The sequence below is a fragment of the Corvus kubaryi genome, unplaced genomic scaffold (genome assembly GCF_017639235.1).
Source record: "Corvus kubaryi isolate FWS band 111438036 unplaced genomic scaffold, C.kubaryi_AGA036_p1.0 69, whole genome shotgun sequence".
NCBI lineage: Eukaryota > Metazoa > Chordata > Aves > Passeriformes > Corvidae > Corvus > Corvus kubaryi.
The window spans coordinates 6633264-6703389 of record NW_024582057.1 but is presented as its reverse complement, the minus strand read 5'-3'; the positions used below and the strand labels follow the sequence as shown (position 1 = coordinate 6703389).

General features: G+C 42.3%; 3 protein-coding genes and 1 long non-coding RNA gene across 12 annotated transcripts in view; 2 read left to right on the top strand and 2 right to left on the bottom strand.

Annotated features, from left to right (window-relative positions):
• RREB1 (ras responsive element binding protein 1) overlaps window positions 1-4653 on the top strand; it is a 122341-nt gene extending 117688 nt beyond the window's left edge. For 5 of the 6 annotated variants that reach the window (XM_042049073.1, XM_042049075.1, XM_042049074.1 and 2 more), the window contains one exon: window positions 913-4653. In XM_042049073.1, the coding sequence (XP_041905007.1) occupies window positions 913-1418 (506 nt within the window). In that variant the 3' untranslated portion in view covers window positions 1419-4653. The remainder of the gene's footprint in view (window positions 1-912) is intronic. The other variant, XM_042049078.1, reaches the window with a different exon arrangement.
• A 112-nt stretch (window positions 4654-4765) lies between these two features.
• On the bottom strand, window positions 4766-28636 carry SSR1 (signal sequence receptor subunit 1). Of its 2 annotated transcripts, XM_042049079.1 has the most exons (9): window positions 28386-28636; window positions 26246-26364; window positions 23909-23996; window positions 23467-23729; window positions 22621-22697; window positions 20837-20915; window positions 19989-20082; window positions 19416-19430; window positions 4766-17608 (listed from the first exon to the last, which is right to left on the bottom strand). In XM_042049079.1, the coding sequence occupies exons 1-9, from the start codon at window positions 28468-28470 to the stop codon at window positions 17541-17543; spliced, it is 888 nt and encodes a 295-aa protein (XP_041905013.1). In that variant the 5' UTR covers window positions 28471-28636; the 3' UTR covers window positions 4766-17540. The 2 variants fall into 2 exon arrangements, with proteins under 2 accessions (XP_041905013.1, XP_041905014.1); XM_042049080.1 differs by lacking the exon at window positions 19416-19430 and having other exon boundaries at window positions 28386-28635.
• Window positions 28637-33603: 4967 nt separating this feature from the next.
• LOC121674600 lies at window positions 33604-38270 on the bottom strand. Its single transcript, XR_006019693.1, has 3 exons — window positions 38135-38270; window positions 37596-37706; window positions 33604-34654 (listed from the first exon to the last, which is right to left on the bottom strand). It is a non-coding gene; the product is annotated as an uncharacterized LOC121674600 (long non-coding RNA).
• Window positions 38271-39589: 1319 nt separating this feature from the next.
• RIOK1 (RIO kinase 1) lies at window positions 39590-69720 on the top strand. 3 transcript variants are annotated; one of them, XM_042049113.1, is made up of 18 exons: window positions 39590-39770; window positions 40640-40844; window positions 42013-42103; window positions 43072-43141; window positions 43815-43857; window positions 44535-44627; window positions 45348-45460; window positions 45588-45668; window positions 46174-46260; window positions 46821-46958; window positions 47870-47973; window positions 49616-49722; window positions 50328-50393; window positions 51987-52106; window positions 52391-52444; window positions 53509-53652; window positions 61894-62052; window positions 63190-69720. In XM_042049113.1, exons 1-18 carry the CDS (start codon window positions 39700-39702, stop codon window positions 63265-63267), a joined length of 1824 nt encoding a protein of 607 aa, XP_041905047.1. In that variant the 5' UTR covers window positions 39590-39699; the 3' UTR covers window positions 63268-69720. The 3 variants fall into 3 exon arrangements, with proteins under 3 accessions (XP_041905047.1, XP_041905048.1, XP_041905049.1); XM_042049114.1 differs by having other exon boundaries at window positions 61894-62030; window positions 63190-63297; XM_042049115.1 differs by lacking the exons at window positions 61894-62052; window positions 63190-69720 and adding an exon at window positions 55189-55410 and having other exon boundaries at window positions 39591-39770.
• The last annotated feature ends 406 nt before the right edge of the window (window positions 69721-70126 follow it).

The window sequence follows — 70126 nt, the reverse complement described above, 5'->3', positions numbered from 1 at the left end:
AATGACCTACCCCCACTGTCAGATCAATGTATTTTCAGCTAAGAATTTTGTACAAATGCTGTGGGTTGACTTCTCCTTGTGTCCTTCCCACTTGTTCAACTATATTGGGAAATTCTTGCACATTGCTTATACTTCAGTATTAATGTGTGAGGTTTTTAAAAGATACCTGTAAGGTTTTGGGATTTATTTACTCAGAAGAGGAACATTTGGGACACACTGAAGTGTGCAAGAAACCTCTGCCTACCTACCACGTCTCATTCTGATGCTCATTGGCACAAGATGGTGTCTCGATGGAATTGCAGCACTGAAGAGTCTTTAAGAGGCACAGTTGAAAAGGGAGGACAGGTTGGGTGTGGGACCTTTGGTTCTTCAGGGCAGACAGGACCTTGGGGCACTGTGCGTGGTTAGTATTTTGGGAGAATTTTGTCTGTGGGGCCGTGGTCACTGTTTTCCAGTGAGTTCTGCTTAGGAAACAGACATCTCTCTCCACATGTGTCTGGGGCTGACGTGCAGCAGGGAGCCCACGTGGTAGGCTGGTTTCATAAAGGCTTTTGAGTTCCAGAGATCCACTGTAAACTTTTTCCAGAAAAGTTGCTGACTAAATTAGACAGGATGCTAGTGAGCACCTTGTGCTTAAGGTCTTCCTCCCTGCTTAGTGCAGGGCTTTGCCAAGCTTGTAGCTATCTCAAGACACTTAGGTTTGATACTCCATTTGTGCCATAGGCATTTACCTGTATTCCTGCTTGCACTCCATCAGCTAGTGTGCTAGTACAGAGGCAAAAAATCTGCATAAATGTGATATTTGATGTAGGTGCTGAATTTCCAAAGCGCAAAGTGTTCTACACTGCTTGAAACAAGAGGGAGGCACTTGTGTGACCTCACAGCTGACTCTCTGTTGTAATTCTCTTCCAGGTGAGAGACCTTACAAGTGTCAAACCTGCGAACGGACCTTCACTCTGAAGCACAGCCTGGTCCGTCACCAGCGCATCCACCAGAAAGTCAAAAATGCCCGAAACCACAGTAAGGAGAGCGACAAGGAGGAGACGCAGTCGAGGTGCGGAGAAGACAGTGAGAATGAGTCCAGCCACAGCGGCGCCAACCCCATCTCTGAAAGCGAGTGCGACTCCGCGGGGGGCATCGGTAGCAACTCGTCCCTCATGGGGAGCCGGAACGAGCCCCTGGTCGGCACGGTCATGGACTCGCCCGGTGGAGAGGAGAGGAGCAGCGCCTGCCTCGCCGAGCCCACCAAGAGCGCGCAGAAACAGATGGCAGAAGACCAGGAACCACGGGGCGGCTCCGAGCATGAGAGGCCCTCAGGTTTCATCCAAGACTTGCTGGAGATGCACAACGCGCCGTCTCCCATGAATCACATCCTGGCCTCTGCAGACAGTGCACCTCAGCTCGTGGGGGTGGAATGACTTGCTAGGAGGTTGGACCTGTCTCAGCAGGCAAACTGAAGCTAGCAGAGCAAGGTTTCTGGAGTCTGGTTTTGGAAGAGCGACCTTAACAGCTACGGGGAGAGTATGGCAGACTGGACATGGTGCCATATGCCTTTCAGTATAAAAATGCAAGAGACTACAGTATATACTGATTTGAGTGCCTTACTACTTTATTAGATCTTTTGGTATTATAGATTTTTTCAAAAATGATTTTAATATTTTAAAGAATTATTTGGAGAGGACCCTTTTTCATTTAAGCATTAATGTTACCTTTTGTATTGGTGTGCGTGAGCTTGTTCTTGTATATCTGTGATAGTCGCTGTGTTTGTTCTCTGAGCTGGAAATGGGGCAGTGGGGTGGGAGGCCCTTGGATACCATAGCCAATAACTGGAAGAAAAATGATGTGAATTTCATATGAACTAGTCAGAGGAGATGCAGAGGAGACGTTGATTTATTGGTTTTTTTTCTCAGTAGATGTTCTTGCATTTGCCACATAGTGGAGCATTAAGCCTGTTCCAGGCCTGAACAACGTGGCAGTTGAAGGTGTTCAAAGTGGTTCAAGCCAAAAGCAGGAAACACAAATGAATTTCAACCTCATGCTTGTTTCCACTTTTCAGCATTAGAAGTGGTCTTCTAAATCCTAGGGGTTTTTTCTGGCCGTCATGGACTGAGCGTGTATACAGAGAAGAGTTACATAGCAACGTAACCTATGGAAATTATGCACCCGCTGTTACATATGTTTGATTTGCTTCAGTATATTATTATTATTATTATTTTATTATTATTTTATAAATCCATCAGTTCACTTGTCTCTGCAGTCAGCAGAAGCCAATGGGCAATATTTGCCCACGGAGATGCGTAGCACAGCTTGGATCCCGTCTCGGAGTGTTCTTGACTCATCGCTTTCACCAGCTCCTCCTCCTGTTGTTGCAGCTCTTCTACTGTACTTTACATGAACCCCTTCCTCCGACCGGAGCGTCCCGTGGAGGCCAGCGAGGTATCGTCCCCCGTGCGGGGGCACATCTCCCTCCTGGCGGGTGGGTGTGGGTGTGGGTGCGAGTGTGCGACAGCGGGGCCGCGCGGGGCCCCGGGTGCGTGAGAGAGGCACCGCGAGTGCCGCAGTGACCTCGCTGCCGTCACGTTGGCGACAGCCCGCGTCACTCACAGAGCAAAGTTATTCCGTCTTCCAGTCGAAAGCAAGAGAGAAATGCGAGCCTTGCCCTCGTCTTGCTTCTGTCGTGTTCTAGAGCAAGAAAATACTACTGGTAATAAAACTACAGATATACGACATGTTAAAAGTAAATAAAATAAATTTAAAAAAAAAAAAGAAGAAAGAAATTCTTCCTGAGATTTTGGGGTTGATGCTTGAAGACTTGAGGTGTGTGTCTAAATTTCATATCAGTAATTTAACCCCTTTAATGCTGGCAGCTGGAATTTCTCCCTTTGGCTCCTGTTGCCGGCAACAGGTGACACTCCAGCCACCAATATTGAAGGGGTTAAGCGAAATGTATCCTACTGTAGCTGCGCATTTTTAGGAGTGCCCAGCATTTTTGTTGTCCTTGTTGTTGTTGTCGTTATTGTTGTTTGTTAATTGTCCTTCAGTCATGACCTCTGGGACAGACAGAGCCATAATAGCATTGCCGGAGCCTCACTGTGCTATTCCACCACTGCAGCCCCCAGCCCAGCCCGCACTGTGACCCTCCCTCCTTCCCACCGCAGAATCGCTTTTCCTGCTCTCACCAGACATGGAGGAAGTGGGCCTCGGACCCAGTCTATATTATATAATATATATATCTATATATAGCTATATATTAAAAATTCTCGGAAAAATTTCTGGAGACTGAAATCTCACTGTCCAGAATTCAAAGGAAGAGAAGCGTTCTTGAGTAATATTCTTGCAAATAGAATAAGAAAAAATGGTTGAGGTATATGTGATTTCTATTTTTCTGTGTTTTGGGTTTTTTTTTTTTGAATTTTAAATAGGGATGTTTGAACCAGTTCAGAAACGAAGCTAATGCCAGATATAGATAAATCAATCACAACCAATGATTCATTTGAAACTCTACCCAGGTGCATTCTACTTAATTAAAACCAGTTCACGCATCCCTTAAATTGTTATTACTATTATAATTATAATAATAATTATTATTATTATTTGGGGTATTTTTTGGTTTTTGTAATTTTTTGTTTGTTTATTTTGGCATTGTTGTTTTGTTGTTTTTGGTTTTTATTTTTTGCAACTCTCCACACTAAACTGCGCAATACTGTGGGGGAGAAGCCATTACTAAACTATATGCTGCAGAACAATGTAGCAAGTAATTAATTCCCAGCAGCCTGCCGGGACATCTGCTAGCAATAATCACTATTGATTTAAAGCTTTATTTAGCCTTTATCTATATCCTAGTAGAGTATAAGGTCTTGCCACATTTTATTGACATTTTTATTAGTTGAGTTTGACTGAGAACTGTTGCTGTTGTTGGGGTTTTTTTTGTTTCCCCTCCTCCCCCAATATTAAACTGTGAAATTTATAATGTGTTTAAACTATGGGTGAATCTTAGGCTTTAGTTTGCATGTTCAGCTAATTTGTCTCTATACAATTTTCGTTTGAATCTTTTTATTTTTTTTTCCTCTCTCAGGGCTTTTACAAAAAACAAACAAAAAAAAAACAAAAACAAAACAAAAAGAAAACAAAAAAAAAATCTTCTAAAATTCTTTTGCCTGAGTTGCAATGGACTTAACATGGAGATAATTCAATCACTACATTAAGCACTTGACTGTGAAAGCGCAAAAAAAAATAAAGGAAAAAAAAGAAAAAAAAGAGAGAACCTTGTTTGAGGCTGTTGTGAAATAACTTTAGGGGGCTATGTGACAGTCTGATTCCATTTTCAGAATGATTCATCTTCTCTCTCCTCTCTGTGTGTCTCCTTTCTCTCTCTTCTCTCTCCACGAAGGAAGTTTAATCCTAGTGATTTCATCCCATGCAGGAAACAGTAATAAATGTGTAGAATTCATATTTTTCTAAAGGGAACTTAAACTGCTGCTACGAATTGTGTACAAGACTGGTTTATGCCACATGAACAGAGAATCACACATTGTTTTGGTACTTTTATTCCTCTTTTTTTTCAGTTGTACAGTACTTCCAAATTCAAAATAAAAAGTAAAACTTGTTCTGTATCAAACCATCTAAGCAATAAAATGTTATATTTAAAAATTACAGGTTATGAAATGGACGTGGCTCTTCTTGTGGGTTTGTGGTGACTTGTTCTCAGCCTTAGCTCTGCTGAAGGACGACGTGCAAGCTGGAGCTTATCTTTGCCAATGGATCACTTTTCCTTCAGTTGATCTGAGTTTGAGCTGGAGATGATTGCAGCGCTCTGAAAATTCGTGTTCATTTTGACCACCATTTTCTGGTAGCCAGGCCCCTTGGAGACGCTGCTTTTCTCCCGGTGCAGGTTCTCAACACAGCAACCGAAGGCTGCAGAAAAGTGCTGATTTTCCTGCACAGGCAGGGTCAGGATTCTCTTTCCTTTTTAAATTAATTGTAGCCCCATGGTCACATAGGTGAGCATCCTCCCAGCATGCAGTGTAGCGGTCAATTTTTAAAAAAAATTAAGTAGGTTTCTGCTACCATAGTTTTCTTCTTGCATAAATGTTTATGGCCGCAGACTCTTCAGGATGTATTCAAAAGCCACGTGCATGTGTCAAAAAAAGAGACAAATCCTTTGTTGTAGCTTGTCAGAGCTGCCTTAGCTGCATTTTGTATGCCTTCCTATAAATAAAATGCATTTCACAGGACAGTGAGCCAGAGAATCATCTGAGTTGTATCCAGCTCTGGAGGCCAGGGAATTGCAGTGAAGCTGAAGCATCCACATCTTGCTAAGTCCTGCTGCGATGGTGCTTTCTGGCAGGGAAGTGAACCAGGTTCAGAATGAGAGACAGACTCAGGAGGGGGAACTGCTGCCGCTTTACTCCCTCAAGCCTCCTGCACCTTCCCAATGGAGGTCAAAATTCCTCACAGCACTTTCTCTGGTGAGGACCTTGGTCCCTCACCCCCAGAGAGGGACAGGTTAAAACAGAAGCTGTCAGGCAGCCAGTTCTGCCCCAGACTGAGGGTATCTGGTGAAATGGGGCTCTGAAGGCTCTCTGGGTGGGCTCATGGGCTGGAAACATCATTTCTGAGGGAGGAATCCTGGAGAAAATAATTTTCCCTCTCCCACCCACTGACCTGAATCGCCTCTCCTCTCGTGAGACTGATGGGAAGTTCTCGTCCAAGTGGCCTGGGGACCTGTCAGGAGGTGTAAAATCAAATGGGGTGAGTTTATGTGGCTAGGAAGTGATGGTGACTAATTACGAAATGGATGACTTAGAAAGCACTTAGTTCTTTGCCATGGAAGGGTATAATTGCTGTGCCCAGCCCTTTTCTCCTCCTACCTCAATTTGACTGACTATTGCCGAGTTGGGAATTTCCCTGCTCTCCCTGCCTTGGATAGGGTAACACCCTGCAGGCCAGCTGAACTTCACTCCCTGCTGGCATTTCCTTCTCCCTCTTCCTGTCTCCACTCCTCCCTGCACTAACACCCATGGCAGCAATAGCTAGAGCTGCCCAGAAACATCAGGTTAACAGAGAGGTGGGGAGGTGGTGGTGTGTCTCCTCCAACTTGCTGCTTCCTCGCCTCATTCCCTAAAGCTTTTTTTCCCATCTTGGCAGGGCTGAAGCTGAGGTTAATTCCTGACACGAACACATGAGAGATCCACAGCAGTGTTTCAGGTGTGGAGGCCACATGCTCGCCCAGAGCATAAAGGTTTGGGGAAGACCCAAGTCCTCTGCCACCACAGGGATGCCTTGGCAGCAAGGAGCACCAGGAAGGTGTTTTTTTCCCAAGTGTGGAACATGAAGCTGTGGGAATGGGCAGCAGATAGCAGGACTGGGTGAAAACTGGCTTCCCCAAAGCAAACTGTGGAGCCTGGCTGGAGCATCTTTTACATGTTTGCTAAAATGCAAACAAGTAAAGAGAAAGAAAGAAAGGTATTTGTTTTTCATCATGCATCTGTCTCAAATTAGCCAGCATTTGCAGGATAGGAGGGCTGTACACCTACACTGAGATCTTCAGAAAGTGAGTGCAATGAGAAATGATTTGCTGTTGACACTTAACAGAACAGTTTTGGTTTGTTCTGTGGAAAAAAAGCCTTTCTCAAACAAACTTGGTCACAATTCAACCAGCAAAGGCAGCAAGGGGCAAAAGTTTACTTGAAACCTTTCTTTCTTCACAAGTCTCCAGTTTGGGGAATCATACATGCCATTTTCTTTCAGCATTTCTGTAATTATAATGGGATTGAAAATGTCACTTTTGGAAACCCTGAAGTCTAGGATTATCTGCAAAAGGGAGACTCAAGACCCCAGCACAGAATAACCAGCACTTTCTGTATGTCAAAGAGGCACCATTTTTCATCACCCACTCTGAAAATGCAAAAATTGAAAAGATTAGAGAAATGCATTGGATTGTTCAATTGGAACATCTCTTAACTGCTGGACTGTGGAAAAAGGGGCCACACCAGCACTTCTCAGAACCTGAGTACTGGAGTAGCCAACATCAGGGAGGGAAGTGACTAAAACCTGTACAACGCACCAGCATCTTCATGTGTTGTGAGTCAGCTGAGCCCTCCAGCCGCGGAGCTGCGTTAAAGAACTTCCCCCTTTCATCCCCTACCTTGGCAGTAATTACTGTGCAGGGGAGAGGCTGCACCAACACTGCAACAGCCAAAGGGGCAGTGAGGGAGATGCTGGGATTTGGGCTTCAATCTGTTTGGGAATAAGGGAATTGACTTAGATTTTTAAAATCTCCTTCATGTCAGGGAGGAGCTGAATGTTTCATAAAAAATGGTCTGAGGTTGGGAAGGGGGAAGAGCATGTGTGAGAGAAGGTCTAACCTCTTAGTGGGATGGCATGATGTGCATATGTATCTGCATCCCAGGTTGTGTGGTGTCTGAGCTGGGGACGTGCTGGGTCACCTGGCTGTGTGTGCTCTGCAGGCTGGAAGCACCATTTCACTACAGTGATCCTTGGACTTTGAGTCCTGGGTGTGCTCTGGAGTTCCTGGGCTTGGCCACCAGCCCCACACTGGAGCTGCCCTCCTTGCTCCAGGTCCCCACATGCACACTCAGGGAACAGGGGAAACAAACATCCAGGAGCATTCTGTGGGCCCTGTCTGGAAACTGGTGACTGCTGGTACCTGCAGATTTGTGGCGGATCAGAGCATTTCCCTAGTCTTGGGCAATTAGTGCCATGCTGGATCACACAGTTAGAAAAAATGGAAACAACCCTAAAATGAGGGTCAGCACAGCCAGGGCTCCTGAGCCAACAGCTCTGCTGAGGGTATGTACAGTCGCAGTGTGCTCCCCTGGTTTTGAAGTAAGAACATTAACAGGAACAGTGGTTTGTTCATGAAGCCTCTGCCAGAACCTAAAGCACCTCCTGCACTTTAGGTCTTGCTCTCAGCAAGTTCAGAGCTCTTGACCTCTCTCAACACCGCCTCCATGCTGTCCTTCCTTGTCCCCTCAGCTGAGGATTGTTTTTGCAATGCAGTTTCAGGGAATGCATTTTTAGGTGATTTAATCTCTTCTCACCAGTCCTGAAGGGATGATTTATGCCAAGTAAGCCCAAGGTTTCTCCCACATGATGAGCTGGTGTCAGATGCAGATGGTGTCTGCCCGTGGCCCTATGAGAAGTTAGGGACTTATTTCTCCAGTGGTGTGCATATATTTCTTGGAACTGTTAGAAGACTGGGGGGAAGGGAAAGGGCAGGGGAAGAATAGCACAGGGAGGAGTGCTCTGGGACAGAATTATTTGGTGTTTTTAGGATTTGTCAGCAGCTGCATCACTACAAAAGGTGCAGAAGCTGCAAGAGCACTATCCCTGTGAGCTGCCAGGCCTCATCAGTGGCTCCACCTGGACAGGGAGGTTTATTTAAAATGGGAGGGGGGAGGGGAGGTGAAGGTTGGGTTGTGGGCAAGAGGAAAAGTGTTTGTGAGCAACATTGAGGTCTGTATTGCAAAAAGATGTTTATGAGGCTGTTTTTCCAGGAGTATCTTTTTCAAAAGAAGGAGCCAATTAATACCTGGGGGGAAAAGGGTGGTGAGACAGAGGCAGTTGGGCTGCTCAGAGGCAGCAGTGAAGACACAGACTACTTGGCAGGGCACTGCACAGAATGAGATGCCCAAGACACAGGAGCATCGACCTTGCTGTCGTTGTATGCAAGTGCCACCTCAGGTAAGTGACATGTTACCTGCACACATGTGCCACTGTTAATGGGCTGCCTGACAGATGACAAGTTTGACTGAACTCTCTAGGGAGATGTAAACCTTCAGAGCATTTCCAGGTAAGGCGCTTTGATGCCTTCATTTCAAGATGTGTCTGAAATCACCCTGGAGAAGTGAAACTAAATGGAGTTGAGAAGCATTGTTGAGGCTTTTCAAAAATTCTAGTATTGCCTCCTACTTTAATTTCTCAAGACCCCTCTCAGAATAAAAAAAAAAATTCCCACAAAGACGAAGCAGGAGTTTTTCATATATTAAACAGTAGTAAGTGGGAAGACTTCTCTGGCTCACCCAACCTCACTGCGTAATGCAGTAGAAAATGTTGTAGCAATCCTCCAACTAGTAGGAACTGAAAATAGCTTTCTCCTTTGCTGTGCTTGTTTATTTCTCCTGTGCCAGATCTGTCTCTTGTTTGGCAGGGAAAACTGCCAGGAGTGTATGAGGAAACTCTGGACGATGGGTGTTTGGAATACACTGTTGAGAAAGCACTTGAACTTCTCTAGAGCCTTTCAGCAGAGGGCTGTGAAGCAGTTTACGAACATCAGTTAATGGGAGGCTGTAAATAAGAGAAATCTGCCAGAGAAAAGGCTTTTCATCATGAAAGGCCTGATCTGTTTTCACAATCTCAGAGGCAGAGGTTAATGTGGTGAAGGCCAGCGCCGCTGTGGGCTGACTTTCTGTCAGTAATTTTTAGCCTGGAACCACACGTGGAGCACGGCCCTGCTGCTCATAAAAATGTGCCAAGGTTGGGACAGAATGTCAGCCAGAGGGGTCGGTGGCTCTGTGACGGGGCCTGACCCGAGCACCGGGGTACGAGGAACAGCAGAAACAAATGTTCCTGTGAACATGTGCACACAGGACTATCAGTCCCCACCCCCAGACACGGAGTCATATTTGGGTAACTAAAGCAATTGGTGTGTTAGCCTTCCCTCCCCTCTCCTGTAGTCTGATCCTACAGCCTAGGTTTGTTGTTTTCAATGAGCAGCATCTGACTTCCAATGAATCTGCACCCAAAAGAAGTATTTGTACTTTATTCTGGGGTGATGGCAGTGCTAGTTGTGAGATGCAGGCTTGCTTTGACCACTATTCCTCCCAAGTGTTTGCAATTCAAGCTTTACCACATAGCCTGTGCTTGGGAAGGGGAAAGTGAAGGGAAAAACCTGTCTGTAAACAGAGACTGTAACCTCTGTCATTGCTGTTTTTCTCTAATTCTACCAAAGCACAGCCCTACCTGATGCACGGGGCTCCCGGGCAGCAGCTGGGGAGGGGGCAGCACATGTCCTGCCATGTCCTACTGCATGCACTGCTGCTGCATTGGATCCAGCACTCCTAGATTTGCACGCTTTTCCTGAAAAGTCCCTTTTTGCTGGCAAGCAGGACATTTAACACCATTTAATCTGCTGCCTTCAAGATGCCTGTATGACCAATGCTTTACAGGCTCCAAGGTTACATGCATCAGGCCCATGATACTCCGCAGCCGGAGAAAATCAAAGTATCAACCCACCTATGTACACACTGCAGTCCACAGTCTGCACCACAACACAGCGAGGCTGATTTTTGATCTTGTGTCTACATCACTCTCTGTCAGTATCCTGGAGTTGAAACCACAGAGGCTGCCTAGCACAGCTACCCAAGACCCAGAACTCACTAGGGCTGTAGGTGAGGGAAAGGGAGGGATCTGGAGAAGTGAGCAACCTGCGCACCCCATGGCAACACATTTTGGCACAGGATGCAGAGCCACATGCTGCCTTTAATGCATTTGGTTATTACTTTTGGTGAAGGCACCTCTTTGACAGTTTTTAACTTTTTCTGAACCATAAGAGTCTCTTTAGCAACTGCAAAACACCTGCCTAAAAAAGAAGGTACTTGATTTGAACAATAATTAAAAGTGATAGCAGCTTCTTCACCAGTTCCTTCAGGCGGTGTTTTACTCAACTGCAGCTAAGGGATGTTTTGCAGTTTGTCAGCAGGTCCTTGGTGGCCTGTACTTATTCCTACTGCAGTGCATCAGTGACATCTGGCTCCATTCAAGTCTATAAATTCAGCAAAATGGGAATGATGGGGTGACGGGTCCTTGGGAATTGCCACTGAAAAGAAAGGAGTAACAAGGAGTGCTGCAACTCACTAAAGGAGCAGTAAATGACACCCAGCAAGATGCTTTGCATGGGAGCAGGAATTCAGCCTCAGGAACACCTTGAGGGAATGTCTTGCCCTGTATGAGCACGAAGAAAAACTCCTGAGTGATTGTTCTGGCTGCATGACTGCAACTGGTGCCTCGTACGTCACCCTCAGTGTACCTTTAGCTGGGGTGGTGCTAATGGAATCCTGGGGAGCTGTGATCTGCCAGGCTACTACGATGCTGGAAAGGAGATGGTCCCTGCATAGTGTAGTTTTTAAAATACAAACTAAATCCTGTTTTTTTTTTTTCCTCTCCTTTTTCTTTCCTGTGCTGCCTAACAGTGAGATGTGTTTCCTGGTTTCCAGCTTGCTTTATAGCAGCAAAAAGTTAGGATTAGTTGGGAAAAATGTCACATCCAGCTGTGAGAAGTTAACTCCACTCTCTATGAATGAACCACTATTACAAACAACCAAGCCTCAATACTGGCTCTAAGGAAAATATGACACGCTTCCAAATCAAGTGTTTTAGGGTATTTGGCTTGCTTCTAAATATAACCTGTTATTTCAGTGGCAATGTTTGCCATACTGGGCTCAACAGTCAACAGATGCTATTTAAATTCTAGCTTTTCCTTTCCAATGGAAACCTGCAATAGGGTACTTTTAACTTCCCTCCTGCTGAAGAAAACAGGGTGTTTGTTCGTTCTTTCTTTCACTCTTGGGAACTTATGGGTGGAAAACTTGGCAGCTGAGACTGGGATCAAGCCCACTGTCACGGCATGGTCCTCTCTTGCTTCTGCAGTGCTGTGGATCCAGGCTCTGGCAAGGGAGTTCCTTCTGTGTTCTGAACAATCCAGGCTCTTTGATTCAGCTTGCATGGAAATGCTGAATGGGAACCTGTGTCTGAATGTGCTCAAAGTGCACACAGGGTTAAAAGATCAAATTTAATTTAACTTCTAAGGAAAACTGTCTGTGGGACCAAACACCAGGTGGCAGAGTACCTTCAGCTGACCCTGCAGGTGGCTACAACCCTGCATTTCTTTGGAAGCAAATACCAGACACCAGCATTTACAGCTTTCCTGAGTTCGAGCTTCCCATCTGTCAATTATTTTCTGAACAGCACAGAAAAGTGCAGTGCTCAGACTTACTTCAGTGGCCAAGATACAGCACAGAATGATTTAGAAAGGCCAGACACAGTTGCTCTGGCCCTCCCTCTAGATGCCACTCTGTGAGAAGGGGCTAAAGCTCTCTTTGTGCTTGTCTGTTACAAGCAGCAGCTGTCACAGGCTTGGGAGATCCCTCAGCTGGCAGATCTGGGAATTGCTGGCTGTAGTAATTTCCATCTAGTGAACCTAGGGGTAAATGCCCCAATCACATATGCTCCACCGCTGCAGCCTCATCTCTATGGAAAACACTCGGTGTAGCCCCATCCAGGCCCTGCAGGGCAGGATTGAGCCCTCTTTACTAGAACATAGACTGTGGGGTCCTCTTGAAAAATCTGTTCAGACCATTGTGAGACCAAGTGCACCAACTCCAAGCATTCCCTTTGCTGTGTGAAAGGGACAGGCTCTCAAGTCATGGGTTCACGATGTGAATTTAAGTGGCACAGTGAAAACTCAAGGCAGGGTAAGTTGTGATTTCCATGTAGGCTGAACAGAGGGAGAGTGATGAAGAAAGGCAGGGTAAATTTCAGCTTTTCCTTACCAGCTAAGGGACTGCAATGTTGTAATGCTGAAATTTTACTCTATCTTAATAGAAATTTATAGCCAAGACTACTTAGATGAGGGGACAGAAAAGACCAGATTAAAAAAAAAAAAAAAAAAAAAATCTAAGACCTCATCTTGGCCTTGGTATCTCTTCTTTTTAAGCCAGCTATTGAAATCTATCTAACTTGACCTTTTCAGGGGAAGATGAGGCAGGCTTCAAATTTTAGTTATTTTTATGTGTTCTGGGACCTAAAAATACACCAACACATCTGCCTTTAATTTTTCCCTTTTTTACCCACAGATACAGTTCACAAATACAGGGCTCCCAGCATCCTCTATGTTCAAGCCTTTTCTGTTTTGTTTTTTGTCAGCTTTTTTTTACCCCAACAAGTCTTACCTCCTTCTGTTTGGATGCAGAACACCTGCTGGAACTGCTGTTTTCAGAGTTACTGCATGGAATGTGAGTGTGTGCTTGGTCACACAAGAGCATGCACGTAAAAACTACGAGGACTTGGCCTTGTTGTAACCTTGTGCTTCAGCAACCATTAAGCATCCTAACAAATCCTTTTTACACTGCCATGGGTCTAATGAGGTTATTCTTTCTAGAAATGTAGGGCACTATGGCTCACTTCTAACCCATCAGGATTCAAGAATTTACTGAACATTTTCCCAGGGCCCTCCTTTATTCTTATAAAGAATTCTAATCTTAATTATTAGTCCACTGTCCAAAGCATCACAAAGTACTTGCTCAATATTATTTCCATTCCAACTACACATGTAGAAATGCAGATTTTTAAGAATGGCATGTTTTCACACTTTGCATATTTGTTTCTACGGGTTGCTTATCAAGGAAAAGGCCTTTTTTCTCGGTGCCATACTCATGCTTTATTTAAAAAAAAAAAAAAAAGCTACACAATGCTAAGGAAAAAAAAAAAATCAAGTATACTTTACAAAAAAACCTGCAGCTGTTTTCAAGAGATCTGATCTCACTTATAAATGCAAGTCAGCAGGTAAGAAATTAAATGATAATTTAACACTTCAGTTGCAGTACATCATCTGAACTTGATCATCCGAAACAATCAGTCATTCTTAAATTGACTGTTGATTGTAGCTACACAAACAATCATCTGTATCAACTGATTAGAAAAAGTCCCTGGGAAAATTTAGAGATAAATGGGAAAATGTCAGGAGAATATTACTTAGCCCATCTACAAACTTTTGCAGAAATCAAGAGATCTTTCTGGCTTTGCTCTCCTCTGTATGTTCACTGCAACTGCTTGCATGTTTTAGAAATGTCAGAATGTAAAGCTGCAAACACTGGTCAGTGAGGGGATTAAATTACTATAGCATGGATCTATGTGTACAGCTGCCAACCATTTACACTAGTGCTGTGTCTTACTATCTCCACAGAAGTGTATTGTGCAAGTCTCAAAAAACTTCAAAACACTCTTGAAACAGCCCTTATGTCACTCCTATGAGGTAGGTACTGTCCTTCCTTTGGAGAAGAAAATAGAACAGACTCTCTACTGCTCAGTACATCAAGCACACTGAAAACAGCACAACCAGTCTACTTTAGTATTTGGCTTCCCTGGATTCAGAGCTTTAACCTGCAACATTTTGTTTAACACCATGCATTCTAGGAATAACCAGTAAATGATACTTTTGATTAGACCTGTTCCAAGCTAAGCAACATGTTTGGCATAAATGTTTTAGAACAAGCAGAAGCACTGCCATCTCTGGTCTGTTCCATCCAGCTCCACAGCCTACAACTTAATATTTTTGCACATGGAGAATAAACTTCAATCCTTTAGTCTGACAGCAGCCACTCTTTTTTCTCTGATGCTGGGGAAAAAAATGAACTGCTGCCAGAAAGCAGACAGCATACCAAGGGCTACAGGTATCACATGCGGTTCAAGGGTAGCCTAAACGAATGCTCTGCTGCCTCTGTAGATGTGAACTCTAAAGCTGGTTTTCCTACCCCAAGAGTCAAATTTTTAGGTTTTCACAATTTTTTGAGTAAGTTAAGGAGCAGTGAGAAAGGAATTCACAGAGGTCCTTCACTTTAAGCCCATAGCTCATTTGCTCTCTAAAAGCATTTTAACATCTCTTACTAATAAAGAAGAAACCATAGCCCACATCTCCTTTCACAGTTCTCACTCTTGTCAGAAGCTCCCAGGAGCAGTTGTGTGGCAGTGCAGTAAGCTGGCTGAGAACTGGTAAAAATGCTGGATTATACAAATGGCTTGTGCTGCCACATGGAAAGGGGTGGCATAGATAGGAAGAATTGCTGCTGTCTCATCTTTAAGTAGCAAAACTATAACCTACTTAGCTGATAATAATGATATCCAGTAACATACCTGTGACACTAAGCTATGCCTGTTCAAAAACTGAGTAGAAAATTCAAGTACCAAAATAAAAGTTTCTTACCAATAGGATAAAGCAACAACTACATTCCCCCAGTTTAAGAAAACTGAGTGTAGTAGACTGGCTTACTCACCAGAAATAATATCAGAGATGCCAAAGTTCACTTACCCTGCACACTGGAATTTCCACTACAGCAAATTAATGAGAAACAAGTAATTAAAAAATTTTATGACATTCACCATGAGCAGTAGTGGTCTACTGGCCCCTGTTCTTATGAACTGCTTCTGGCTAAGAAAGTCACTATGAACCACCTACAGTGAATGCCAAGTTGTACCATCAGAAAGACAGCCTCAGGTACAACTGGACTTTCCCACTGCAAGCTGCCTCCTCTCTTCTTTCATGCTTAGAACTTAAGCATTTGGAAGTCAACCTCTGAGTGCAGAGAAGAGAGCTCAGCCTTCAAATGCTTACTTCTTATTAGTACAAATAAAACTAGGATATTATAAATTAATATCCTCTGTTGTGATCCTTTGTCTTTTTTCCTGGTGTATCACTGTACCATCAGCACCCCCTCAAAGAGTACCTTTAAAACTTGGGAAGAACTAAGAGTGTACAGTTCAAGATGACCTATTACAAGAAGGTGAAAAAACCCTCTCCTGATGCCAGGTTAGAGACATAATCCAAGAGAGGGAACTTCCAAGTTCAGCGCATCAGGTGCTGCAATTGCTAGGGGGGTTTAGCATAGGAAGCATTTAATCCATAAACACACTGTTGAATCAATGCAAAGTGGAATACAAGTCTGCAAATCTACCACAGAACCAGTCAGATTATATCACTAAAGGCAAATAAAGCTGTTCCACACAATTTGAGTGCAGATACCCCTTATGAGGGCAGCATTCAACTGTTTCCTAAATGATCTGAATGACAATTATGCAACCTTAACTGTGAAAAATATTCTGCCTGGACTAGCTGTATTTTCAGGAAGTTGAACAATGCATCTCTTCCATAGCAGTATGAGTCAAGAACATCTTCACAATTCATTCTGGCAAAGTGTGTAACAAAATAGTGCCAGCACAGAGCCTGGATGCTTCAAACACACTGTGGAAGGATCTGGAAGGATCACTCAGCATTCATTGGCTCAGAAGTTCAGTCCCTGCAGAGCAAGTATAGAACTGAAGGGGCATTTTCACAGGCAGGGATCAGAAAAGGGAGGAAAAGAAGACAACAGAGGCCTCAAATCTATGCCTCTTCCTGAACTCAACAAGCTTTCAGATAACACTCAGACACTGCAAGAGAGGCAGCTGAGATGCAAACAATTCAAGCCTTGTCCAAGCAAACTGATGTTCTGCATACTGGCTCTTTTCCCTGTCAGTTAATTCCTGAGCACAGTGGATGTGGACCAATACCTCAGTACCTGGTAATCATGTAAGTCACAAAAGGAAATCTTGTTTTGATTTTTCATACAGCTTTTCTGCTTGAGTACTGAACCAACATGCAACTAGTGATGAATATGCATCAGTGTTACTAGTTAAGAAAGACAAAGTGGAAAAAAGCCTCAGACCAATTTACTGACCAGTGTAAAGATGCCTCAGATTTAAAAACTGTAAAGGGTGAATTAAATAGTCTGCCAATAAAAAGAATTACTTGAAACTGAATTTGAAAAACAGTTGGCTTCAAGTGTGTACAGCAAATCCTTGTAAAGCTTTAAAAAAAATAAATTGACATTTCGATACATATGACATTCCAGTTCTTAGAAGAGTGAACCAAGAACTCACTGAAAAGTTGCTCTGGCTTGTTCAACAGTTTCTTGAGTAAACATTGCAGAACTACCACTATAATCTGAATACCTAAGCTGCTGGCACGACTCAATAACTAACCATTTAACAAATTGGGTATAAAAAAGAAATGTATGTAGTAATACCAATTCAGCACACAAATTCCATGCTTCACAAGTTCTGCTGCTGTGCAAGAGCCCTCCTAACATCTATGCAGCTAAGTTCAGATTTTTAGGTCACTGCATGCCCAGATCAAAACAGCAGCAAAATATCTACCACTACAAGCAGCTATACCCAATTGTGCCTTTAGAATGAAAACTATGCAGAAGTTGAGATGATCAGTGCCTGGCCACTGAGACAGGACCACACACACAAACTTCAGTGTGTGCACCTTGTAAAGAGTAATGTCACTTACTGAATAAGAACAATGCATTCAGGTTCTGACACAGATATGATACAATCAAGACAGATTGAAGTCACCAGACATTCAGATTAGGGAGAGAAGAAAAATCCTTCAATGACATGTACAAATGACAAGCCAGCATTACAAAGAACTCTAAAGGCACATTTCAGGTAACATGTTTCTGTGAAGACCAACCGCTTACACACGCAGGCACAAATCTTAATGGCTACCTCCCCCCAACAATTAAAAAAAAAATTAAAAGAGAAGTGCATTTTCAGTAATATTAACACCATTCAGTTAATCTGTTCAGTCCAAATGTTTAGCAGTATTTTCCTTATGGTGATACGGGTTCTCTGCACTACTCCAATCCAAAAACACCAAACAGGCAGAATTAGTAAAGGTTCAACTGTTGCACTAGTTAACATTACTCATCAGAGCCCACTGGTCTCTTCTGTGCCCTCTTGTAGGGCAACCTCCTCGGTGAAGCTTTATCTAGATTAAAAGAAAAAAAAAGGAAAAAAAAAAAAGAAAAAAGAAAAAAAAGAGATAGTTGCATCAATTGCAATTGTTACACGAGCATGTATTTTCCTCCTCCTAAACACAAGACAAGCTTCCCTTCAAGTGCAATGCATCACCACAGAGAAGCGAGTTCAAACAACTTGTTAAGGCTTTTTAACTATTAGCACCCTAAATACAAGGTAACAAAAAATATGTTTCTGTTCTGTAACATGCAACACCAGGGTAAGGTTTTTTCTGTTTGCCAGTTACTAAAATGCACAAAAACCCAAACCCAAGACCCTATGCCATCCCTATGTGGAACTGCAGGCTCTGCCGTTTAGAAAATTTTCATGTTCAGTAGTTACACTTCTAGAAAGTTAAATTAATTATTTTGATGACTACTGCCTTGAGTTTACCCGACTGAAGAATAGAGGATTGACTCTTCTTTAGACAGCTTTGTCTCACATGTAATATTTCCACATTCATACAACTAACAGCAGAAGAAAAGTGTCTCTGTTGTGAAAAACCACACTTTTCCAGAAAGCATCCACATTTGACTGGATGATCTTCAAGGCCCCTTCCAACCCAAACCATTCTATGGTTCTATGATTATTGCAGAGAAGCTTCAATACTTTGCATGAAGAGCTAAAGTGATTGCTAAGTGCATCTGGTGACTAACTTTCTTAAACAGAACAATCTCCAATAACCTCCCTGTTTAGAGTATCTGCAGACACAAGGAGCAGCCATCATGCCCTTACAGGCCAATCAGTACAGTATGAAGTGTCAATAACAAAAAAGTCAGGAATATCTGAGATCTTGAAGGTCATGTATTTTAAAGTTCTAGTGTAGAGTTCTAATTGAAACTAACCTGGAGCTGAGAAAACCACAATTAAGAACAACTTAATCGTTAGTTTTTCCTAAATTTCAAGTATTAAGATATGAATACCTGTTTGGCTTAAGAAAGGGATGGTGGCAGGGCCCAAACATTACCAGGATTTGAACCCTTTTAAAGACAGCTTGCTCTTTAGAGAAAAATAACATTTAGACCTTCAGTTTTTCTTGCTAGATTGAGGCTTTTCAAATTTCAGTGTCTGGGTTTTATGCTATTCTTGCGTCTCACAGAAGGAAATGTACAAGAAAGCTTTTATCTTCTCAAGTAAAGCACTAACCTTCATACCTGTGCTGTGTAAGTGTACTTAAAAAGGGTGAAGGAATTAAAAAAAGCAAAGTCCTCAACCCCTGGGACAACTTCATGTTAGAGCAGGGGCTCTAGCCCTTCTACACCAAATGAAGCTCAGAATTCACTTATTTGATTAATACAGCAGCCTTTGCCAAGTAAAGGTAGCTCTTACAAAGGGTTTTCAAAGCCCTTCTCTTTGCATCTCATATAGGATGCACTTTTTATTGAGGCTTTCTCACCTCATACCAGTCACTGCTACTGATGATAGGAGCTTATCAGCCTGATACTACACCAAGGTAAGTGGGGAAGGCAAGATAAACATCTGCCTTTTAGAAAAAGATTTCTGGGAACTGTGAAAGAAGACAACAATACTTCAGCAATATTCTACTGAAACTCTGTTTCTACAACATAACCAGAAATATATGCATAAAATAGATGAAAACAAATTTAGAAGTATATAAAACGTGTACCATTGTGTGCATCTGTTCTGCAATCTTTTACTGCTCATGCTACATCACCAGTCACAGCATGCAGGAAGCTGTACTTCTAGCCACACCTAATTATTACAGGGACAACACATAAAGCACTTTTCACTCTTCAATTCACGAGAGTCTGCCTCACCTCTTCTACTCTGCACTGAAGCCATGGGAAAGCAAAAGAGAAGAAAGAGTAAGAGAAGTTAGAAATATCCACAGTCTAAGGAAATCAGATACAGGGTTTTACCACTGGCATTTCAGGTATCAAACAGAACTTTTGGACTTGTGAAGGACATTAACAACAAGTATTAATGTGGCTTTAGTTAAAACACACTTCTGATGCTTATTTAAGACTTTGGTCTATAGGTAAACTTCCAAACAACTTACAGAAACTTTGAGATGACAGCTATTTTCTCCTATTTAAACCTCCTTTGTGATCCAGATTTTGGGTAGAGATTTTATACTGTTGAAAAATATTCTACAGAACAAATTGTAAAGTCACCAATAGTAATTATTTTATCAACCAATGAAGTTTGTTCTACAAGGAATAGACTGCTAAAGTAATAATCTAATCCTTAAGCACAGTGCTTGAGACAATTTTCTATTCCCTAGAAGATATATGCTGTTCTAAGAAATTCGTACCTGCTACTTACTCAGTTACAATTAACTGATCAAGTAAGTTTGTTATGGTCTAGTTTGTGAAAGGCAGACTACTTACTTATTTGATTTAAAGTTTCTTGGGGAATCCAGCTCATATCAACATCGTTCTGGTTTGATGTTCCCATCTCTACTTTCTGTACTGGTCTTTTCCTCTGAAAATTCAAGAAACAAGAAAGATTTTTCTTTTAAGTAAGACTTGGATAGCACAAGTATTAGAAATAACTAAAAATGCTACATTTAGTCAATTACAATTATTTCACTAAGGCAAAAACTTAAGGCTAGTCAATGCAGAGAGACATCTGTCCCATTAGCAATTTATTCCCCTAAGATTTACATTACTATTTCTAACACCTCACAACACTTATTCCACATAAAGGCACCAAGATTTTATGCACACCTGGGCAAGTTCATTATACCTTTTGCTGATGATTAATCAAACTTTGTGATGACCAGTTTTATTTTGCTTTCTCAGATTAGCACAACATTTCCATATGTAACCTGACCTTGCAAAAATAATCAGCACTATGGCAAAGACTTGCTAGGAACTAAATAAAAGACTGACAGCTGTTTTCCCCCAAATTCTGACCTGGATTAAACTAATAGGCAGAAACAGAGAGCATAGGGAAAATCTACCCAGTAAGTATTGAATCAGTAGACACATACATGCAGTGATTAGAAGGTACTTCAATTCAACCACTTTAGTGTGGAGCCAAAGAGCAGCCCCAAAGGGCATGAGCTCAGCAATCAGAGTAGCTTCCATTAGGAACATTTTTTAAGAACTCACTGGTTCTAAAAATAAATCTTCTACCTGTACCATCATATGCCAGAAGCAGTCACTGAATTGCTTTCCTTTCACATCAGAAAGGCCTTGTATCAACAAGTACACAGAAAAACCACACTACCCACCTTCCTGGACTCTAGTAGCTGATGTAGGCCAACAATGACCAGCAGACCGAGTCCAGCGAGGAACATGTACATGAAGATCCTTTAAAAAACAGTTCAGGAAACCATTAACTAAAAATGTCAAGTTTTGAAGACAGTTTATGAAGGGGCATAGAAATTAAGCCTAGCTTTGGCCCTATGTCCACTTAATTTTTCCCAGGAACTTTTGTAGGGGGCAAATGGGGAAAATACCCAAGGAATTTGAAACTAAAGTGCTAACAACTATTATGTAATTATTCTGACTTGGCTTTCAGAAACTGTAATCTTAAGTTTAATTCTGAACAGCAGAACACTTGAAAAATGTTGTATAAATCAGGAAAACGTTATAATAAATAAATAAATATTGAAATTTAGTAACTTCAAGAATTCTTTTACACTACCATGAAGTTTCAAGATACTGGGTCACAGGCAATATTTGTGTTTGTGACAGCTTTAATCACTTACAAAACCCTTAAAAATCTCTCATATACTTTTAGCATGCTATTGCAAAGCAAGTACTGCTAGGACACTATTAATTTGCAACAGACCTTGAAATTTGAAAGACCTAGCTTACTTTGCTCTGTGTTCCATAGTTAGAATTCTACCTATTAAATAATTTTTTTTAGTCTGTGCATTCTGGTTTGTTTTGAAGAATTTTACCGGAAGTATCTGTTGATACTTAGCAAGAGGCAAACCTAAGTTATAGCAAAAATTTATTTGGGGATTAAGGAATTTGCAGGTAAAGAACTTATTCCAAGCTGAACATCTGAACTCTCATTTACGATAAAGGAAATTATGGAGTCAAACTGAAGAAGATACCTAACTGAAATCCCTGTTATAGGGTAATTATCTGTTCCCAGGATATTCACACAAACTGATTCTAGTATTTGAATTGTTTTGAAAGCTCCTTTTTTCAGCATATCACACATTTCCACGTGACCAATTGTTCTTTCATTTATACTATTCTATTCGAGAAATACGAATTACTGCAACAGCTATTTCTTTTGGCTGACCTTAACAGGAAGCTTGCTCAACAGGCAATTTCTACCTGCAGCAGGACAATCCAGATATTCAGCGTTCTCTACAAGTATTTCTGAAGACTAACTATTTTAACTCACAGGTTCACTTAAAATTCCATTTCAGAGTTACAAAATTTAAAAGCATTTTAGCACAGCATACGCCTGAAAGATATTTGGTGTGTCAGATCTACTTAAGTCTCTAAAAAAAAAAATCACTCCTGAAAGGTACCTACTACAGACAGCAGTTAGTACAACAAAAAAAGACCGAGTTCCTCTATCTCATACTCCAAATACATCTTTCAGTTTATGTAATCTTAGATTACAGTGCAGTGTTCCAGAAGAAAGCTATTCCAGTCCTGACAGCAGGACCCACAGCCTGATACTATGGACTCCCCGCATCTTTTAACTCTTAGGAAAAAGCACAGTAGCATAACAGAAGTTTAACAGCTTTGAATTGCTATGTAGCTGTATAACACCAGGTCCTATTCCAGGCTTAAGCCCTCTGAGCTGAAGCACATCTGTTAACTTCTCACTGACACAGTACCAATCCTGAAGATCCCCACTAATAACAGAGATCTTAATTTTGGGAAAAGTTCATATTTTCAGTCTGTCAAATGCTGCTACACCATCAGCAAAACACAGCAGACCTAACATTCAATAAAACGACAATACAAAAACTATTTTCATTGGCACCACCAATAACCTGTTCTACCAGTGCACCAACTAAACCTGGATCTCCAGCCTCCTTACGTTTCTCCATCCAGCCCATCTTCTTTCTCAATAATTGTAACAGTTTGATTGAAGACAGCATCTTGAAACACATTGCCCTAGAACAAAGTTTGCACATAACATTTTAAATTAATTTCTTCAACACATACACAAAAGTTTACCTTTTTCCATGTTCTTGGAGAACTTCTAGAAAGGAGCAACTCCTGCATGAGACTTTCTCAAGTTTATAAATTGTGCTAGTTTAACTCAACACATCAAAGCACAAATGTTTTGTTCCAAGTACAAAGAACAGTATTGATGATATCAAGACGGTCACATCCAGGCTTCAGTACGATACCTCCTATAACAAGAGGTATTACATACAAAGGGTTCTTATTAGGGCTACCAAAACACAAAGGTACAGAAGTCTGTTAATCCTTAACCTGCACTTAAAGAGAAAAGAATAAAATTGAGCCCCATCTATGCTTTTGTGTAGCCTTTTCCCAGACTGCAACTACTGGCCATTTATTTGCCTTAAGTGAAGTTTCCAGGTGGCATTCATGTTGATTGCAGGGTTTGTTAGCAAAGCCCAATCTAAAAAGCACAGTGAAATTTAAGTTATCCTAAAGAAAGCTGATATTTTGGTTGGCTGAGTGGGTTTTTTACGAATGTATCCCACTACAATACAGTTCTAAGGCACTCCAGCTTCCACTGCTGATACAACTTTAAGTGCATGTAGGCAGTCACTTACTGTGCTTATATATCTACTGCTTTGCTTAAATACTACAGAGGCATTCACTTTCTGGAGAGGTACTTGACTAAGTAGTTCCTTCCTGACACCTCCACATCAACTAAAAAGATTCAAACAAATTAGAGCATCAGGCTTACATTTACATCTCTGTAGTTGAGATTGATAACCAGACCGAAAGGACGACCACCCATAGGCTCAGCAGGGATGAAGGAGTACTCAAACGTGGCTTGTCTCTGTGGTGGAACTACTGTGTTCAGAGAGAGAGCTGTGAAGTTCTGGATGTAAAACTGGTAGTCTTGAGGGTACCGGAAAGAAGCATCCAGAGACTCGACAATGAAATCCTCTGTACCCTTATTGGTGAAGCCCACCAAAAATTTTACAATGTTGTTTGCTGGAAAGTCTGAAACACACACAAAAAAAATATTCAACCATTAGAAACACCATGCACCACACACAGCCAATTCTAAACAGAGAGCATCTAGAACAGACTCTGTAGTTTAAAGCTTCACTGTTTTAGGCACACATTGACATAGTCTAAGCAACAATAAAGAGGATGGTAGATTAGCAGAGGACTCTTACCTTCACCTTTCACAAATAAGATGGTTGTATCAGCACTAGGTGAGGCTTTAGGTTCTCCTGACAAGTCTTCTTCCTCCTTTTCTTCTGTCTAAGACAAGAGACTTTTTTGAAAAATCCTATAACAAACAGTGAAGCAAAAACCATGCTTGGTTCATGAGAATCCCATGTGTCAAAGCATGCAAACAGGGGCAAGTATTTATACCAAATCCTGTTCTTGCAGAATTAGCACGTAGTCTATTGTCCCTCTAGATGTGATGAGCATCCTTTTCAGCACTTATCTTTCTACTTGTTATATTTGACACAGTGACTAATCTGAACTACATTTAGCTCTATTGAAGGGTTTATAATCAAAAAGCATCAGTAAGGCTTCTGTTTGGGGGTGGAAGGAAAAGAACAGAATCTAAATGTTAAGTGTTCACATCTAGGCTATCTCTACTTAGAAAACAAGCATTTCCAAAATACAGACAGGCATAAGACAAATGAGTTACTTTCACTACAGTGAGTGTTTATGGCAGCTTTCTATTCAGTTTTAATTAGTTAAGTGTATGTATGCCTGCAAATGGTTAGGCTGTTGGTACTACATAAGTCCATGGATTCACTTGTTCAAGTTCACCTTGAGATGATTCACTTTTTAATTTAGCAAATGCAAGCATTAAGGGCTTATTTTCCACTTGGGGATCACGGGATCACCACTGCCCCCACCAAACAAAAACAAGGCTGACGCAGTAGTGAACAGTCTCAGCTAATTGCTTACAAGTCAGTTGGATCATTTGATTTCAGTGCTTAAACAACCTCCTGAAGCAGTGGAAATCCTACTGGATCAGTCAAACACATACCATGAACTGGGGAACCAGAGCTGAGCATGCAGCATCTTGACTCCAGGATGCTATGAAAAACTATCTTTTATTTCAGTGACAAATAAAAGAAACTGCCTAAAAAGCATCATGTTTTGTACCCAACACACAGACTACTTACTATTTAATATAAAGCACATTACAACCAAGAGGTTATTTAATAATATTCTGTCAGTACTGACACAGTACACCTTCTACCACTTACCAAAGCTGGTCAACCATAAGCTCACCAACTTAACAACATCAGGAAAATCTGATAGAATCAAGTAACACTTTACCAAATCTGCATTTTTCTTATGCATGTCTTCTCCTAAATATTGTCCCAAACTTCCTTAATTTACATCAGAGATTTGAGAAAATTGTGCACCAATCCAAGTACAGGAAGTGTCTAGCAAGCCCAACACTCAACTGCAGATCACAAAACTGTGTCAAACATTTCACTTTTTCGTTCGAAATTTTTTGTTTGTAATTTTTTGAAATTGTGTTGTAAATTTAGTTAGCTGAATTCTTTTAAATTGTCTTGCCTGATTAGTTTTGCTTAGTATGAGTAACTAAGGTTGCTAAAGCCTTAGGCTGCAAGCTGCAGACTTTCACCTTGAAAGGCTGAACTAATCTTGAACCATTGCTTAGGTATGTGAAGGGAGGCTCTGAGATCAGTGCAAACTGAGAAATTAGGAAGCCACAACTGTCAGCAGAAGATGCACCCCATTCAGATAAATACAACTACAGAAATAATTCAACAAGGAACAGGAAGATCCCAGACCAAAAATTACCATTAAACAAGACGTGTGTGCCAGGCTCGTGAAGAATGGGTACACAGGTTGTAAGGGTGTACCAGCCCAGGGATTTCATTCTGGGCCGCCTGAGTGTCCCTACTGTGGAAACACTCAATTATTAAATTGCTATTTCCTGGAAATGGACATCTGAGACTCTGCTGAGGGAAACCTAGCACAAAGAAACTTTTTAAACATTTGTCAAGCTGAAGCAAGTGACCCTGAACAGCAACATGGCCACAAGCCTAAGAGTTAAGAGAGTAGCAAGTGACAATGGGCTACAAAACAAGGGTTTCAGAATTCATACTGAGCTTAACTAAGAACCAAGACTCTCTTGCCCCTAAGAAATAAATATCAAAGACAGTAGAATTAAGTAGTTCTATCCTCTTCTCAGTTTACTGAGGTGCAGCTGAAGATGCAAAATGACTACAGAGGGCTCCTATGAGAATCTGGTTCTCTTACTTGGTGGTTTTTTTGTGACCTACAGTTTTGGTAGTCAGAAATCAGGTTGTCCTCATGCGGTTTTTCAACTGGTAATTCAGAAAGAAAAGATAAATCCTTCCAACACTTCAAACTGAACAGAAGCTTAACCAGATACATGGAAATAGCTATCTGAAAAAAGAATGTTAGTAAACTCTTATTTGAGTTATCCAGCTCCAAGCACTTCTTGTCTAATTCATACTTTTGAAGTAACATTCATGTACAATTACCAAGTCTGTTGGTTCATCTTCTTCAACTTCAGCTTCATCATCTTCATCTTCAACTACAGTATCTTCCACAGCTTCCTCATCTTCTGTAGCATCCTGAGCTGCAACTAATAAACCTGAGCCTACCAAAACAAAATGCAAATACAAGAAAGTCTTTTAAATGCCTAGTTAATAAACAGAAAACTGATGCTGAAGTATAATTCTCAAACTAATGTTTGAGGAACTTCTTAAAAACCTGTCCAATACAGTGTTTTGAAGCCTCAGTCACAAAAACCTCCTATTCAAAGGATGCCTGTGTTGATCTTTCAGCCTTATTCTTTCTCTAACAACTTTTTCACTTATTTATCTGCCACTAAGTTTAAAACCAAAAAATTTACAGCTGGATGACAAAAAGTTCAGCATTCACACAGCAACACCTAAATTTGCAGAAGGCAACCAATTTACCTTAAAAGCTATTGTTCAATTTTTGAACACATTAACGCATGAAAACATTCAAATTTTGCAATTACAAAAGAGAAAATAAGACATTGCTATTGCCAGGGAATCAATTTAGTAAGTACTGTTTCTTCTATGACTAGCAAGTCTAACAAGGTATTAGCATGCTGATAACAAAACACTTTGGAAGGTAGCTAAAAAGTTACTGGTTTTTTGTACTTATTTTCCTTCAAGTTTTGAAACAAAGAATGTCTTTTTTAGGATGACGTCCTCAAGATCATATATATCCATATATCCAACAGAACCACAACGCCAGTGGAAACCTGAACTAGAGCAAGGCTCCAAGACAAGTGCAATCCGATAGCCCACTGCCTCTTTGCTTTTGTGGAGCCAAGCCTCATGCATTCAAACACTGGGCAAATATGATTAATAAAAATATTGGCCATGGGACAAAGTTCTGTCCATTTGCAGTTCAGAGCACATGCAAGAAAGGCTGAGATCTAAAACATGTGCACAAAACTACAGGTTTGGGGTTTTTTTTAATAAACATAACATTTTCTGAATATGAAAGAGTAGAAATTAATGGGTAACTGATTTATATAGCTCTGAAAAAAGACCTAGCTGCTATAAATACAAAATTTAAAATAAATATTTAAAAAGTGTCATGAGAAAAACTAATCCTTGAGCAGGACAAGTATATCCAAGGACTTAAGAACTGTTAGTCAGTGCTAGAAAGAGCAAGCACAAGCCCTCCTTTCAAGCGTCTTTAGGAGGCACACTCAAAGACTTTTACTCAACCACGTGCAATGCTTAACCTAAGCCTTAACTACCATGACTTTATTTGCTGATCTTTTAAACCTGTAAGTGTATAAAAAAAAAATGTAATTTCTATAAAAATTTTTACACGTAAAGGTAGGGTTTTTTTTAAATTAAAAATTAACAGGGTAGAGTTAAGCCATAGGCACCCTTCGCGATCAGCTGCCCAGCACACCCTCAGACCCCTTACGGTCTTTCCGATGGATGTCAGAGGGGCTGATGATGTGGCAATAGCGGGAACGGAGAGCTCTGGGAGGGGACTCGCACACGGCGTGTGCTGCAGCCCACCGCAAGAGCCGGGCGAGCAGCCTTCCCCACCCCTCCTGCCCTCCCAAACTTAGTAGTAGGGAGGCAATTTCCAGATCGCAAATCAAATAACGCCACACCGTAAACAGAGATTAGCACTCCTCGGTGTCGCCAAGGACACCTGGGGGGTGGCGGCAGACGAGGTGGGAAGGCAGAGTGGCAGCCAGCGCATCTGTTAGGGAATCTGGGAACCAGCACCGCCGGCGAGCGGGGAGAAGGACAAACCCGCTGCCACCAGCCCAGGCGGGGCTCTCCGGCTCTCCCGGGCCGCTGTCACGGCCGGGCCCGAGGCCGGCGCCCGCAGGGCCCCGCCCGACACCGAGGGTCGCTACGCCGGGAGGGGCCGGAGCGCGGCCTCGCACGCACCGGGGCCCCGCAGGCACCGGGCCGGGCCCCGGAGCGCCGGCGGCCACGTGCGCGGGCGGCCGGGGCGATGAATGAGCGGCGCCCGCCGCCGCCTCTCGGCGGAGCTTCCGCAGGCCCGGCGGGGGCGGCTCCCCCTGCCCGGTGCGCCACGGGGATCACCCCACACACACCCACCAGCCCCGCTGCCCGTGCCCGGGCAGTGACGGCCGCCCGCCCTCACCTGGGCCGCCGCGGGCGCCCCCGAGCAGCAGCGCGGCGGGGAAGACGAGCAGAGCGAGCAGCAGCAGCTGCGACAGGCGGCTCATGGTGATGATGATGATGGCGGCGTCCGCGGCGAGCAGAGCCCTCCCGCGCACCCTGTCCCAGCGCTGGCTGCCGCGGCGGGATGGCTAAATGGCGGCGGCGGCGGGCGCTGGAGCTGGAGAGGCAGCTGGGGCCGCCTCCCCCCTCTGCTCCATCCGGGGCCGCGCCCGCCCCGCTCCGCCCCCGCGGACGTGGCTCGGCCGGGCAGGAGGCGCGGCGGCCACGTGAGCGCTCGGCAGGGGCGGGCGCTTCCTGCGATCCCGGAGCGCGGCCCCGGGGCGAGGGAAGTGCTCCTATCACCGAGCCTCGCCCGCGAGGGGCTTTTGGACAGCGCTCCCAAGCGCTTCAGATTATCCTTGGTCCTGCGCAGCGCCAGGAGTTGGACTTCGACGATCCTCGTGGCGTTGCAAAATGTGGAATTTGAAGATGTAATCTGTGAAGCAGCAGCTAACAAGCAAGGTCTGTGTGATGTCCTGGTGTTAGAAAGACAAATTACTTGTCGGTAGAAGTGCCTTGCTGAGATTTAGGGTTTGACGTGCTACAATAATCTTAGACCTAGGGAGAGCTTGGGAAGAAGGTTGTAGCACTAAGAGTGGACACAAAGAATGCAGAATTTACGGGCCTCAAGGACATTTGGCAGAACTCCCAAGATAAGGAAGAAACTAATAAACCCAACTCAGCAACTGTACTAAATCAGCTCTGACTGGATAAAAGAGAATTCCCGCAGGTGGAGATCACGGCCACCGACTCACGGACCACCGACCCCAGAGACCCCCTGGCTCCAAAATAAAGACTGAGCATGGCAATCAGTTAGCATGAGTAGCGAGAGACTCATTAACCTATAAAAGATAAAATACTGATTAATAAGAGAAATATGTAACTTGTAGATAGTGAACATTAATGTCTTTGTTTGTTAAAATGTGTAAATAGTGGAAGGTTTTGATAGTTGGCATGCTTGATTTGTGGAATACCACTGAGCACCCAGGCTGGTGCAACTCTGAAATAAATGATCAATGTCTCTCTCAAGTGTGTAATTATTGGCTTATTGCACACCAGGTAATAAGTCCAATTTTTTCTGGACGACAGTGGGTCCCTTCCAACTAGAATATTCTGTGATTCCATGGGAAGTAGACTAACATACCTCCAGAAAGACCAAGGATAAAGCATAACAATTTGTTTGCTGAAACAAAGGTGCTATTGAAATCTCACATAATTCCACATTGCTTTAGAATAACTGAATTTGAGTCATATATTTGATGGTTTAATTGAAAGTTTCCCAAAGCATGATAGGGAATGAATATGATAGATACATTGCCTTTATCTCAGTAGACCTTTTGTTAAATGCAGCGTAAGGGATGTTAAAATGCAAAGCTTTCCCAAGCCCTACAATCAAAACATTCAGTGAAAATAAAAGTGCCAAAGCCCAAACCAGCCTCCATGCTTTCTCTTTTCTCCCACAGTTTATTCAACAATTTGCATCCAGGGTAAAATGAAACAAGAGTAGTGTTAAGATACATTCTATATGTTGAGTTAACTTTGTCATTTGGGCATATGCAGCTTGCTGTAATGGCAATGGTAAATGTAGTCTTAAGGCTTTCATTTTTCATTTTCACTCATTTGCTTTTGAACCTGCAAATTACACTAAAAAATTATCAGAAGTAACCATTCTAGCTAAGATTAATCTTATTTTAACCTGCTGAAAATGTTACTGAAATGCTGTTAAGTATTGACTGAAAGTGACGTGATTATGAAAACCAGAAAACATTCATTGCTACTGATAACAGTATTTCTAGTCAGATAATATCCACCCAATGGTATAATATTATGTTTTCTGTAAGGGTCTTTCACCAGGTTCTGATGTCTTTATCCTAGTCATGGTTTGGTTGTTTTGCAGGAGTTTTTTGGGGGGGAAAAGCAGCTAATTATTTTTTCTTCAGGAAAGTAAAAAATTACTGGCATGCTGTAGGAGGTTTCCTATATAGCACTGCAGGATCTGAAACATTTTGTGTCTTCTACACAGTGACTATGTACTTTAAGTGCTGCTTTTCCATCTGAGTTAATTGTTCTTGACGTTGCTAATTAATTAACCTGTATGGTGCTCTCACTGGGTTTGTATGTTGTTGGGGCATGGAAGGGTGTTAATTAACAGTGCATCTGAAAATAATTGCAGTACCTTGACTAGCTTCGGCAACACACCCAGCCAAGACTGACTCCAATATTACAACTGTGCCTAAAAGCATATTAGGCTGCATTTCTTTTGTGCTAAGTACTCTACCGATATTAAACAAGTTATAATTTGAAAGAGAAGTCTGTATGAAAACCTGAAACAAGCTGCAGAGATTTTTTTTTCCTTTCTTTTTGCAAGGACTGCTCTGTGTGTTCATTCACAGGCATAATAAAAAATGTTGACAATATTTGCCACTATTGTGATGTTGAACTTTGACATCTGTTATGTTGGATGCTAATGCTGAGAAGACTGGTGTTCACTCAGAGTTCATGTTGCTCCTGGGAAGGTGATTGCAGTCATGTACAGGCATTGTATCCTTGCATTTAAAAGAAGGTTTTCAGTTAGAAATTACATGTAAAAGTGTTACGAGGAAATATGCCTTCAGTTTCATAATGTGTCTTACAAAAAGGGTGAGCATTCCTAGTATGTGATCTGTAAGTAATGTTTACCTTACATTTCCATTTTAAACTTCTTAAATGAATCTCCCAGATGTGTTGTTCCCTCTTTGAAGATACCAGCAAAAGACAAATAACTGTTTATGTAGAGACTTATTATTTTTGCTATCAATACTTGCTTTTGGCATGGCCAAGGGTTCAAGAATCAGTTGGACTGCCTCTTCATAATTTACTCAGTGCCTTCTATGAGAGATGAATTCAGCAAAGCACTTTTAGGAGCAGTGTCATACAGTCCTAACCTGCTGTCTGCATCCTGTTTCTCACTTTTGGATGGCATACCAAGATATGTCAGGAAAAAGCTATCTGCAATATAATCTGACTAGGACAGACATCTTGCTTGTAATGTAGAAGGAAATTTTGTTGGTACAATCAGGAGGATCACTTTCTCACTTGCTCCCTGAGTTTCCCTGGAATTTTACATATTAGCAAAGTGTTTGGTGGGGGGCTTTTTCTCAGTTGTTTTTCTGTGGACATTGCTCTAGGTGTTAATACCTTGCAGTTGCTACCACGTGCCAAGAACTGTATCCTTCTCGGTTCTCTTCAGGTTCAGGTCAATGCAATAGTTTTGATAAGTAACCCCCCTAATCCAGTGCGCCCCAAAAAGGTAGCTTGTTATTTTTGCTTGCTATTTTTTCTAAAACTTTTCTTGGGCTCACAGATAAGATCAATTTTTTTGCTTTCAGAAACTGTCAAAAGCTCTAAAATTTTCTTCTAATAGTTGGTGATTTTGTACCCTTCCATATTATGTCGTGCCTGTTGAAATCAGGAGAGATAATATTACACTTTCAAAAAAAAAAAAGTCACCAAGATTTACTTTTTGTAGTTTAGAAAAATAATTCTATATTTATCGAATTCTGAGGCTTTTTTTTTTCATTTTAATTTCTATAGTATTTTTCAAAATTACAAACAGTTACTGTATGTGGTAGCTATTAATAATTCCAGTGAGAATCTCCCACTTAGACCTGTCAAACTGACATTATTCTTTCTCACCACTGATTATAACTGTGGGGAATCAACCTTTTTGAAATTGATGCAGGCAGAAAGGGGTCATACAGCAACCTCATCCCTGGAAGTCCTGTCAGCTGCTTCTGACTGGATGGTAGTACAGGAGACAAACCAGTGTTCACAGGAGCTCTTAATGAGATCTGCTAAATTTTTGCCTGAATTGTGGTGGTTCTTTGAAGGTCAGTGCTTTCCCAAGGTTTTTTTCAGGAAGGAATTTTAGCTACCCTATTGCAGAAAATTGTCTCAACCACACACAAATTCTGTATTTTATCTAAGAAAAAAAAAAGGAGAGAGATACTTCCCGGGAGATCTATCTCACAGAAATATATGGAAAATTGTGTTCCACAAGCTTGACCAAATAATTAGATGGTATTTTTTGAGAAATGGAAAAAATCAAATGAAAACTCTAATAGTCTAGATAAATTTGTCATTGCTAACCATGGCTGTTTAATCAGATTGATGGATTCCATATGCTCCATATGGTGGCAACAGGAAAGGAAATTCAGAGCTCCCTTTGGCCTTGTCCAAGGCTGCCCAGCTTAAGACTGTGCAACACTTGGGTTGGGGTGATGGTTTTGCAATATATGCAGCTTAAAGCATACAGAGTATTTTTAGCCACCAGATTTTTTTATCTTCCCTCTGCGTGAAGAGCAGAAACAAAGTTGTTGACATGAAAAGATAAAAAGCTATTTTTATTCTACCCTGCAAGTTAACTATTGCTACTTATTCAGTGATAGGTTGGCTATTTCATAAATCCAGTCTTTCTCACCCAGGGAGTGAACTCTGTATACTACAGCAGTATCTGGTAGCAGCATTGAGTGTATCCAAACAATCTCCAATCTCCTGGTTTTATCATTGTGAGTATTGTCACATGTGGTGAAAGCAAAATTCTATTTTAAGCCTAAAGTACAATAGGGAAATAAAACATAGCCAGTAATGTGTACATGTAAGTGCATATGGAGTAATCAATGAATAAGAAAGGCACCTATGGCTATGGTAGAGCTGTCAACGTTAAAGAAAAAAATAAGAAAATTGAAGATTAATTTCTAGATGTTACTCTTCATGCTATGGGAAATGAACAAAGCAGATCTGTTTTCTTTGTGAGTGACTTTTACGTCTCTTATTGGAGTGCATCTAGAATATTGTGTCCAGTTTTGAATGTTTCCTAACCCATGCAAGATACGGACAAAACTGTCTGTAAGCTGCTGCAAGCTGAAGAAAGAGAGAAGGTAACAAACTATGCAACATTTACATTCTGATCCTTTCATTCCTTTTCCCCTTGAAGAAGTAAAAAAAAGTTCATTATCTTAACTTTTTATTTCCTCGTTTACTTGAAATAATAAATTGCAAAGTGTTTCATCAGTGCTTGAAATTAGATTATTGCATAAATATCTGTGTAAGACAGAATTCCACACTTGGACTCTGTCACTGTTGTCCACAGGGACGGCGCGAAGAATGACATGGAATTCAAGTCCAGGATAAGTGGCATTATTTAATTAATTATCAGTTCGTTTATGTAACTTGGTTTGCAATAGAGAAATGACATCATTGGGTGCTTGACCATACACCTCCCAGAGTGATTGGCTGAATGCTACGATGCCTATTTCAAAATATTTTCTTCAGTGTGGAAAAGAAGACTGTTCATAACAAGTTTGCACCTGTGAGATAAAGTCTTGGTTTACAAAACCTTCTACACTGTTTACAGCTAGCCTGCGTGAGAAAGGAGACTCTCACAAGCAGCTGTAAAAAGCAGGAAAATTTTTCTGCTAACCTTTTCAGCATCTACAGGACTCAAATCCAATAAAGGATTCAGGAGTGCTATCTCACCTTTAAAGTTCTTAAAGTAGCTTTTTGGAGAGAACCCTCAGCTGGAATCTGTGGGAGTTTGTCCCTAGAAGGGAAGGGGAACTGCTGCACCTGGCAACTGGGAACTGCTGCACATGGTAGCTAGGATTGTGCATTATAGATACTTTTGGTGCTTACAGTATCAGACTGAATTATGTTGTAGCTGTCTCTAGTTCCCTGACTATATCATATCTCTTTCCATTGGTTTCAAGCTGCAGGATGTGGTTTTGTCATTGGTCTTTCACCCTCTGTTGCTGCAGCTTTTGGTTCTCCCATCCGATCTCACTAATCTGTTGTGTTTTCCTCATCTCAGCTTGCTCATTTTCAAATTTTGCTTGCAGGATTTTAAGCCAAGGAGCCAGCTTGTTATATTTAGATAGTGGCTCTTGACTTTCTGCCAACTTGTCATCCCTTTCTCCCTGGAATTTTGTTTGCAAGGACAGGAGCCATTTCTCGATGTGTTCTCCTTTTCCTCCCTCAGCACTGTAGGATGATGACCAAGGAGTCAGGCAAGAGCTAAGGTTTACTACCTGTGGATACACTATGTGCATTCCATGTTATCTTTGAGGATGGATATCTGTGTAGCTGGCAGTGAGAAAGGCTGAGTTGGATGAAGGAGTAGGCTTGTGGAGATAGGATGGTCCTGTTCTGGCTCTGAGGAGAGAAACAAAGTTGTGTCACTGAAACTTTGAAGGACACAATGGTCAAAAAGTAACTAACTCTTGGTGAATTGAGGGTGGTTTAAAGATTAAAACACACATCCCTGCATGTGCTAACAAGCTTTGTGAAGAACATCCTGCTATGTATATGACTCTTACTCCACTCTCCACCTAAATCACGCTATATATAAAGAGGGGGAAGGACGATAAGATTGTGTATAAGGAGCTGTGAGGGGCTCCCCATTCTGTGAGTGGAGAGAATCCCTTTACAGGGATCCTCTTTATCCCTTCATTTAATCTCCCTGTTTTTATTCTTCCTTGGGAGCAAATGATGTCCCAAAATGCTGGACTAAAGAGTCCTTACCAACTTTCAGCATTTCCTGGGGGGAACAACACTTTCTATCATCAATTAATTAGAAGAAGGCGAGGTCACATGGCTTGACAGCATTCTGTTCAGAGCAGATGGAAAAGCAAATGAGGATGAATTTGAGTAAACTTCACCCGTACTGTTACTGTAGTGGTGGAGTAGTGTCATTCTGCTGTTGCAAAACAAGAGGTGACACCCTCTGTCCAGTTTATGCAAGCTATTTTTTCACCAACTTCAGTGGAAATTTTCCATCTGTGAAGATAAGTCAATGTGGACCAAATTACAAAATGATGAAAATTAAGAAGTTCACCCTTCTACACTGCCTACAGTCCTTGCACCTGCATCAAGTTCCAGTGCAGTGACAAGTCTAAAGAGTGTAATTGTCAGATGTTGGCCTAATTTACAGTAATCTCTGATTTTAAAGCAAGAATTTTAAAAAGGAAACAAAAACCACCAAGAAATCAAAATTCAACTATTGGCTAACCTATTTGATTGTAGAAAATGAAGAAAAATAAATGTTTACATTAAAGAAGTAAGAACTAGAAAAGTCTTTCAGGCTCTGTGAATTGCTCTATTTACTGAATTTTGAGAAGGCTGATAAAAGGGAGATTTTACTCCCTGAAGACAAAAGAAGGCAAAAACCATGTTTGAAATGGTACTGAGTTAGTCTGTTGGAAGAAGGCTATACATTTTTAAATGGAATTTCCTAGATACTTTAATAAATTTAGTAATAAACAGGAGTAGAGTTTGATCCACCACGTTTAAATGTTTTGGTTTGCTTTTTTTTCTTACACCACCTGTAACTGAAAAAAAATAAAATTATAAAAAAGAAAAAGCATCTCAGATTCTGGTGGAAACCCTCTCAGAGTACTTCCTCTTTTGTTGTACTGTATTACACTGTTCTTTATACCTATTTTCACTTCTCTTTTTGGCTGTATCAGGCCTGGTATGTGCACTGTGTTCTCATGGAAAGAATCAGATGATATATTCATGTTATTCTCTCTCCAGTTGTTTGGAGGCTTTATTTGTTGTCCAGTGGCTGCCTACCAAAAGCATGCAATTTGTAACTTCTTTAATTTTTAATTTTAATTTAAATTTGTAATTACTGTAATAAACATAATTTAATTTAAATATCAATTAAAATTTTAAATAATTTGTAATCAGAATGGAAACTGCAATGCAAATGCATTACTCCCTACATTCATTACTCAGTTAATTCAAGGCACAACTCCAGCACCTGCATTTGGTATTCTTAGCTCTTCTCTTTTATGTTACACATCTGTGAGGCCCAGCACTCACATAGAAAATTTTGCAATATAAGTGCAAAAAAGCACTGCTACTAATTTTATCAGAGAAGGGTATTTTCATCATTCAATCCTCCATTCAAAGACCATGGCTCCTTCTGCAAAGGGAGTTTTGCTAGCCAAGTTCAAATTATCTTCTCCAGGAAACTGCTTCTCAGTATCCAAACCTGAGTGTGTCTTGAATAGAGAGACAGAGTGTTGAGGGAGAAAATAAGACATGTCTGTTATGGAGGATCCTTTAATAATACAATCCAGCAGTGACTCCACATTTCTGCAAGTGGCTCTTCATGAGGACCTACAACGGGTTTAACTGATAATTATTCTGGCAATGAAACATCTCCCAGGCTCCTGCAATTCTTTTTTAGTATTGTTTTCTTTTTGCCAGCCCAACCTTCTCCTTTGATGTGGTTGTTCTTCCTTGCCTAGGGATTTCTACTCTGGGAAAAATGTATCCACGCCCAAAGACTCCTTCCAATCGACTATGCAGAAAGGTATGTTGGTTCTACAGCAAGTATTTCTATGGCTTAGGGACTCTCGTTTTCTGAGAGGTATCCTGAAATTCATATGCAATCAAAAGAAGAATTAAGTTTTTTTAGAGTGGTTTCAAAGAATATTCATGGAGATAATACAGCTGAGGAAAATAGGTATTTTGTTTTGAACTTAATGAGTGTATTGCTTGACCTCCTCAGTGCGTATCCTTTTTCATCACTAGTCCTCTATCAAAAGTATGATGGAACTACCTGAATGTTCACAGCAGTACTGAAGTATCCTATTAGCTAATTTCTCTTTCATAAATATGTGTGCCTATTCCATTTAAACCAATGTCTTGTATAAAGTGGAAATATAGCCTAGAATATTGGAATATCAATCACAGTGCATGAGATAGAGAGGATCCTGGTCACTTGCTGTGTTGCTGTAACAACTGCTCAGGATATAGATGCTGCTTTCCATTTTCAGATGGGTTTTTCTGTCAATCATCTAACTCCCTTGACCATATGCTTTGTTCCCCCCTCTCATGTCTCCCCATGCTCTGTACAATCCCTATTGTTCATGTGCTTTACTCATGCCATGCCAGTAAGAGCTGACCTCAAAATCTAACAAAGTCTGTTGATTTTGCACCAGCTAAAGATCTGTTAGACAGCACTGTGAACTACAAAGCACTGCCTGGCACTTTGGCAGGGGAGGGAAGTGTGATAGATAAGTGTCATTACAACATGCTCATCCTAGCACATGGCACTTGAAATCACTCTCATGTTTAGCCTCACCAACAGGAACATACTGCAGCTCAGATTTTCCAAGATGGGCTCAGAAACACAGGTTGCTTCACAGAGCTGGCAGGCACTGTCTTTTCTCACCATTGGGTTCTACATTTCGTCCTGCAAATATAAAAAGGAAGCTGTTAGTGGTCTTCTCAAGTCACTTCCTCCAGGAAGGAGCAATACTGCAGTTTTTCCAGGGATTCTGACTATGGTCTCTGTACCCAGTTTCCCAGCTTCAGTGTGAACCAGAATGTATACCTGTCCTACATAATATGTCGTGTTAAGTACAGAATTAGTGCATCTCCAAGTGTGAGCAAACATTTTGACTCTTAATCTTCAGGAAATATAATAATGCAGCCATAGGTAGAGTAAGGGAGGTAGTAGTTTTCTGAGGACCGTCTCATGTGGCAGGGAACATGGAGCTACAGTGGTCCAAGCTAGATACATAGTCTGATAGATGTCTGTCCTCCCATGGATTAGGGCTGATAACTGCTAAATCTCTGACACCTTTTTTCCCATTCTCCTTCTGAAAGTATCACCATTACCTAGTGGACTGTTTCTCTTAACCCTGTTACAGATGAACTGTTTGTAGAACAGTTTGCGCTTGCTTCCAAAGGAGCTCTTAAAGCCTGGGACAAAAAAGGTGTGCTGCACTCCAAGGTTGTAGAAAAAAATCATGTGGAAGCCTGAAGCACAGAAGGAATCAATATGAATGTGAAAATTGTCTGGCAGTATTATGTTTCAAACAGTCCCCTGTCATTACAATAAATGGGTATGTTTACTTAGGAGCACTGAATAAGTTATTAGAGAGTGAAATAAACCTGTAGAATGGCGCTTTCTCTACCCACATGGATTAACCCACATGGATTAAGAGTCCTCCAACACTTGCTTCTAGGAAAAAGATCAGTAAACAGGTGATCTTAATCCGATTTCTGTTGGTGGCTGTGTATTGGGGAAAATAAGCACAGAGACTCTCAATGAGCTGACTTTATGGAAGTGTTGCAGATGCAAATTATACCTATTGTATTAAATCTTTTTTAAAGGTATCTCAGTACAAGCATCCACGTTTTCTGCACAATCCCAGGTTTTTTATATCTTTTACACATACCACTTGGATAATGGGAAAACATCTACAAAAAAAAGAGACTTCATTTTAAAATTTTACCATTATGTACCAGATAGCAAAAGCCCGGCCCTCGCTTTTATTTTCATACTCCTAAGTTATCATGGTATATAAACAGATTATAATGTTTTTCAATGTAAGGGGTGTTAGGAGCTAAGATGGCTCTAGCCAGGCTTGATATTTTGGAATGCCTTTGGCTTCAATTAGAGCTTTATTTCAATAAAGGTTGGAATTTAATATTTCAGAGTGTACTAAATAAAATTCTTCTCAGTATCTACTACCGAGGACACAGATCATTACTAGTGTGTTAGAGAAAACAACCATGAATTTGTGGCAGGAATGGTCATTCCCAGTCAAGAGAAGAGGGCTTGAAGAGGCAGTATTTTTAAGGCTATATTATTTAATATGATACAAGTATACCACAGTATTGATGTATCGGCAGCTGCTGGGAATTCATAGAATGACAGAATGCTTTGGGTTGCAAGGGACATTAAAGATCATTTAGTTCCATCCCCTCTGCCATGGGCAGGGACACCTTCCACTAGACCAGGTCGCTCAAAGCCCCATCCAACCTGGCCTTGAACACTTCCAGGGATGAGGCATCCACAGCTTCTCTGGAAAACCTGTTCCAGTGCCTCACCACCCTCACAATAAAGAACTTCTTCTTAATATCTAATCTAACCCTACTCTCTTTCACTGTAAAGCCATCCCCCGCTACAAGTCCTTGGAAAAAGTCCCTCCGCGGCTTTCCCGTGTGCCGGCGTCAGGCTGTCCCCGTGCAGGAGCCGGGGAAGCGGGCGGGGACGAGAGCTGGGACCGGAGCTGGGCCGAGTCCGTCCCAGCCGCGCTCGCCCGCGCTGCTTTTGGTCCCTCTGGCGGCGCCGTAGCGGCCGGGCCGGGCCGGCGCCTGCGTCCCGCGAGCATCCCGGCTCCTGATTCCTGCCAGTGATTCCTGCTACTGATTCCTGCCTCCTGCCCGCCGCCGCCATGGATTACCGGGCGCTGGTGATGAGCCAGGTCGTGCCGGGGCAGTTCGACGATGCGGACTGCTCGGACAGGTGAGGGTGCGCCGAGGGGCCCGGAGTGGCGGGGCCGGGCCCCGGGCGCGGCCGGGCGAACACGCGGAGCGGGGCGGGGAGCAGCGCTGGGACTCGCCCGGCAGCGGGGAGGGGAGAGCGGGTGGTGCTGCCCGGTTACAGGAGAAGGTGAGAGAAAAGGCTGCGTGTGTTTCTCGGCTTCCCTTTTCCGTTAGGTGTGCTGCTTTGGGACATAATTGTCCTGGCAGAAAACCGTGACTCGCTACTGACATGAGAGAATTATAGCACCAGCTAGGTTGGAAAGGATCTCTGAGATCATCGAGTCCGAGCTGTGACCCAACACCACGGTGCCAACCAGACCATGGCACTAAGTACCACGTCCAGTCTTTCCTTAGAAACCTCCAGGGACAGTGACTCCACTACCTCCCTGGGCAGCCCATTCCAATGTCTAATCACCTTTTCTGTGAAGAAATTCTTCCAAATTCCAGCCTAAACTTCCCCTGGTGCAACTTTGCAACTTTAGGACATGTCCTCCTGTCCTGTCACTTGTTGGCTGGGAGAGGAGACTGACCCCCACGTGGCTACAGCCTCTTTTCAGGGAGTTGTAGAGAGTGATAAGGTCTCCCCTGAGCCTCCTTTTCTCCAGGCTAAACAACCCCAGCTCCTTCAGCTGCTCCTCATAGGACTTGTGCTCCAGACCCTTCAACAGCTTCATTGCCCTGCTCTGGACCTGCTCCAGCTTCTCAATGTCCTCGCTGAATAGAGGGCCTTAGAATTGGATGCAGTGAATTAAAACGAGTGAAAATGTGAAGTCATTTGTGAGGCTAAATGTATTTTTGGTGACTGTAACAATCATTTTTAGTTATAGAGACATCTGTGTTTCTTTTAAGTGAATCTGCAGAAGACACAGAGACATGTAAAGAGGGTGGGGTCCCTGAGAGCTGCCAGTTATGCACATGTGAAGAAGTTAACGCTGAGGAAGGAGATGGTGACAATGACAACGATGATGAAGAAGAAGATGAAGACTGGGACTGGGATGATGAAGTGGGAAGACTCACGAAGCGCCACAGTGCTGCTGGTGGGTGCAATCCACAGGTATGTTGAAGGCTATTCTGTGAGCCTTGAGGGTGCCCAAGAGCTAATGGGGTTGACCTGAAGGCTTTGTTCATTTTAGTGTCACATTGAGGATAAATGCAAGCAGACTTTTTTCCTTGAGAGAATCCTCTCCCTTTGAGTCTGTTCCTCTGACATGCCATATGTGTATGTATGTTGTAGCCAGAGGTCCATTTGATTTTATTGTCTCAAACCCTGTTGCTGGATTCTCTTTGTCACTGCAGTTTCCTTCTGTTCCTTACCTTTCTCAGCTTTTCTTTCCTTGCTCAACCTGATCTCTTCAGATGTTCCTTTCTTTTTGGTATTTGTCCTCTGTGTTTCTGACCATCTTCCCCAGGCTTTCTATTTAATTTTAAGACTATCTGCTAGTCATATCCAGGGTGAAACTGGTTCTATTTTTGACTTAATAGTGAAGCAGGCAAAGAAAAAAAACAAGCATAGGAAATGGAGGGAGGTGCTAGAAGTGAGTTAATTTAGAGTGTATGGTGTTGGCACAGAAACTCTGGCATTGTGCATAATGAAAAGCACATGTGAAGGTAAGAAGGATGCTAGTTCTCACATCAGCTTGGACACTAGAGATTCAAAACCTCATTTTTCTTATTGATACCAACTTAGCAGAACAGTTGAGATAAATCAGAGTGGTGCTGATCATAGCATAGCATGTCTGGCAGTGCTTATCCTGGGTGGTATATTCTTGCCTTTAGTTAGAGGTTTATGCTGTTCAATGATGGTGAAATCATGTTCAGGTGTTAGTTGTGTTTGGAGAGGACTACATGTAGGAAAAGATAGAATCTTGGAAAGTTTTCTCTGTTCATTACCTCTGCATTTTTTTCTCTTGTTTTGTCTCTGTCTTCTGTTCTCTTCCTTTTACAGACAAAAAAAGTGCTGTATGAGAGACTTGTAGCTTTCTAGACTAAAAGTAACCCTGTTTTGGAGCACTTTTAGAATTTTAACTGATGTGTTACCTGTATTTTTTTTTCTTGATTTAAGTAAAATCTGGTGTTAATCCATACTTGTTTCCTTACCCCATGTGGTTTTCTTCTCATAGCTTTAGGCATAGGCACTTGAGATGACTTTTCTACTTATATGGTCTGAATTTCAAAGGGCTGTGTACAGAAGGTGACTTATGTTAGTAAATCCTTTGTTTCAGGCAAATAGACAGACCCCTAATTGCTCTTCAGCAAAACTGTCAACCCCTGCAGGCAAGGTTTTAAGAAAATTTGAACACAAAATTAATTTAGGTGAGTATAATTGCATTGTCATCTGTTACTGAAACAGTTACTACTCTGTGTCATTCTCAGACTAATTGCATTTATATTAAGCCAGAACTCACTGGAATGGGTGAGCTAACCATTGCCAGAGAGGTTAAAAATGGCTTTTGTGTACTTGAAGTTGCCTTTAGTCTCCACAAACTGGCTGTGATACCCCTCTCTCTCCACCTTCAGAACCACATGGCTGGTTGGTTGGGGTTTTTTCTTTCCCCTTGACTTCTCCATACAACATGAAGTCTTTGTTCCCGAGATTCTCTGTAGAAACAAGATGTTTGGTTGGATGGAGGGTACCAACTCTCTGTTGTGATGTTGGTCATTCCCACAGCTGCTACGATTTTCTAGATGACTGCAGTCTCCTGTAGTATTTGGGGGTACATTATGCAGCAGTTCTCTCCCAGGGGCAGAGTTCCTGTGCAAAGTGAAGAGGCTGCTGTCCCAGCTGGTGTGGTTTGATTTTTACCCTGAGATGGAAATGGCTGCTCAGCAAAGCCTGTCAGGACTAGGAGTAGCTGTGATTGGCACCTTTTGTCAAGGTAGCAATCAGAGGTTGTGTTTTTCTTTATAGCAAAGTGGTGCTAGAATGAAGGTTGCTGGTATTTGTAGCCAAATACAGCAGCTTTTATACATTTAGCCTTTAATCAAACACCATTTAAATGCATTGTTGGAGAGAATCTGGGAGGCTGTTGCTTATTGTGTTAAGAAAAGTGGCATTTGACTGTTATAAGAGAAGAACAGACAAATTAAATGGAGAGATGTTATCCAAAAGGCATTACTGGCATCACATTTTCAAGTCCTTGGAACTGTCTCACTCATCTGTGTTGTTACCTTACAGTCCTACCTTGAAATGTAAACTGAGTGAAGCGCTAGGTTAACCCTGGTGTGTAGGAAACTTCTTTGGGTTTTGGGGTTTTTTTCATTTCTTCTTACGTGTTTTTCAGATAAGCTAAATTTTGATGACTCTGTTATAAACAGAGTCACAGAAAAGTCTAGACAGAAGGAAGCAGACATGTAAGTATTACTTTTGGTTCTATTTTCACTGAAATACTTTGAACCCAGAAGCGTTGTTCTTATTTCTTTGTTTGAATAAGTTTGTTAAGAAAAATGAGGTTTAGAAGCAGTCTACATGCAGTTTGCCCTTTGGTCTTCAAAAGACCATCCAAAGCTGCTTCTTCTGTCACTGGTAGCACATCTGATTGTGTTGGTGTAATATAGTAAGACAGAAGTGATGGTGTCATTCCCCTAGAACAGACCCTTTGATACTCTTTTTTTCTAAACAGAAATCCTTAAGCAGCTGAGCTAAAAAGGTATTGGAGGCCTTTTAAAGGGTCCTCCTGATGATTTGGTGAAGGAAAAGTATTTCTTCTTAAGAATTTTTTTTTTTGGCCTGCAGCTTATAGCCCTAAGTTGTAAAGACAGATACAGTTTCCTCCTGAATGAGCATAATTCAGAAGAGGCAAGAAGATAATCTACAAAAGTGGTGGGCTCTGATGTTTATGGTGGTGGTTTGTTGGTTTTTTTCCTTTCCATCCCTGTGCTGCAGGAGAAACCTTTGCTTCTGTATGAACTGAAAGCCTTACTTCTTGAGGCTGTCATCTGACACAGAATGTCGCAGTTTGTCAAATGCTGTCAAAGTACCGAGCTCATATGTGGGATTGTAACATTTTATTTTCACTTCTGCTAGGTACCGAGTCAAAGACAAGTCAGACAGAGCAACAGTAGAACAGGTAAGTCCTTTGTTCATCAAAGTTTTCTTTTGACCAGAGCAAATATTGTAGAATTTTGGAATCAATGATAAAACAGAGCAGGAACAGAGTTTTGGGATTCTGATTCCCACGTTATCCTGAAGAGACCTGTTGTTTCTTTCTTTCTTTCATATTTGAAGGTTAGCTTTGGTTCCATAAACATTTTAGAGCTCATTTTTGTCTTTAACATTGTGATTTGTTCATGTGTGCAATGCAGAATTCCATCTTAAGCTTTTATTCCAAAGAACAGGAAAAAATGCTGGGTTTTCCATTTTCTTTTTTTTTCTTTTTTAACAAGACTGAGCTATTACTGGTCCAAGCCCACATGGCTGTTCTATTTCAGTTATGGTATCCATATCCCAAGAAAAATCTTATTTTAAAACATTAAATGCAACTATGAGTGGAAAATGTTTTCTTTGTCTCTTCTAGGGTTAGCTCAACAACATATGCTTAGTTTAAAAGAAAGAAAAAAATTAATAGTTTGGAAGAAAGAGTGAAATATCATTCTAGATTCATGGCAAAATTCTGAGTAGTTGCTGTTCAGATTATTATTCGATCCTTGAGAATAGTCTGATGCCAAGGGCTCTTTAATATGATACCAACACTGGACACTATTACTAGGTTTTGTCCTCTGCTGAGTTTTCTGTGTTGAATTTGAGGTGTTGGATCCAAGGACCCGAATCATTCTGTTCAAGATGCTCTCTAGAGGTATCATATCAGAAATCAATGGCTGCATCAGCACGGGGAAAGAAGTAAGTTTTATTGCAAATAATGTAGTAGGATTTTTTTTTCAGCAGGCTGGGTGGAAGTTTATGGTGCTCAGAAGATGTAGTGTAATACTAGGGTTTAGTTCTACGTTTTTGTGTTGCTTGGTTGGTAGGAAGTTATCTTAAGAAAAAATTTATTTACGTTAAGGGAAACCAAGTTTCCCAAGTATGGAAGATCTCTAAGAATGCTTTAATATTATCTTAAATTAGTGGATGTTGTTAATTGCAACTTTCAACCAAAAGTTTTGGCAAAGTTATGTATGGCCACAGTATTAAATAGTGCCTGAAAAAACATACAAACCCAGGGAATTCTGATTAAAGACAGACTTCCCCCCTGTGTAGAGGCAGAAATGTGAGACATTTGGTCCATGCTTTAGGGCCTGAATAGTGCACAGGCTCAAGTTAACCCTTCACACAAGGGCTTGTTTCAGTCTCCCAAGTGTGGATGAGGCAGAATTTTCCTGTGCAATGTTGATTTTATTCTGTGGCCATTGTTGCACCCCTGCCCCATCTTACGTACTTCCTGTAAGCTGTCTTTCATGGAAAAAGGATTGCCTTGTGTGCAGTCTCCTTCAGCTGGGTGCCATGCACAGGCTGGGGTGAGATCAGATCTTTTCCAGGTGTCAGAATGAGAAGAAGAGAGAAGATGATGTCACTTTAAAGGGCTTGTCCTTAATGTTATTTCTTCCCTTTTTAATCTGATAGGCCAATGTATATCATGCCAGTACTGCAAATGGAGAGAACAGAGCAATAAAGATTTACAAAACCTCTATTCTGATGTTTAAAGATCGGGATAAGTATGTGAGTGGTGAATTCAGGTGAGTTTGACTTCTGCCTGATTTTACTGGGGAAGAGGGATTGTTTTGAAAGGTGTTAAAATCACTGGTGCTCATGCTGCACTGATAGGCTAGGAGTCCCTGTTATCTTTTGTTTCTTTACTTAAAGATTTCGTCATGGATACTGCAAAGGCAACCCAAGAAAAATGGTGAAGACGTGGGCCGAAAAAGAAATGAGGAATTTAATAAGGTGATTTTTCCAGTTTTTATTTCATCATACAGAGGTTACCGAAAGTTTCACATTTATGGGAGGTACTCATTGCTAGACTGTGGCTATCACTACCCTTTAGGGTCTCTGGAGTGCTCAGAAAAGTGTCTTAAGCTTCATGATGGGAGAGGGACAAAAGGGGAAGGAAGAATAAAGATCTTCTTTTGTTTTGCTGCTAATGCTCTAAGCTCTTCAGTGTCTGAACTCTGTCTGACATGACTGAACAGCAAGGAAAAGCTGGAAATAGCTGCTGCTGAGCAGCAGCACGCTGTGTGATATAGGTTAATCTAGGATTAAACTGAACTGTGTAAAGGTTCTTTGACACAGGAATGCTTAGAAAAGGGTCAGAATGGTTGTGGCTTTTTGTGTGCATTTCCTGAGTTCTCACTGTGTATTATGTTCAAAGCTACAGAGTTCCTCTATGCACTAGTGCAAAGCAAACAGAGTTTGGTTTTATTTTTTTTGTGGCTTTGTTCCTGTGTTTCAGGTTGAATACGGCCCAGATACCTTGCCCAGAGCCAATTATGCTAAGGAGTCATGTGCTTGTCATGGGCTTTATTGGTAAAGGTGATAGGTAAGTATCCTTAGAAAATAAATTTTTTTGTTTGGTTGGGGTTTTTTTAATTTAGTAATAGCTTTTTCCCAAAGATTTATTAAAACCAAACAAACCAACCCTCTGAATTTACCTACAGTTACTTTAGGCCTGTAAAGTTAACATCTGCCTGTGACCTGTGGAATGGTCCCAGACATTTGTCAGCTACTACCGCAGGCAATCTGTGTGATTTTGAAGCCTCAGTTGTGTGCAAAATTAATTCATAAAGTGGCTTAATCAGAGGTGAATGCTGGAAAGGCTTGCTAATCATACATGAAGATAGGTCATTGGTTTGTAGTTAGCAATATTAATGTAGCATGGTCCAAATTAGCTCCGCTTGGGAATAGAGCTCCATAATCTTTGGCAAGCGTGTAGCAAAGTTTTGCTGCCCTTCCTGCTGGCTCCTTGCATTTGGTTGCTCATGCTGACTTGCCTGACATACTCAGGGAGTGAAAGGATCTGGCGCAGCAATTAAAGCATTTGCGGCTGGTATGAAGAAGGAAAAAGTATTTACTTTTTGTTACTTTTTCTGTAATTTCAAGGCCTGCTCCTCTGCTGAAGAATGCTCAGTTATCTGACTCCAAAGTCCGGGAGCTCTACCTACAGATCATCCAGTACATGAGAAGAATGTACCAAGATGCCAGACTTGTTCACGCAGATCTCAGTGAATTTAATATGCTGTATGTTTTCAATCCTTGCTCTGAGTTGTGACATCTAAAATGTATGCACTGGCAACCTCTGTGTGAGAGTACTGATGTACCTTTCAGGGAGGGTGGGGTCCTTGTCATTACTGGGTTTTGTAACTTACCTAATTAATTATGTAGCTTTTAATCCAGATCTGAGCTTTCTCTGTGAAATAAACCCAACAGGCAAACAAACAAAAAACAGCCACAAATACAAAAAACCCAACCTGTTACAGTGGGAGCACTGCAACACGTGTATCAGACAAGGAGGCCCGTGGGAAAGAAATATCTATGGACCAATTCTTGCTAGATGTTTCAGAGATGTTTATTTCTCCAGCCACATGGCCGGGATCTGCCCAGGAACTGCAGCAATCACGGGACCCGAGGGTCCTTGCCCACGCAGGGGAACACAAACCAACCAATGGGGAACGAGGCTGACCAGGGGCAGGGAAACCCCGTGTCTGTCCCCCGAGGCCCCTCTCCCAGGACCACATGGCAGGGGGAGGAACCCCAACACCAACCAACCAACCAAAAAAAACCCAAACACACAACAAACCCACATCACAAAACCCCCTCACAAAGAGAAAAAAACCTGTCAACTCAGGCAAAAATTAGTAAGGTATCATTTTTATAACTTTTTTCTTGATTTTTCTTTTTCACGTGCCTGTCTGCTTTTTTTTTTTGTTCATGAGGAGACAATTTTTTTAAAAAGTTCAGTTATACAACTTGTGTAGGGGAGGGTAGGGATTGAGTGAAAAAAGCCACCCTGGTGCTAACATACAAGGTGTGTGCTGGAGAAGGAAGTTAAGATTTTTTTTTGCTGGTTCTGAAGTTTGAAGCATGCTTTGTTCCCTGCCCCTCAGTAATGTGATGGGGTTGGTGTGGCTCTGTGTGGGATTTCCTTGCAGGTACCATGGTGGGGACGTGTACATCATTGATGTATCTCAGTCTGTGGAGCACGACCACCCTCATGCACTGGAGTTCCTGCGGAAGGATTGTGCCAACGTTAACGGTGAGGGAGCTGTGCTTCAACCCTTCTTCTGGCAGCTGGTTTGTTTAGCAGGATGAACTCGGTTCACCTTATGTTCTTTCAGGTATAACTGACTGTAGAAGTTACACTACTTCTATGTTCTCGTGACTTCCTCAGGGAGTAGTGTACTGTGCTGAGTTCAGAGTAGTGCAGCCTATTTTGCCAGAAATCACCTGTCTGAAATGAGTCAAGTGGCTGGATCTCAGAATAGATCTAAGATCAGTCCCAGTGTGCAGCAGTGCTCACCCCAATCTTAACTTCCCTTACTTAAAGTACTGTGCAGACATACTGATGTATTTGTGAGCTGAATCCACATATGGAATTCCTCAGCTGGCAAGAAGTTGTTCTGTGTTACGAAGTTCCCTGCACTTACTTGTCCAGGGCAGCTGAGAGGATCAAGGCATAGAGTAATTAATTAGATATATTATCACTTGTCATAGTAGTTTGATAAGTTTAATGGTGTTTTTCTCTTGAGGATTTGATCTTCATGCGTGGGTGTATGTGTTGTGTAACAGGTACACACCTCCTGGTAGGGTGTGTCCCTGAGGACAAAAAAAATCTCTCATTGTAGGCTGCTTTTGTCCCCCCTTTCTTTTCACATTGACTTTTTGCTTATTTTACAGAGACTCTTGAGAGTCTGTGCAAAGAACTGTGTGCATTTTGATGCTATGTGTCTTGGTACCCAGTATGCTGGTTTTTCCTTATTCCTTGTCAGTTCATGAATTTCTAGTAACTCACTTCTGGCTCAGCTAGTTGCACCCTTGCTCTTTATTCATGTCTTTTGACTCACTCTCTCTAGATATTCTAGTGTCTCAGTGAGTTGCATTGGTTTTGGTGTTGTTTTGCTTGTCTTCTGTCACTGCAACCTTCTCTGTCTAAACCTTCCCCAGAGACTCTAAGAAACACCTGGTTCTGCTCTAGGTGCAATCTTTGCAGAGACTCGTGGTTCCATGGGCACAGAGAGCTGTCTCCAAACTAAGTCCTTTTCTAATCTTTCTATGATTAATTTCTCAGAGTGAGAGATCTTCAGGGAATTTTAGTAGGAAATACTTGTTAAACAGTCCTCAGTGTCACTCGCTGCTCTTTTTCAGAACAGAAATGGAGCCTACAAGTTTGGTCATAATTGATTTAAGAAACCAGTCCTGAGTGTAGTAGTGAGGAATGTTCCAGGACATGAATGTGTCTTCCCTTTTGGGTGGATCATAATTAGGCTGCACTGTATTTCAGTGGACACTTGTTTCTCTCTAGCAAAAGTTTGAGGTCTCCATTGCTTATTTGAAATACATATTTTTTTTTCATTTTAGTCATTGCAAATACTACACCTGTCTTAAATTCTTTACTTAGTCCCTACTCCGTTAAGTCTGGATCCTGCTGAAATTGATTTGGCTTTTATATTTATGCAGTTTTTCTCCTTTCAGTATTTGTTGCATCTGGAAGATGAACAGTTTCATTTCAGATAGCCAAGCATCTGGTAACTAAACTCAGTATGATGTAGAACGTGCTGCTGAGACTTTCCCAAGTCATCAGAGTTGTTGGCTTGCTGGAATTGTCACTTTAACATCAGAGCTGCATATGTTAGATGGAATTACTTATGGGTTTTTTCTCTGCCCTTGTTTCCTGGCAGACTTCTTCCAGAAGCACAATGTTGCAGTGATGACTGTGAGGGAGCTGTTTGAATTTATTACTGATCCTTCTATCACAAGTGAGAACATTGATGACTACCTGTCTAAGGTAAGACCTCATGGCCTTGTTGGTTAGTAGGAAGACAATAAAATCTGATCTAGTTCAAGCTCCTTCACCTCATTTACTCTACCTCCTACTGTAAGGAAGCCAGCACATGACATTGTTGTGCTAGTGCTTCAAAAATGCACATAGGTCTTTTCCATTTATACCATTGTAGGGTGACACTACTTCGATTGCATGTTTTCTCAGAAAGTCTAATGAAGACTTAAATGTCTGTTTGAGGTGCTGTAAGAACCAGGATGCTTTAAGTTAGCTCTTTCTTTCTGGCAAGGAGAAGCTCTGAGGAAATATAACCATGCTTATTGGAGAGTGGTGTTGTATGTGCTGTAGCCATGTTGGGCCTGCCAGAGTTTGGTGTGGAGGAGCAGCAAGTGTGTTATCCCTCTGTTACAGGCCTGATCTGCAGCTCTAAGTGTGCTGGTTACCAATAGGTGTCGCTGGCGGCATTCCCATAGGGAAAGCTGGAGTGCGTGTGAGTGACAGTGGAGCACAGGGAGAAACGCAGATGGGAATAGTTGGATGTGATTCTAAAGACTTAGTGGTGCGATTCTAAAGAGTGATAACTTTTTTTGTATTTTTTTGTATTTCTTTAGGCAATGGAAATAGCATCGAAAAGAACAGAGGAGGAAAGATCCAGTCAAGATAAAGTGGATGAGGAAGTGAGGATTTCTGTTCCTGCTATGAAATTAGTATTAACCTTATGTCTGTAAACACTGAAAAATGTTCTGTTTTTCTTTGGAAAAATGTACAGCTGATGATAAACAAAACATTGTTCCTGATACTGAGATGTCTTGACCTAGTTGAGATGTGAAGTATTAAGGGGCACCATGTGTAAAAGTTGACTGTGATAAGCTGTTAGAAGGCAAATACTCCATTTCCTAAACCAGATTTGGTTTGCTCGTAGCTAGATCCCTTGATGTATCTTCCAGTTCAGGTTTAGTTAACAAAAAATCAGAGAGAGATCTGATTATGCCAGTGGTTTTGGACCAGAGTGGTTTTGGACCAGTGATACAGAAGCAGGCTATTTGGATATGTGCGTTGGCCAAATTGCCTACCTAGCTCCAGTCCCAGTCTAATTCAGTTCTTCCCCTGCTTTTACATTAAGTGAAGCCATCTCAAGTCCATTACAGAAAGCTGTTAGTGTTCTGGAAATACTTAACGTAAAGATACAACCATTTCTACCTTAGTCTTAACTATCTGTTCCAGAACAGTTTAAAAAAAACCAAACCCAACAACCAACAAAAACCTCACTCAACACTACTTGATTTATCCAAGATTTTTTTGTCTTGGAGCTCAGCAGGTTTTACTAACTGCTTCAGACTTGACCAAGGAAAGATGGTTTTTGTTTCCCAGTGTACCTTCAGCATAAAACTACTGCGCTATAGAGTCAGATGCTAGTGTTTGGTAGCAAGCCCGTCTTCTGCAAGCAAGTTACTCCTTTGCTTACATGAGGTACTGACCTGTCAGAGAGGTGGTTTCATAGCATCTAAGTTCAGTTCATTTCTCTTAGACTTTCCATGTGACCATGGCTAATTTGTGTCGCTCCCCTCGCAAAAGAGTAGAGCTGTAAGGGCAGCTCTGTGGAAGTGGGGACCCGTGCTTTGTGCACAGCTCTTAGATGAGCAGTGATGGTCATGAAGATGATGTTCTGGGATTGAACTGATACCATGAAACAGAGAAGCAAAACACTTCTCTCTGATCTGGTAGGGTTGTAAGCTTGCTGAAAGATCGTTTCAAATGTGACAAATTCCAAGTATGTTGTTGATACTGCAGTTAGTTTTTTACTCTATTGCTGCAAGAACCTTTTTTGAGTTGGTCTGTAGGTTGAAGCAGGTATTGTTACATAAAGAGATTAAGTTCTAGCAGTGCATTTCAATGGAGTTGCCTGCTGAAGGCACTGTGAACATTACAATAAAAACATTAGAAAAATTTTTAGGATACAAAACCTTAGGAGTCAAGTAGGCTGAGAGATGGTTGGAGAATTTTGTGAGAGGGCTGTCTTCACAAAGGAAGGAGCCGTATTAGTTGAGATCCATCAATAATGTGTAGGTTGCACATTAAGTCTGCTCCTACAGAAAAAAAAAGAACAAACAAAAAATAAGTCTGCAGTTAAAATGGTAGTGGATGACTGCCATGTTCATTTATTGTTTCTCTGATTGTGATTATTCTCCTAAGGATGCATAATTAGGAGAGAAAACCATCATGACACTATATGTAAATTAGTAAGTCTGTGTTTCCTTTCACTGTGCTAGGTATTTAAGAAGGCCTACATACCTCGAACTCTGACTGAAGTTAAAAACTATGAGAGGGATGTGGACATAATGATGAAATTGAAAGAAGAGGATATGGCATTGAATGTTCAGCAAGATAATGTGAGTAGGCATGCTGAGGCCCTGCAAAAAAAAGAGAGGGAATATGAATTTTTCTTACTGGAAACTGTTAGCAACAAAGAAAACCAGAAGCTTTGCTACCAAGGTGTGGAGTACTAAATCTATATTATAATTTAAAATTGTCTGGTTAGTACTAATACTAACATTGTGGATTCTATCCTGGTCTTTATTTCTTTGAATTTATTTTTAGATAGTAATTTTCTCTGGGCACAAAGAATTAAGACATAATTTGACAATGTAATTTCTTCCTCTCTCCCTTGGAGCAGATTCTCTACCAGACTGTGACAGGACTGAAGAAGGATTTGTCTGGTGTTCAGAAGGTGAGAGGGTCCTTTTGAAACCCTTCATTTTAGCCATTTTCATGAAAGTGCTTACAGGTAGTTCAGAGAATGCCTGATCCTGGCAGAAAGAAGCCTCTTGTCTGTAGAGTGACCATTTGTGTCCAGGATGGGTCTGGCATGGCAGTGTGTCTGCACAACACAGAAATTGCTTTCCTGCACTGTGGCTGATGCTGGGTTGCTTGAGAATGAAATTACAGTCCTTGCTGTGGCCATGGTCTCTAAAGTTAAGTTGGAGATGAGGGAAAGTGTTTTCTGGTTATGTAAAATGTAATTGATTTAAATTGTTGCACGACTTCAAGTTTTGGTATGTTCAGGGTATCTTTGTTGTAATATTGCATAAAGAACAGTCCTCCAGTATAAGGCATAAGATATTATGTCTTATTTTATTTGAAGTACTTGACAGTGACACTTCTGTAAAGTACATTGGATGAGAAGTTGGATACAGATCAGTTGGAGCCATGTCATTCAAGGCAGAAGCCCTGTGTGGATTCCCCCTCCTTACTTTGTGAATGTTCTCTAGCAGTGGTGTAGACTCTTGATTCAAAATGGAAATATAAATATGGATGGGATCAGGCTGTAGCTTAGTCTCCAGGCTTGTTTAAGAATAAGTGAGTGTTCCAGTGCAGGTATTTGTGTTTGAAATGTAGAATACATACAGTGCCCCCAAGGTAGATTTGGGTATGATCCAAGGATAATTAAAAATAGGCTTCCACATATGCTAGCAAATTGCTGTTTAACTTAGGGAAATTAGTTTGGGAGTGCAAATAACAGCTGTGCTTTGAGCCCTGACCTAAAAGAATCTGTGTTGTACATTCTGGAATCCTTGTTCTTAGTTTGGCTTAACCTACTTTTCATTCTTTATCTTGAGATTCAGTGAGGGCTGTAGTAAGGGAGATGGCATCAGATTGCTCGAGGGTTTCTTTGCAGCAGATTCTGTTTCCTTTTTTATGAGTATATATATACACATAGTGCATATATGTGTGTGTGTATATTGTCATTAGGTTTCTTGGTTTTGATTTGATGTAATTCTTGATGTCTTGCAGATTCCTGCACTTCTTGAAAAGGCAGATAATTCAGAAACAGACTCTGATGATGATGATGGTGGCAGCTCAGAGGACTCTGATTCGGGCTGTAAAGAATCTGTACATCCCAAAGATAAACCTGCTGAAATTAGCATGGACAAAAAGGTCAGACGGTCAGGAATTGTTTATTTTTTCCCACCTTTGCTTCTGTGACACAAAAAAATCCAAACTTAGTGGCTCTTGCTTCTTCTTGTCTGAAACAAGCTGTGGACTTCTGTTCTGGAGAACAAGAGTAGAGACAGTGAATTTCATTGGGGATGCTTTATTAATGGTGGTTTTATGTAGAGCAGTGTGGAGCACAGCTCTGTGTAGCCTAGGCAAGGCTAGAAGGGAGATCTCTACAGGGAATTACAGGGCTACGCAAAGTAGAATTCAGGGAAGCCTGGGCAGCTTTTCAGTCCCTCTGGCTACTCTTCCAGGCTCTGGTGTTCAGGTTTGTGGTTGTAGTCCCTGACCAACCTCCTTATGCCCAGACAGCTGAGACCACTTGATCTGTAGAACTGGAGAATTGGTGGCAGTGTTGGTACCACAGTGGCTTTTGCAGTACCATTAATACAGACTGGCTAGCTTTGCTGTGCGCAAGAGATGCAGCAAAAGGATTATGGTTAGGGTCTGGGGTTTTTTTTTGTTCGTTTGTTTGTTTGCTTTTTTTGTTTGTTTGTTTGTTTAGGTTTCATTTTCTAAATTGCAGAACAGTATGCTCAGTTTTGCTGAGTCTTTCCTGCTGAGTATTGCTCACGGGTGAGAGCCTTTTGGCAGCCTAAAAAGGTGCTGTGCAAAAAAAAAAAAAAAGGAGGGTGAAACTTGCTGGGCTTAAGGGGTTCAAGAGTTGGGGCACTGCATTTTAGTTTTCTCTTCCTAGAAAAGGTAAGATAATATATTTCATATCTGTCAAATAAAAATGCAGGACTCTACTACACACTGCCAGTCTAGAGCCTGCTGCCTTTCAGATATGAAGCAGGAAAGTCTTGGCCACTTCTCATCCTAACTGATAGGTTTTCATTTGGACTTCTTTTTGTTTAGGATGAGGGGTTTTTTGTAACCTGTGTATTTAGCTGTAGGTTCAACAACTGATTAGCAGCAATTACTTCTACCTGCCCCTTCCGTTTTGCTGACTTGTTTTCTAGTTGAGTCTCGTCCCTTCTGTGTCTGCACAAATTTACAGTGTGTTGCAGTAGCATGGCATTCTTTCCTGCCAGTCCTGGTGATGATCAGCTTGCTCTGAGTTACCAGCACTTACTGGGTCAATATTTTTGCATGACACATAAAAACACATGCTATAATAGTCCTGTGGGTAGCAGAAAACCTAGACCAGACAACCTATTGTAATCTTAGGTGTAAGTAGCATGGTTTAAGAGTGCCTCTTGTTCACTTTCTTCAAAGGTTGCATGAAACTGAGGTTTTAACTAGTTTGAAGTTTGCCTTGTCATTACCAGTGTGCAGGTCTGGGCTCTATTCCCAATCTGTATTTCCTTTTTCCTTTCCCCTCACCGTTCCTATTGATTTTTTTTATTTCTTTATCTTGATAACCTTATTTTTATGTCGTGTGTTAATTAACTTGTTAATGTAACAATTGACTGACTTGCTCAAAATTCTTCATGCCCTTCTGGCTTTAAATGAATGGTGTTTGATTCTTTATAGGAAAGGAAAAAGATGGTTAAAGAAGCCCAAAGAGAAAAGAGAAAAACCAAAATCCCAAAACATGTGAAGAAGAGGAAAGAAAAGACTGCAAAAATGAAGAAAGGCAAATAAAATCAGCTTTGGCTCAGAGAAAGGGTTGATGTGTTGTGGATTAGTCAGTTACCATCTTTTTTTCTTTATTAAAAAATTAAAAATGCTTTATTTATATACATACAATATAAATTGTGAGGGTGGTTTTGTTAATAACATGGTGTAATTGTTTGATCAGAGTGTACGACATGGGTTTCTTGATGGGAAAGAATGAGTTTAACACTTGTGCTGCTGAACTTCTTTACCTGTGTAGGTTTGACTTTTTGCTAAACTCACATTGATTTGTTCCTGTGTTCTTACTCTCCATGCCTGCTTCACAGTAGGGAAGCAAATTGAGCTAGCTGTCTTCTGCAAGCTGTCAGATAACCCTGCAGGCATCGTGCCTTTGCTGCCTCCTTTTGCTTGCATCACCATTGATGGCCAATTGCACACGTGGCTGCAATCCCCAGTTTGACCTTCAGAACCTCTTTGGTGCCTTTGGCTAGAGATCTCGTAGGAGAGGAACCAATCAGTGCTTCCAGATCCCTCTCTGCTCCCTTTCTCTATCCTCACAGGGATTGATAGCACTTTCACGTACAGTATGCATGTAAGTGTAGACAGTATTACTGGAGCAAGAAGACTGGTATTTTCTCAGCAAATGGGGATGTTTGTTGGGACACTGAGATGAAATAGGTGCATTGTGGAAATTGGCATTACATGGGGTGCAAGAGAGGGGCCAGCCTCTAACTTGGTAGTGAAGGGAGGAGGACGTGCAAGACCTATATCCAGAGGTGAGGGAGTACTGGTGATGGCCCTTTCTCATAGCACCAAGGGCTTAGATGCTGCCAGAAGCATGAACACTTTATTTCCTGCTTTTCCTTGCCGTCCTGGGAGCTTGTGTACAGACATATCCAGGCAGAGGTGTCCTGGCTGATGGCTGCCCGGAGCCTGGCTGGTTGTGTTCATCAGTGCAGTGCTGAAGGTGACTGAACCAGTAACAGCTTTGTGCACTGTGTCCTTGAAGTCCCATTGGATCGGGGATTCTCCCTGCTGGCTGACAGGGCTGTGGTGTGCGCGTCTGCTGCAGCAGCCGTGAGTCATGAGGGTACGTGCACCAGGAACTTTGTGTGGGGCCTAGGGGTTGTGGGTGGAGTGGGGAATTGTGTCCGAGTTGTTGCCTTTCCCCAGGAACCAGTTGTGCACTGGGCAGACCGTGGTGCTTTTGGTGAAGTGGGGTAAGCACGAGTGACTGCGAAGCTGCGTGTGCTTTATTTGCGTAGCTCAGCAGTGGATGACTCCACCAGGAAACTGGTCCATGGCTGATCAGTGGGAGTCAGGGGCTGTCAGACACAAGAGACAACCACCTTCTCTATGGGTCTGGCTGCTCTGAAGACAGGGATAGGTGCTAGTTCTTGGCAAAGAGCTTGGAGGCCCCAGAGACAGAGCGTGTCCCACGGGGTGGTGTTTATCTCCTTTACCTGAGGAGACACTTCAGAGAAAGGAGGCTGCCATCATCTGTGCTTGAGGGAAGAGGAAATGTCCCAGCCCACGTAAGCTTATCTTCCCTCCAGGCCGTGCACCACAGCCTGATCGAGTTTGCCTAGCTCTGGCTGTCCTGTAGCAGGAAGGTGGTCCTGAATCTGTCATTCCGGATTGGAACCTTGCTTGCAGTGATGTGCAGCAGGACTGTGCAGGCTGTTCAAAGCAGGAGCTACCTGCCTCCAGTGTTTGCTCTAGGACAGATGTACATAGTCAGAGTGTGTGTAGGGGACCTAAGGTGAAGCACAGCCAGAAAAGCCCATGTGCAAGAGCAGATGGCCTGGAGAGGGCTGTTCCAGTGGGGTGTGTGCTTGTCAAGGTGGGCTGTGAGTGCAGTTTGTGTGTCCTGGCCACTGCAGGACTGACACAGTCAGTCCACAGAATGGGGAGCTTTTTGGGCCAGAGCCATGAGATGAAGCATCCTCCTGGTGATCCCTGAAGCAAAAGAACACCTGTTGAAGAATGCTACACGTAACTACCAAAAGGCACCAGTCTGATTGGGTCTGGGGAGGATGAGGATGGAATGGCATGACTTTGGATCCTGTGCTAAAGAAAAAGCTTCAAAGTAGCACAGATACTCAGTTATGCTCATTTCTTCCCCAGAGTTGAGGACCCTACAAGGCCCACTCTGTTTGCCATGGCAGCATGTTTATGCTGTGCCCTGCTGCTGGCACCTGGGCAGACAGAGTAGTATTACCAGGGCAGGAATACCAATTCTATGGATAAAAACAATGGGACAAAACCAGCTCAAAGGTAATGCTTCCCCTTTAACTTCCATATTTTTCCTGCCCACCCCCTCTTCTTCCACTCCCCAAGACTGTACTTGCTGGTAGGGCTCTTGGGTCTCTTGTGGACTATTGCAAGAATCTCCATCGTGGAGCTCACCTGATGTCACAGCACAAGCAAACAGACCCTGGAGAGGTGGTCTGTGGGGTACTGGTGGGCTGTGGAGCCAGGAGATGACCCTGAGATGTCACAGCAGCAGTGAGACTGAGCTGTGCAGGTGTGATACCTACCCCTAAGACTGAGAATTCCCTTCTGTTGACTGCAGAAGTGTTCCTCCTCTGCTCCACTGCTCACTGGGTGTTCCAGTGGTAAAGTGGAACACCCAGATCACTATTTTCCCGCCCATTTTGAATGAGAATGTCTTTACTGAGGCCATGACATAAACTTGCTCACTTTGTCACTGAGGCTTTGGGAATGTTTTTGCAAGCAGGGCTTCTGATAATTGTCTGGTGTGCTTTTCAAACTACAGCTGTTTTGTCTTCTGTCTTCTCTGAAAATGGATTGGAGTCCAGTTCTGTCAGGCAATCAGGAGGAATTTTTACAGCTGCAAAAACAGAACTTTCAACTGCTTTGATTCTCCTTTTTGTCTTAAACTAGTGGAGGAGGATTGGCTTAAAAAAGGCAGGAGAAGGTGCTTTACGCAGAGGGCAGATTGTGGGTGGGTTGTGGCAGAATGCTGCCTGTAGTGTTTGCACCAGTGCAGCTAAGAATGGGCTTGAAACCAGCTGTCTAATCTGAGATGGTGTTAATTTTTATTATTATTATTATCATAATCATTATATATATACATATATATATATTTTTTAGAACAGGCTGAACATATGAAAGACATCAAATTGTCAGGCACAGGTCAAATGCTTGGAAAAATGCATTTCTGGGAATTTGCAGCCAGAAGATTTAGTGACATTAAGAAGCTTAAGTATGTGGAGTGGGAATATTTACACCTCTGCTATCAAAGATAAAAATGTACAAAAGCAATTAATCTTATCTTCCAGGGCCTTTCCAAGTAGTCCCGTCTTTGCAGTCATTCCCTGGGATTCAGTGGGAGACGACTGGGAGGGAGATACTGCTAGGCAATATATGTTAAGTTCCAAAAAAGTTCATTGGTGAGGTGGTGGAATTTTTGGGGGGGTTCAGCCCCCCCACACCCTTTGCAGTGCCGTATGGCTGGTTTGCACTCTGAGCACTGGGCACTAGGCTTCCTCTCGGGTCTGAGGTCTGTGCCAGGCTGGCATTAATTTGTTGCTTTTCCCACACTATGTATTTTATTATATGTCACAGCAGAAGCATTGGAAGGCGGAGTTTTGTGGATTCGGTTTCCCCGTGACGAAGCCAGTAAAACCAGCTTTGTAAGGATATATCTGCACAGAGGGATTTGATTTCCATGCTGAAATATTTTGATTAAACAATGCAACAGTGCACAGCCAGCTGTGGCAGGGTGCTTGCTTTTGGCCTGTGTGCTCAGGCAAGGGTCACACCTGTGCTCCTTTGAGATACAAAAGAAGCAAGGCCGACGTTTTCTGAGGACCAATGCATCCTGCAGGTTTGGTCGCGGGTAGTGGAGGAACTGATGATGGAGAGCTGTGAGAGTTGGATTCCAGAATACCAAGTTGCTTACCTGGGTTGTCCAGCTGAATCTTTACTCAGTTTTCCCCTGCAAAACTGTACAGGCAGCTTATATTGTAAACATGATGCAGAGGCACAGAACAGGGCAGGTGCTTTGTCTCTGAGTGCTCTTCAGCCTGGGCTTGTTCCCTGGGGTGCACTTGCAGGATGATGGGGGACCACTGGGGTGGGAAAGTGTGCTAGGGGTCCCTTGTCTGGTTGTGGGAACCTGCCTGTCTTCACCTCTTCCCATTAAAGAAAGGAAAGGATTTTTGGACACTTAGTGGGTGAAGGAGGACCTAAAGAAACTGCTTTGTCACTCTCAATGAACTTTTACCTTCCCTGGTAAACAGCTTCACAGAGTGTTTCAATGCAGAAAGTTAACTCAGAATTTATTTTGAACTTTCTAGGGCATCACTGTAAAAATAAACACATAACTTAATGACTCATTGTTTTTACAGTTGTAATTTTCGTCCTTCTAAACTGCTAGTGGACTTTCAAAGCAAAAATGCTGACCCTTTGCCTTAGCATCTCGTTACTTTTCTGGTCCTGACATAACCTTATGTTCCTTGTGCTAATCTTCATATCCTCTAGAGGGAGAAGTAAGTTCATGCTCAGACTGTTGGAAAGTGCCAAGGCTCCCTTAATATATGAAAAGTGCTAATTATGTTTCAATTATCTACATAACTTTCTATAAATTTTGATGGATTTGCACATGCACCTAGATTTAATTTGGTTTTTTTTCCCCTGAATTTGTAGTTCTTGGACAAAGTTTAATACCTTGAGGACATAGGGGCATAATTTGTTCTGGGCCAGGCCAGGCCTGCAACAATGGTGTTAAGGCTGGGTTTAGGAAGAGGTTCTAGATGGCACATGACAACACCAAGGAGACTTCTTTCCCCCTGTACATATGATGAAGGCTTATGGTGAGAATCTAAAAAATATTAAGAATGTCATTCTTCAGCTGTCCAAATTCACAGGCATAAACATCTATCTTTTGTATAATGCAATAGGTAGCAACCATTTTGCCACAATCACTAGCCCTAAACACAGTTTGAGTTGTTGACAGCTGCTCTTTTTTTTTTTTTTTTCCTTCCCCTCCCCCACCTCCCCACCAGTGCTGTTTCTTTTTGAAGGATTGACATAAGAACAAGCCTGGCCCTTCTTCCTGACATGCAACAACCTGCCTCCAACCTCTGCAGCCTGCCTGGAACTGTAACCTCTCCTAAGCAACAGTGAATGCTAGACCTAGCCTGCAGCAGTAGGTTTAAGGGTTTAAGTCTATCTCTCTAATCTAGCCCAGAGATCCATGTCTGCAGCAAAGGCCACAAGGCTGGGACTTGCAGCTGGCGGGTATTGCTTGGGGGTTTTCTGTGCTTCTTGTTTCCTTTTTTTTCTCTTCTTTTTTTTCCCCTCCCCAAAGACAGCAAGGCTGTGGTTGCGGCAGGCTGCTGCAGAACAGGATGAAGGATGGACAGTGACCCTTCTCCTGGCATTAGGACTAGGTTAAGGGCTGGCATGAAGGCCAGTGATGGGGACATGAGAACAGAAAGCCTGATTCATAGGTACCTTCTAGAGATTCAGAGCATTTACTTGGCATCCCTGCTCTTCAACATTCTTTTCATCCTTTTGCCCAGTCTGAGCCTCAACCCTTGAAGCCAAACATGAGCCCTGTGCTCTGTGCTGTCACCCTGCTCCCAGACTCAGGCAGGGCTGATTCTCTGTAGCTGACTGCAGTCCCCCACCCATCATGGTCTGGGGACAGATCTGGCTTTTTAGTGCCTCCAGCCCTGAGTGTTAACCCCAGTTCTGCACCTAGCCTTACCCTGAAACAGGAAAGTCCTGTATTCCCCAGACATCATTCTGGGATATATGATCAGCACCAGCTGGCACCTAAACAAGCAAGAAACAAAGCTGGTTCTGCAGCCCCTTCACTCCATAATCTACACCCATGATCACATGGAGCCAGCAGCTTGCCAAGCTGGAACTATCCAGAATCAGCCTCGTTTTGTGGTACTTCCAGGATCCAGAAATGAAATTACCTGTTCATTCCTCTCTGTCTTTAGCCCTGGCTGTGGGTTACCTGAAAGATGGATGAGACTCAGGATGGGCAGCTTGTTGAAGTCTGAGTGGATGTTTGATGCTGAATTCTGAGCAGGGAGATATTGCAGGTTTGCCACCAGTGCTTTGGTTAGGGATGTGGACAGCAAGTCTGAAAAGGTGTAATATCTTTCTGGATTCTTCACTGCGCAGACTGGTGTTTGTATGGTATCTAAGTTAAAGTTGTCATATTGGTAAGGTTGCTGTGGACCTATAAATAGTCAAAGCAGGTTGGAGTCAAGGTTTGGACAGGGAGGGCTGGGTAAGCAGGCTTCCCACCAGATCTAGTAAGGATTGAGTGCTCAGGTGAGGTTTGGTGCATAGAGTTGTTTGGGGTAAGGTTTGCTCTGAGGTGGTAAGAGGACCAGCTTTGGTCTGCATGCCAGGGTTTGCATTTGGGAAGCACAGAGCCCAGAGAGAGCCTGCGAGTTGGCAGGATGAGATGAAGACTGACACCGACGAGAAATGGAGAGCAGAGGGTTTGCTGCTTGCTGCTGTTTAAAAGAAAGTCTAATTTGTGTGCTTGACATAAGATGCTACTTTTAATGCTTTTGCTTCTGGTTAGAAAAGGAACTTAAGGAATTGTCTGTTCTCTCTCCTTGTCAGGTTTCTCATTCTGTGGTCCTTGGTCAGGCACAAGCTTGTGGAGTGTTAAGTGGGCATGTGTTGGAGAACACTGTGTCTCTTTGGGCTATGAACAGGCCCTTATGTGGACTGTGCACTGGAGACCTGAGGTCTGACAGGTATCTGAGCCCTCGAGGAAATGTAAGGAAGTGGTACCATACTGTGTGAAACACACTGTTCATTCAGCTTGCTGCACTCTAACGGTGGTGAATATGGGAAACGCTCGTTCTTCTGGTGGTGGCTCAAGTGAAGGAGCAGTGGTCTGGAGAGACAAAAGTAGAGGGGAAAGAACGATTGAAGAGGAGAAGGGGTTGTCATTTTGTGGTTCTTCAGCCTCTTTTGCACCACTGCTTGTTCTGGATGTTGTGACCAATCTGTGCACCATGCTCTGAGTACTTTCCCATCCCCCTGCCTTATTGATCCAAGCTTGCCTTGTCTCCTCACCTTCACTGAAGACTACACACCAGCGACAGACTGGGAAGAACAAAGGAACAGCAGGGAGAGTTGGAGGCTCTTCTCAGGGCAGTTTTGACTTGTTTGAAAAGCCACTCCCTGTGGGGGTATGTAGCTGAGGTGGCAGATTTGCAGTGACTTGCCTTCGTGACATCAGGTGCATCGGTGCAGCACAGGGTGCAAGTCATTACTGGGGATGGGTAGGGACCAGACCAAGGGCTCAGTCCTGCTGAAGGCTCAACTCCTGGTGCAACTGAAAGAAATGGAGCTTTGAGCCTGGCTTAAAATGGGGCTGAAGAGTTTTCAGCTGAAGAAGGGGTTTATTGATCGTGTCACATTTTTGGTGTTCTGGCACATTAGTGTTGGTGGAGTAGAAGAAAAATTTGTTTTAAAAGCATTTTAAAGTTGTTTTAAAAGCATTTAAAATAAGAGTTCAGAAGAATCTATTGTGTGCTTTTTTTCCTTTCCCTGAGCTTCTAAGGATTACTGCTTATAGCCATGAAACGTTAGAAAATACTCTATTTGTGAAGATCCCTTTTCAGCCATCCAAAGTGATTGCATTAAGATGTCATTCAACATTATACACATGGTGGAGAGAAAAGCCAGTCCTGGTCTTCCCTCAAAGTTGAACAGGCTCCAGCCTGTAATGGAACTATTTATTTATTTGAGAGTGAAGAAAAGACGGACAAAATTTGTTATTGCGTAAAGGAGTCAAAAACCAATCTGAACTTGCCTTCAGCGTTGGCTTTCCAAGTATTTCAATATAAAACTTTCCCAAGACCCTGGAAAATCCTTGTCAAACTTATTTTATTTTCTCTCCCACAGGTGAACCAGGAACACTCTCATCATTTTTTTCATGCAGGGAAACCAGTAGCAATGCCCACAGATGCTACTGCAAAGTGAATTCAACTTCAATAAATAGAAATGAGATGTTGGCTTTCTGTGACCAGCCAGGCCCTTTTATAGGAAGCCCACCAATTACATTAAGTGTCCTGTGGCTGCCTGTGGGTTGGGCTGTGCAGAATTAAAGGATCACAGTTTGTATGGGATTAACAACCTGAGATTATCTTAGTTGGTCAGAGCATGGTGCTAACAACACCAAAATTGTGGGATCAATCCGTGTAAGGACCATGCACTAAACAGTTTGACTCAATGATCCTTGTGGGTCCCTTCCAAGTCAGAATATTCTGTGACCTGGAAATAAATGAAATATTTCAACAATGTTGGTACTGTTTCCATTGCTCTGTGTGTTGCTCTGGGAGATGTTTAATGAGCACAATTTTTTGACAATTGGTGAGGCTGGGTGATGGGATATTCTCTTGCTTTGTACGGGTTGGGATGGTGAAGTGTTAGAGATGGGAGCTAGGAGAAATTAAATCAGTTTGGTAGCAAGGCTTAAATGAAAGTGAAGTGCATTTGATTAAGCCTGAAAGTAGCTGTAATGGGGAGGGCAGCCAGGAGAACCTGTGGTTTTGTACTGAAAGGAAAGAAGAAAAGTGAAGGAGAAAAATGACACAACTGAAATCCTTCAATGTGAAGGTGGAGGTTGCATAGAGTCATTGATCAGTGTGTGCCATGCTCTCAGCCATGCCTGCCTTTAGGGTGCCAGTGCACCCCAACAGCACCGTCAGACTCGAGCCAGCTCTTTGCTGATGCGTTTTTCTACCTCAGAGTTACATTAGCCAGGGCCATGAAGGGATGTAAGCTCCCAGAGCAACACAGCAGCTCTTGCAAAAGCCTCCAGTGGGTGATTCCTTCTGGGAGTTTGTTTTGTATTTGGAGGGTGGTACAGACAAAAGACACAGAAATTCATGTGGGAAGGCAGCTAAGAGCAGGCATGTCAAAACTGTAGCTTGTTGGGAGTGGTTTTACTTCCAGGGTAGCTGTATCCTTGCATCATTGAGTAGCTCCCAGGCTATTGGATCTGGCAGGGTTCATCAGGCTGTACCAGACAAGGAGATTGAACTGCTCGTGCCTTGGATGAGGCTGTGATGCCCAGTGTCTTGTGGTTGTACATTTTGGGGCAGTTTGACTGCAGTGCCTTGTCTGAGAGAAAAAGCTGCAGAGCTCTTCCAGGCCTTGTCAATGGCAAGACCCAAAAGTGGAATGAAGGAAATGGCTCGATGGTCCTGGGTGTAGGAGCAGCTACATGGTTTAGGGCTATGAGGGAGTTTTGGTACAGACTATTTACAGGCCAATTTAGTAGCTTGTCAGCATTTGTGGGAGAGGGAGTGTGAAGGAGTGGTTTAAAGGAGGATGGATGTATAGAGTGACACCTGGAATTCCTCTCATTTTTAAGAGGAGGATGAGCAACTTTTGTGGGCAGGAGATGGACAGCAGGGGATGTAGTGCTTCCATTTCAAAAGGAGGATTCCTCCCCATCCCTCTTGCAATTTACAGTGAAACCCTTCCCAATGCTATGGGCCAAATTTTATTCTCAGTTCCACCCATACAACCTTACTGAAGTCAGCAGTTGTCTGTTTTGCAACCCTCGCCTGATGCAATAACTTGAGGGTTACGTATCTTAAGGGTTCAAGATGTGCTTGCATTCCCAGCATGGTGACAGTGAATAGCACTGGACACGAAATTGCTGCTGCCCAAGTAATTGCTAAAGAATAACTGAGGTCAGTAGCATTGCATGGATGTAACTGACTGCATGGGGCTGGGAATACTCATGTGCTATCTGGGAGTTCATTGGGACCCAGGAGAGACCAACCCATCTCTCCTTCCAGCTGGAATGCCACTTTCCCACATCAGACACTCCCTTCAGTAATTATACCCTTTTTAGACTCACCCTTTAGCAATTACTTGTCTAAGCTCTGCCTCGAACTGACATCATTGGAAAGTCCAATAAAAATATGGCAAGCTTTTAAACCATCCCAGGAAAGCAGAATGCTGTATTATTAGCAGCATTTCAATGCAGCTGTTTGATGATGATTTTCTTAGCCTTATCTCTTAACAGGAAGAGTTTGAGTTCCCTCCCAGCAAACAGCCTGAAGGGTCAGCAAAGGCCCTGCCTCATCTTCAGTGACGCACTGGCCTGCAAAGACTCCCTGTCAGTTCCATTCTTTTTCTTCTTTTTAACTCATCTTTGCAGTACTGAACGCCTTCTTCTGGAAGACCCAATCTTAAGCTTTTCAGACCTCAAAATATTGTCTATCACTATGTCAGTGGCTGTCTCAATTCTTCGATGTTCCTCTTTCTTTCAATTTTTTAAAGTTTTATTTTCAAGTTGACCACTTCTTTGAAAACATAAAGGCATATTCAGAACTTGCACTTGCTCTGGAAGAGAGGAAACAACAAGTAGCTTGCCTTACTTTTTAAATTACTTTTTTTTGGAGGGAGGGGGTGGTGAAACTTCAAATTATTACATGAATTGGACCCTCTATAAGGACACAGGAAGTTATCACTATTTTTGTTACAGGCGAAGCTGAACAGTTGAACCTGAATCAGAGAAAATGGTTGAGAGTTTTGGGTTCTTTTCCATTATGATCCTGTCTGAGCTGGCAAACGGCTCATCCTAATGACATCAGAGTTTTTTGGGGTTTGTTTTTTTAATTCTTGGTTTGCATGGGAACAGTACTCTAGAAAAGAATTTTCCAAACAAATAATAAGAAAGGAAACTACATGCTTAAAAAAGTCAAGGAAGCTAATTGGAAATTTTAGCAGGGAATGATTCCTGCTCTTTAACACCTGATGACGGAAGCATGAGGCTTTGCAATTGTAAACAGATTTTCTTTCCACCCTGCTTGGCAATCATCTTCATTTTTTGGGTGTAACCCTTTCATGTACACAGCTGCACTCCCCATTCCCACAGAGAGGCATGCTGGGTAAACCCTTTGATCTCTTCTTCCAGCCTTTGCTTGCTTGCATTGTGTTTATTACAACTTTTTCAACTCCTCCGGAGCAGGGCGTGATGGATGATCCTGGAGGATCTGCCCTCTAGATCTCTGTGATTGTACTGAGTTGATGGTTTCTTCCTGACAGGTGCAGGCATGTTGATTTAAAACCAAAACAAAACAAAAATCTTTTTAGTAAAGCGAAACCTATGTGGTGTTAACTGCTTCCTCTGCTGTCATGCTCAAGGCAGGAGAGCAGAGGCTTTGCTGGGCTTCCATTTCTGCCTCTGGCACCATCACCCCTTTGAATCGCAAATGCCTCACCCAGTGCCGGCTCTGGTCATTTGGTACCACCTGTGGCTGTTCCTCCAGAAGTGGGATGCACCAACCCCTGCTCTAGCTCTCTATCTCTTGACTTTTACATTCCCTTTGTTCTCTGAAAGTTGTTTTGACTTGTTTTTTCTGTGGTACTGACCCACTGGGTATGGGAGTCAAGGGGCTTCTCCTGCAGCTTGCAGCAGGCTCGAGGGAGGGGTTAGACCAAACCATGTGCGGATGGCATAGTGAAAGCCCCTGTTAACATAAATCTCCATACTGTGCCCTGGTAGATGCCTCAGACTGTTCAAAAAGGTACTGTTGTCTTTCCAGCAGCTCCCCTGCCCTTGAACTACAGTGGTATTTGCAATTGCTCATCATGTTCATCAAACACCAAAAGTTGAAACCACTGTCCAACTCCTTTCTCCCCCACCCCCGATTTGCATACTTTAAAAACTAGTTGTGGATGTCAAGCTCTTTGCAAATCACTAGTGTGTCTTCCTGATGGTTTGGAGGTTGTAGCATGACTGTGATCAGCCAGAGCAGGAGCTTCTGAAAGATGTGTAATACCTCCATTCCCTGCTTTTGGTATTAAAGAAACTTTTTAATTTCTGAGGTGCTACACATGTACTCTTATCATGTCCAGGGAAATGCAAGAGTAGTGGCACATAGGATACTTTGATACTGTGAAGATTCAAGCACCTTTCCCATTAGCTCTGTGCAGGTGTATTGGCAAAAATTTAGTTGTCTGTTGTAAGAGAACATGGAGCCATTGTCTGCATATGTAATTTGTGAAGCAATATCAAAAAGCACAGGTAAAAAAATAGATGTTCTCTTGAATGTTTATGCAATTTGGAGTGAGGTGCTTTCTGTGTTTTGTGTGGGCATGTATCACTTCCAGCTGATCCTTTCAAAAACCACACTGTGGATTTTTCTTTAAAAATGGAGGAGAAAATAAGTCACATCCCCAGCCCACCATTTGATGCCTGAGGAGTTGGGATTGAATCGTACATTGAAAGAAGATGATATACAAAGAACATGTGTCAGCTCAGCTACTTTTTAATCTGTTCCTTGATTTGTCCATACTCAGCAGCTTTTTTTTTTGGCTGCAACAGAAAGCCAGGGCAGTGCTTCAGGCAAAGGCGTCACCCAAGCTACCTTAGTTGATGAAACCAAAGTTGCTTCCTGAGCATTACTGTCCTGTACATTGCTGGATGAGTTGGCTCTGCATCTGTGGCCAATTTGGATATCTGCAAGTGATTTACTGTGCTCTGAAATGCAGCTGCTTCATGTATGGCATCTGATCTGGGACCACCACTGGGAGTTGTCCTTGCTGAAAGTGAGGGAGAGATTAAAGCCAGCTGAAGAAAAAAGGGACTATTTTTATGGTCCTTCTGGATAGTGGTTTTTCCTTTAATTCTTTTCATAAAAGATGGAAAATTCTAATTCTCTGAAACATCTGAGCACCAGTTTTTTTCTGGTGGTTTCTTTTTGGTAGTGAGTTATTGGGAGGTGGCAGGAAGATGTGCAGAGGGCTGCCTCTTCTGAAGCCTGTGCAAGGGATTTCAAAATAGGAATTTTAAAAAAAGCCAAAATATTTTTGTGAGTACTCAGGCATGAATTAGCAGGGCAAATTCATTTGGATGCATTTGATCTTGATGATTTGAAGGCAGCAATCCTTCAAGGCCTTGTAAATGGGGAAACCCCACAGGGACAAGCTGAGATACAGCAGGAATCCCATCTCCCTTTTCTCTTATTTTCTCATAGTTATCTGACTACCTCTCAGACGGGCTTAATGTATTACCATGTTTGTTGGCAGCAGAGTGTGTGTCAGGTAGGTACATGGGAAAGCATTTGGCATGAATATTACCAATATTCCCTGACGTGTTGCTTAACTAGTACTTGGATAGTAGTACTAGATACAGTCCGCAACTAGTGGCACAAAAAGAATATGGCCTGTCAAGTACGAGTGTGGGTATCAATGCAGGGATTAATACAAGTTTTGTTATGCAGAGAAGTACTGGCCTTGGCTGTACTGATTTGAAATTAAGTATAAAATGACTATGATCAAAGAGGTTCCTCAGAAAAAAGTCAATACAGAACGAGGTCAGAAAATAGCATGTTTCTTAATTTTAATGAAAACAGATGGTATTTTTCCAACTTTTGAGACTCTGCAAGAAAAAAAACCCAACAACTATTTTTCATCTCTTTCAGTGAAAATTGTTCTGTGTAAAAATGTGCCATAAATGTCCTCCTTCCAACCACAACTGATTAATGTAAACCTCGTGAGTCTACTATGTCGAACATATCCAGCTTTGACTATTTTGACCATTAAGAAAAAATCCCTTTTGATATTTTTTCTGGCTGAGAAGTGAAGATAATGCAAATAATGTTAACATATTTACAAAATCCAGCAGTGCTGGTACAAATATGGAAGTATCCTGAAAGAGAAAAACACACGCAAATGTGTAGCACGTAGCGTGAGAGTGTTAACATTTTGGAAAGAAAGTAACAGACATTTCTTAATTATTTCCATTCTAAGTTAGTGCACAAGGCGCTGTCCCACAATGACATTTCTGACCTGATTATGACTCTTAGTGGGCATGCACTTAGCGTGGAGATGTCTGTCTGCAAGCTCTAAGTAGGGGGGAGGGGGGATGCATGAAATAGGTTCATATCTGCTGCATTTTTTTGGGGTATGAATGTGCATCTGACCTTTGCTAAATCTGATGATGCCAGAAGAGCCTGTGCTCCACACATGGACATTGTGCAGCTGCTGAGAAGATGAGCATTCCTCAAGCAAGCATGGAAGTGAATGTCATCTGCAGTTCTGCGTCCTGTAGAAAGGTCAGGTTTCTGCTGGAAGAGGCTGTGCTGCAGGATGCCTGGTACCCCTCTGCTTGGCTGGTTGGTTTTTCAGTCTCTGGGGAAGGGATGGGATAGGGAAATCAGTTAATAATGATGATGATGATTGATTGGACTGGACTTCATTTCAGTCACAGGGAACCAATGCTCACCAGCAGCAAATGCAGCACTAGCAAATGTGTCAGGCATTCCAACCACTGGTCTGCTGGGAAAATGAAGCCTCCAGGAGCAACACGAGGACATCTGTGGAAAGCCTCTCTGAACTGGGAGATGATGTACATATGTGATTACTGAAGTCATCGTTTGGGTGGAGTATAAATCCTAATTTTTATAGGTACTCCGGTGGATCTGTTGTCCTATACACCCATAAATACCCGTACGGTGTAATTACTGCAGGAGCAAAGTCAGTTACTTGAAGATTACTGCCATGATAATTAAAGAATTATAGAAAAGCAAGGAGCTTTTGCCAATTACCAGGAGAGATGTCATCCCTGGGGGAAGGCAAAGTGAATGGAGAAGCATGGCCATGGAGGGATGTCATCAGCGGGGTGAGAAAATCCGCAGGCAATTCTGATACATGGATGGATGGATGGATAGATAGATAAACAGATAGATAGATGTCTAGAGGCTAGAGAAGCTAGAGGCTTCCCCCAACACCTGTGACAGTAAGGAGAGTGGGGGGCAGTGTAGCTCATTCCTGCCTGTGCTCTTTCATGAGGCCCTGTGTAGCCACAGCAGCCCGT

Bases quoted from the DNA above. Each gene is read 5' to 3' on its own strand.
- SSR1 (XM_042049079.1), bottom strand. From the start codon at position 28,470: ATGAGCCGCCTGTCGCAGCTGCTGCTGCTCGCTCTGCTCGTCTTCCCC. The intron at 26,365-28,385 runs GTGAGGGCGGGC...TTGTTTTGGTAG, and splicing joins GGGCGCCCGCGGCGGCCCAG to GCTCAGGTTTATTAGTTGCA. The intron at 20,916-22,620 runs GTAAGGAGGCTG...TGTTTTTTAAAG, and splicing joins GATGGGCTGGATGGAGAAAC to GATCTTCATGTACATGTTCC.
- RIOK1 (XM_042049113.1), top strand. From the start codon at position 39,700: ATGGATTACCGGGCGCTGGTGATGAGCCAGGTCGTGCCGGGGCAGTTC. The intron at 44,628-45,347 runs GTAAGTTTTATT...TTAATCTGATAG, and splicing joins GCATCAGCACGGGGAAAGAA to GCCAATGTATATCATGCCAG. The intron at 53,653-61,893 runs GTCAGACGGTCA...TCTCCTTGTCAG, and splicing joins AAATTAGCATGGACAAAAAG to GTTTCTCATTCTGTGGTCCT.